Raw genomic sequence first — 72,089 nt, 5'->3', positions numbered from 1 at the left:
GTGCCACAGTTTGTATGTCGCGTGCTAGATTTGTTAATATATAGAGTCTGGGTTCGAAACCTGATGTTTACATTTATTCTTGTGTGCCATTATGTATTAAGTTGTGTGCCCGGTATTAATTTGTTGTGTGCCCATTATTTGTCCTCACAGTCCTCTATATATTGTTGTCCTCATTTGAACTCAACCCTATATATATATATATATATATATATATATATATATATATATATATATATATATATATATATAGTTGAGTTCACATGAAGACTGTGCGGACTAATATTGGGGCACACAACTTAATACACAATGGCATACAAGAATACATGTAAACACCAGGTTTCAAACCTAGGCTCTATTAATTAACAAATCTATGCACGCGACATGCAAACTGTGGCACACAACTACATCAGGCCATGCACACGACATATAGAATAATGTCACATGTCATATTAGTCCTCATTTGAACAAATCTATAATATACGTCGGGACGGTGTATGGTCGGGAGAATAGCGCGAAGAAGGTATGCCGTGAGCCGATGACCTCACTGATAAGGATTTACCATCTGGCTAGATGCCGCATCGGGACGCGCTCGTCATCGCAATGGACATAAATGGGGTAGTCGTCTGGCGAATCCTGGTAGACACCGGAAGTAGCGTCAACATCTTATACTTCGAGACTTTCAATAAGCTGGGCTTGACTTGGGAACAGTTGACCTCGGTAAAAACACCACTGGCAGGCTTCACGGGGGACTCCATAGAAGCAGAGGGTTCCATCACTCTACCCGTGGAGGTCGGCAGCTATCCCAACGTCCGGAAGCTGGACATGAAGTTCATAGTGGTCGATCTAACATGCCCGCACAACATGATCCTCGGACCACCGGGTTTGGAAGACTTGGGAGCATTAATCTCAGTCGAGCACCTGTGCTTGAAGTTCCGGACGCCGACTGGGATAGGTGCAGCCCGATGTGACCAAAGGGACACCCGCGGGTGTTACATATAGGCATGTCGGCAGATAAGAAAACGAGAGATGCGGGTGCACGAAATTACGGAGAAAACCACAAAGAAAGCAATACACCCTCGACGCGAGCCAGCAGTCGAACTAGGGGAAGTTGAGATTGGCCCAACGCAACCCGAGAGACGAGTGCGGATAAGGTCGGCCTCGAGAAAGAAGTACGAGCGGAGGTCATTCGGGTGCTTCGCGAGAACTGGTTGTTCTTCGCATGGGGCCAGAAGATATGTCTGCTGTAGATCATACCATCATCCCGCACAAACTCGCGGTAGACCCAAGCCATCGGCCCGTGATCCAAAAGAAGAGATACCTGGCTAATGATCGGCGCGAGTTCGTTAAGAAGGAAGTAGATACGCTAATGGCCGCAGGCCACATTCGAGAAGTGAAATACGCGGATTGGCTAGCCAACGTGGTGTTGGTGCCAAAACCGCCCTCTTGGAGGATGTGTGTCGATTACGCCGACCACAACAAAGCTTGCCCAAAGGATCCTTTTCCCCTGCCACGAATCGACCAGTTGGTGGATGAGACAGCAGGGTCGGCCCTACTAAGCTTTATGGATGCCTTCCGAGGGTATCACCAGATCTATATGATAAGGTAGACGAGGAAAAAACGGCAATCATCTCCCCAGACAGTGTGTATTGCTATCAGGTAATGCCTTTTGGCCTCAAGAACACAGGGGCCACATACATGCATATGGTCGCCCGCCTATTCCAAAATCTGCTAGGAAAATCCATGGCAGCATACATAGATGACATGTTGGTGAAAAGTTAGGAGGAATCAAGTCACACCCAGGACTTGGCCGAGTGTTTCCAGGTGATGTTAAAGTACAACTTGCGGCTCAATCCCAAGAAGTGCGCCTTCGCCGTACAGGGAAGGAAATTCCTAGGGTATATGGTGACCAAGAGAGGCATCGAACCAAATCCGGAGAAAGTCAAAGCAATCATGGACTTGCAACCTCCTATCTCCATCAAAGACCTTCAAAGGCTGACTGGCGGACTGGCCGCCCTTAGTCGCTTTCTCAGCAAGTCGGATGACAAGAAAATACCTTTCTTCGAGGCCATTGATGTTATCACATCTGTGCTTGTTTTTATAGTTTTTTTAAATCATCTCAGTAACAAAGTTCTTTAATTTTGCTTATTTAATACATGTTTTCCTTGCTATTATCATTTAATTATGGTTCGCACTTGTTTTGAATGTTTTACGATGTTTGTTAGTGTTTTTGAACCATTTTAGGTCAAAGTTAAAAGCAAGGGAAGTCCTAGGACAAAATTGGAGTCAAAAGTGGATCAAAAGACCGAAGAGTTGTAATTCCTGTTGAATTTAGTGACAGCTTAGTATTTTGATTATATCTCATACTAGGAATGTCCGATTCAAGTGATTCTTGCACCATTGGAAAAAAGACTCGAAGGGCTACAACCTATGGCTCAGCATAAAACTCGACGCGTAGAGCATTTCCAGTAACATTTCATCTCGCACAGATTGGAGACAGTTTAGTATTTTGATCATATCTCATTATAGGAATGTCTGATTGAGGTGATTCTTGCGCCATTGGAAAGAAGATTCAAAGGGCTACAACTCGTATGAAGACACAAAAGTCTAGATAATAAGCGAAAAGGCTCAAAATAAGCTTGAAAACCGTACCTGTTGCACTAGACACGATTTTTAGAAACTTCCTAATTTAAAATGGCAATATTCCAAAGCAAGATGGCTACAATAATTTCCTAATCATTCCAAATCTAAACTTCCAAAAGAAATTAGGAAATATTCCAATTCCGCCTCATCTTTGTACCTACTATAAATTCCCACTTTCCTCAACCCTAAGGAAAAAAGATGGTAGTTTAGTGTAAATAATTAGAATAGATAATTTACAATTCATAGTTTAGAATTCAAAGATTCTTGGAGACAAGAAGGAGAGAAATCAAGAGCCACAAGTTGTTCCCTCTCTCCCAATCATTTCTCTTCCTCATGTCGGCATTTGCCTTTTAAAAAATAAAATTCTGTCATTCTCTTCAAGAGTCAAGAAGTCTTCAAAGCTATTTTCTGGTGTTCTTGGATGGTAGAAGAGGAGCCTTTGAGTGCATAATTGGGCTAAAGAAAGATTTAGTAAAGAAGTTAACAAGTAAGTGGTTGTTTCCATTTTACTTTGCTCTTATCGTTTTCAGAAAAAAAAAATTATGAATTTTGTTGGTTGATGGTCATAAAAAAAATTGATTTGGATTATGAAATAACCATGTGTCTACTTGAAAATATGTATGTTAGGTTCTGATTAATACTCTCATAAATTTCGAAAGAAGTAGAATATTATTAAAATGATTATTAGATGCAATTTTTCTATAGTCTTTCTCTAGCCTTTTGAGCTCTAGTCTTAATAGTGACCTCAACATTCTTTTTTCTTGGAGGAGAATTATGCCCCTGGGTTAAACCCTTATCAATGTCCACCTCTACTTCAGACTGTCTTGCCATCTCTTCCATCTCCTCTTCAGTCATCTCCTCCCCATCATCATCCTTGTTCCCGGGGTCAGGTTCTTTGGGGATGTTTGTATCTGGGTCAGCCTCCCCCTCATAACCTTTGTCCAGGGGACCATAGGAAGCGGCAACAAAATCCTCACTCTCATAAGCACTGTCAAAATTATCATACTGCACACCTTTCCCTCTTCCTCCTCTATATCCCCCCCTCATACTCCCTCTTATCAGCCCTCTCCCTCCCATTCCTCTTCCTCTGCCAGTCCCTATTAAGGTATCAACACTCATAGGAGTCTTCTCATAAGGAGAAGCTCTAGCTGCCTTGTCTAAAATTCCACCACAGCCTGGCTGCAGCTGCATCTATCATTGTGTAAAGGATTTCAAATCCTACCCCACCTTCCATAGTTGGTCTGGCCAAAGTTCCCCAAGAACTCCAATGATATTTCTTTTTTCCCTCAGACTTTCCCCAAAAGAAGTTAGCCATAGTCCTTTCAATTTGCTTAACAACAGCCTTTGGTGGGTTAATGGCATAGAATATGTGGGTTGGCATTGCCTGGAGTACAGATTTAATCAAAACTGCCTTCCCTCCTTGAGATAATAGCATTGTTTGCCACCCATTGCATTTTTTGGCTATTCTTTCCATCAGATCTGTAAACAGAACAACTTTTTTCCTCCCATGATACACTGGACAGCCCAAATATGTTAATGGGAAGTCCTTATGTTGGTACTTAGTGATCTCCTTGACTCTGCTGATTGTATCCAATCTTACTCTCTTGTGCATATAAAATGCACTTTTGTTTCTATTTATGAGTCGTCCTGACTGCCCTAAATGCACTTTTGTTTCTATTTATGAGTCGTCCTGACTGCCCCTCATACCTCTCCAAGACCTCTATCACCCCCTCTATTCCCCCATCCTTATCTGCGGTAAAAACCACCATGTCATCAGAAAAAGCTAAGTGGGTAATCTGAGGTCCCCCCACTGGCTGTGAGAAGAGGGCTCTTTTTTGGTTCATCATCCTTGACAAAAGATCTGCAGCTAGAATAAACAAGCTGGGAGACAAGGGATCTCCTTATCTTAATCCCTAGCCAGTCATCTGTCTCCATACATGCCACAGTGATCCTTTTCCTTCTTGCCCACAATAGACAATCTGCCAACATCTGCTGAATGAAAGTCTTCATATTTGCTCCAGGCTCCTTAGTATACACCCCTACCACACAGAAGGAACCTCTAAAGTTTCTCACAAAATAAGAACATGTGTCCCCTCTTGTTGCCCAATTAATTTTTACTGTGCCTGCAACAGGCCTACACCAGTTAGCTCTCTGTGTTACTCTACCACAGCGAAAGCTTTCCACCTTCTTCAAAATGAGGCTCCAGTTGGGAGGAAGAGGATCCCATACTGGCCATCTTCTTTGGATACAATCAACATCATCTTTAACCACCTTGTAGATCACCCTTGTTGGTGAGGGTTTCCCCCCTCCATACTTGCAATGGGTGTAATTTACCCACAATTCCCATAAGATTAAAACAGGCAGCCTTTGTCCCACAAATTGCATCAATCTGTTTGTGAACTTGACACCCCACCAATCATAGCAAACATGTCTCTCTGTCCTCACATAGTAACTGACCCCCATTGATCTTGAGAAGTAGTTCCAAACAACCTGTGCAGTCTCCCCATTACAGAAAACATGTCTTATAGTATCCACTCCAAGTTTAAAGCAACATGGACATTTTGGAACTGTCTGAAAACCCATTCTCCTCAATATTTCATCCATTGGTAACTTCTTCTTAAACACCCTCCAAGCTAAGAAGGACATCTTCCAAGTTATGCCCTTTTGCCATATCTTCATCCACCATAGATTTGCTACATTTCCTTGCTCCTGCTGTCTGAAAAGCTTCTTAGCAGATTTATAAGTAAAATTAGCTCTTGTTGGCTTCATAATTGCACTATCTTTCTCATCCCTTCTTAGCAGAACTCCATCCCCTAGCTCTTGATTCTCAATACCATATCTTTGAAGATTCAACCTGTTTCCCTCAAAAGCTTCCTTCAGACTGTCCCTGGCTCTCCTCTTTCCCCTCAGATTAAGCAAGGTTGCCACAGTTCCCTGCCCTGACCAATTGTCCCACCACAAATTGAGATTTCCCTCACCTATTTTCCATCTGATTTCAGGCTCAACCACATCTCTAACTTTCACCATCCTCCTCCATGTATGTGAGTCTGAATAATTCCACCCTCTTACCACAGCATGGGAGCCCATACAGTATTTAGCTTGCATAAATTTGCTCCACATAGAATTGCCTTGTCTAAAATTCCACCACAGCCTGGCTGCAGCTGCATCTATCATTGTGTAAAGGTTTTCAAATCCTACCCCCCCTTCCATAGTTGGCCTGGCCAAAGTTCCCCAAGAACTCCAATGATATTTCTTTTTTCCCTCAGAGTTTCCCCAAAAGAAGTCAGCCATAGTCCTTTCAATTTGCTTAACAACAGCCTTTGGTGGGTTAATGGCATAGAATATGTGGGTTGGCATTGCCTGGAGTACAGATTTAATCAAAACTGCCTTCCCTCCTTGAGATAATAGCCTTGTTTGCCACCCATTGCATTTTTTAACTATTCTTTCCATCAGATCTGTAAACAGAACAACTTTTTTCCTCCCATGATACACTGGACAACCCGAATATGTTAATGGGAAGTCCTTATGTTGGTACTTAGTGATCTCCTTGACTCTGCTGATTGTATCCAATCTTACTCTCTTGTGCATATAAAATGCACTTTTGTTTCTATTTATGAGTCGTCCTGACTGCCCCTCATACCTCTCCAAGACCTCCATCACCCTCTCTATTCCCCCATCCTTAGCTGCGGTAAAAACCACCATGTCATCAGTAAAAGCTAAGTGGGTAATCTGAGGTCCCCCCACTGGCTGTGAGAAGAGGGCTCTTTTTTGGTTCATCATCCTTGACAAAAGATCTGCAGCTAGAATAAACAAGCTGGGAGACAAGGGATCTCCTTGTCTTAATCCTCTTGTGGAGTGAAAGAAACCCCTTGCCTCCCCATTGACCAGAACAGAATACCATATATTGTTTACAGTGTTACTCACAAGGTCAATCCATTTTTTGCAAAAACCAATTTTTTCCAAGACCATTTGAATACATCCCCAATCCATTCTATCATATGCTTTGGCCATGTCAAGTTTCAAAATAACATCTTCATTTGAAGATGTCATTCCATGACAGATTTCCTGGGCCAATAAGATGTTGTCCGTTATATTTCTTTCTTTCACAAATCCAGATTGGAATGGGGATACTATTCTGGTTAAGACACCTGCCAATCTTTGAACCATGATCTTGGTTATGACCTTGCTACATAAATTACTTAAGCTTATTGGCCTATATTCAGCTAAAGTGGTAGGATTTGGCACCTTTGGAATCAAAGCAATTGAAGTACTAGTGATTGATCTAAGAAGGCTCTTACCTGCAAAGAAAGCTTGCACCATTTTCTGTAGGTCGTCTTTGATTATATCCCAGTAGATCTGGTAAAATCCCCCACCAAATCCATCTGGGCCAGGGGCACTATTTGGGTTCATGCTGAACACACTAGCTTTGATTTCCTCTAAGGAGGATTCCTTTACCAGTTCCTCATTTTCCTCCTCAGATACTGATACCTGCACACAGTCATAAACAGAAGCGTCAAGGTTAACTGGTTCAGCAGAGAAAAGCTTCTGAAAGAATTCCACAGCCATCTCTGCTATCTGGTTCTGACTCTCCACCCAAACTCCCTCTTGGTTTTTTATTTTGTGAATCACCTGCCTCACCCTTCTCTCCTTGACAATTCCATGAAAGTATTTGGAATTCCTCTCACCCTCCACCACCCACTGAGAATGGGCTTTTTGTTGCCAGAATTTCTCTTCAATTCTTATTTGTTTTTGCAACATTGCTTGTGTCTTTTTATATTCCAAAAGCCTCTCCTCAGTGGGTTCTTCTTGCAACTTGCCTTCCACCTCTCTCATGTTCTCTTCCAGTTCTTTTACTCTCTTAAAAATATCACCAAAAACCTCCCAATTCCAGTTTTTCAAAACCCTTTTCACTTTTTTGAGTTTTTTCATGAAAGAAAACATCTCATTCCCCTCCACTCTTTCCTCCCAAACACTCTGGACCAGCCCTCTCAGGTTTTCATGCTCTCCCCAGGCATTAATAAAACTAAAAGGTCTCTTCCCAAGTCTGACTTGTGTTTGGATGTCCAGAACTAATGGTGAATGGTCTGAGGTGGCTTTAGAAAAGTGATGGATATGACATTTGAGATTATCCTCCCAGCTCTCATTCACCAAGCATCTATCTAGCCTTTCCCAAACTGCTTGACTCCCTCTTCTACCATTCCACCAAGTGAACTCATTCCCATAAAAACTCACTTCCCTCAAACCAGCATTGTCCAGGCAAAGCTGAAGCTCTCTACTCTTTGTGATATTATAAGGCTGCCCTCCCTTTTTTTCCTCACTCTTTAGGATGCAGTTGAAGTCCCTAATCAAGGCCCACTTCCCCTCACCCACTTCTCCCTCTGCTATTGCCTCTATGAAATCCCAAAGGTTCTTTCTTTCCCTCCTGCCACAACTGGCATACACAAATGAAATGTTCAGCCTTCCTAGATCAGGAGCATTTACACCCACACTTACCATTTGTTGCCCCAAATCCCAAGGATCAACTGTGACATCTCTGTCCCAGAAGATCCATATCTTCTCACTGCCACAGAACCTATTCTCAAAGCCCATTGACACAGAAAACTGCCCCAATTGTGCTATATCCTTGAAAGGTTCTAAGGGGCAAAGCATTTTTGGTTTAAACTGTCTCACCAAGTTTTTTATTCTGTGAGAGGAGCCTTGGGAGGAAACTCCTCTCACATTCCAACATATAACTTTCATTAAAACTTAGAGCAGGAGGCCCCACCCCCCAGTTCTTGCAGCTCTAGCCTTTTGAGCTCTAGTCTTAACAGTGACCTCAACATTCTTTTTTCTTGGAGGAGAATTATGCCCCTGGGTTAAACCCTTATCAATGTCCACCTCTACTTCAGACTGTCTTGCCATCTCTTCCATCTCCTCTTCAGTCATCTCCTCCCCATCATCATCCTTGTTCCCGGGGTCAGGTTCTTTGGGGATGTCTGTATCTGGGTCAGCCTCCCCCTCATAACCTTTGTCGAGGGGACCATAGGAAGCGGCAACAAAATCCTCACTCTCATAAGCACTGTCAAAATTATCATACTGCACACCTTTCCCTCTTCCTCCTCTATATCCCCCCCCCCCCCCCCCCCCCCCCCCTCATACTCCCTCTTATCAGCTCTCTCCCTCCCATTCCTCTTCCTCTGCCAGTCCCTATTAAGGTATCAACACTCATAGGAGTCTTCTCATAAAGAGAAGCTCTAGCTGGTTCCATATTCAATGGATCCTCCCCAAGGGGCCTGTTCTGCCCCACTGTTTGATTTTCTTCTATCAATATACCCTTTCCTTTTTCTTGCCCGCTTTCTTGCTTATCCCCTTGTCTGTTTGCCTGCCCTATATTTCCCTTGTTTCCCTCACCAATCCCCTTATTTCCTTGCTTTACATTATTAAAATTTCCACCAGGAATCCTGCCATTTTTCCCTCCAACTCCCTCATTTCTTTTATCTTTCCCAGAAACTCTTTTATCTTTCCCAGAAACTCCCATCCCAAGTAGGGGTGTAAATGAGCCAAGCGGCTCGCGAGTCGCTCGTGAGCGGTTCGGTCAACGCTCGGCTCGAACTCGGTCAAAATCGAGCTCGGCTCGAGCTCGAGTAGCTCGTGGATTAAACGAGCACGAGCCGAGCTTAGGTATTGTACGCTCGCGGCTCGACGAGCCGCTCGCGAGCCTTATAATATATTATATAATATATAATATATAATATAATTATATTATATTTAGTATATAAAAATAATAATTAGGGGAGGGAAATTAAAATACTTTAATAATTATGTATGGATAAAAATCATAAAATAAAGTAGTTTAAATTTTAAATCAAACAGATCAAATTCGAGATCAAAATTGAGCTCAAATTCGAGCCTAAACTCGAGCTCGAATTCGAGTATGAACTCGAGCTCGAGTTCAGGCTCGAATTCGAGCTCGAGCTCGAACAATCGAGCTGTTCGAGCTCGAGCAGCTCAACAATTGCCGAGCTTGAGCTCGAGCTCGAGCTCGAGCAGTGCTATCATTAACGAGCACGAGCATGAGCCTACCCAGGCTCGGGCTCGGCACGACTCGTTTACACCCCTAATCCCAAGTCCCCTTTTTTCTGCTTGAGCTCTCTCTATCACCCCTTCCAGAACTACTGCCTCCTTGTCTCCCACCCCCACACACCATTCCCATTCTGCAAACTTCTCCTGACTGTCTTTGTTTGAAGCACTTGGAGCAGTATTGTGGGATTCTCTCATATATAACCTTTTGGATATATCCATTGTCCTCATCTCCCTCATTCTCAGAAAATCCTATAAAGATCTCTCTCACAAAAGGCTTTAGTAAGTCCATTTATACTCTAACCCTGGCATAGCTGGGCCTTAAAAAGTTAACAGTAGCATAATCAGCTGCAAAAAAGGTTCCAATTGGCTTGCAGATTTGCCTCAAAGCCACAGAATTAAACAGATTTAAGCTAAGCATAGGAAGCCTTATCCACACAGGTGCAAGACTGGTCTCTTTCTCAGTACTAAATCCTTGAGCCCACCTGAAGATTCTCATGGGAAATCCTCCCTCAACAACAATCTGTTCTCTCATTAACATTTCTAGACAATCCAACTCATTAGAGAATGACAGTGTCACATGTCTAGTATCCATCCATCCCACTCTCATAGTTCCTTTTAAAATAAATTTTGAAGTAAAAAACTTTCTCAACTCTTACAATGTGGGCTTCCCCCATGAAAACTTTCCAATCAGCACATGCTTTCCTATTTCATTGAATTTTTCCATCTCTTTATCTCCAAATCTAATAGCTGGAAGCCCCCTATGCAAACCAGTGCATTTTTCAGTTATATCTGGTAATGTAAGTCCCCCCAAAATATTCTCTGATCCTTTACTCATATCTCCAGCCAGCTTAGAAGCATAGCTTTGGCTATTTGTTCCTGGAACTCTACCAGACTGCCCAGTGGCAGTGTTCCCTCTTAATTTCCCAGCATTCCACACATTTTTCCCTTGAGTTCCAGTTCTATTGCCAATACCAGAGCCATGGGCATTATTCCCAGGCTTCACTATTCCAGTATTAGACCCCAATCCCCCCTGAGAATTAGTTTTGTTCTTTGAAACATTTTGTCGAACAGGTTGCGGGTTACCTGAAATTGAAGTCCCTGTCTTTGTCGATTCCAAATTCTTTGCTCTCATGGATGATGTCTCTCCTTTGGCATGTATTACTACTGGCTTCGCAAATGTAACACCTCTACTAGGCATCTCTCTATCCGATTATGTCTCTAGAGGTATCTCGGCTAGCTCTGACTTCGCTATCTCCCCAGAAATTTTTCAAGATTCGATTTTTCCTTGAGCTCTTCCAGTTACAGCTTGATGTTGCATCCTAATGGACCTGAGCGACTCCTGGAAGCCCTTCTCCATTGCCTCCTGTAAACTCCTCCAAGACACACGGTTATCGCAATTTCTTCAGATCGACCTTCGGGTTCTCCTGTGCGTTCTCTGGCCCCAATGGCCTAGTAGCTCCCGGACCATCATCAGTTGATGGCATGAGGGGGGAGGCCCCTCAGGGCCTTTGCCGTTATCCAGGCTCACGATCGCCGGTGGAACAAGGGTGATCGGACGGTCAAATCTCAGTCGCCGGCGGGTTTTGTGAAAAACGGGTCAGGTCGGGTTTAGAGAGAAGTGAGAGAGCTAATATCTAGATCAACATTCAATTATTCCCAATTGCTACCATCTAGCGATGCGCAATAATCTAGAATAAGATTCCCCCAATAAATTCCCCTTTCCCAAGGTGCAATCGTGTGTGCCCTAATTTATGCCCCAAATCCCATTGGTGACACAAACATGATGAAACTTGTAACTATGGCCATTAATTAAAAGCATCAAACAATATTATCACGATTGCAACACAAGTATTAAAGCCAAATAATAATATATTAAAGAAACTGAGTGTAACACCCCAAAATTTGACTTCCAAAACTTTAGTTAAATGACATTACAATTCAAAACTTAGTATAAATAGAAGTACTAAAAATAAATTTTCGTATAAATTGTACTTCAATTCAATTCTCAAATACTTTGTAATTCAAATTCTAACACTTAGAGGGTGCTACCGCCACATCTAACCTATCAAGACTAGATGCAAGGCTAATCACAAACATTCTAATATTTCAATCACTAACTATTACATTTATTCCTTTCTTGTTCTAACGCGCTCTTTCACTTCAAGCTTTCACCAATTCCTGTTAAATATTTTTGAAACACATAACAAACAGTGGGGATTAGCAAAATATGCTAAGTAAGGGTTACTTTGCCCGAAAACAAAATTTAAAATAAAATAAGGTACATTACTTTCAAAAAAAAAAAAAAAACTTTTCTTTCAAAATCACTTACAAAACCTTCTTCATTTCATCAACAACCAATAACCACATCAAAATGTACCTTTAAATATTTAATTCATTTTTCCACATACAAATAATCATTTTAGAAGAACATCACCACAATAATAATTAGCCACAAGGCTTACTTAAAAACCGATATGTGCTTTTAAAATATTTGATTTCTCTTTTCGAGTAAATACATGTTTTTATGGAAAATCACCAATCACAAAGATGGCACGAAATCACATATCCGGTAACATAAATGGGCATGAGATCCCATAGCCAATATAAATGGGCATCAAATCCCATAGCCAAAATAAATGGGTATAAAATCACATAGCCAATATAAATGGGCATAAAGTCCCATAGTCAATATAAATGGGCATCAAATCCCATAGCCAAAATAATTGGGTATAAAATCTCATAGCCAATATAAATGGGTATACAATCCCATAGCCAATATAAATGGGCGTCAAATCCCATTGCCAATATAAATGGGTATAAAATCCCATAGCCAATATAAATGGGCATAAAATCCCATAGCCGAAATAAATAGCCAATATAAATGGACATCAAATCCCATAGCCAAAATAAATGGGTATAAAATCCCATAGCAAATATAAATGGTGTAAAATCCCATAGCCAATATAAATGAGTAAAATAACAAACTTTATATATATACGGTAATGCATATTTATACTAAAGAAAGAGAAATTGTTTATTTATTTGTTTATTTATTCCATACGGCAAATACATATATATCCAACAAAACGCATATTTATTTGTTTCATGTAAAGCCACTTTCACGTACTGCTACAAAACAATTAAATATATATTTATATACATAAATATTATTTAACATTGTTAAATATAATACTAATCTTATAAAACAGAAAGACTATAGAAAAAATGCATCTAATAATAATTTTAATAATATTCTACTTCTTTCGAAATTTATGAGAGTATTAATCAGAACCTAACATACATATTTTCAAGTAGACACATGGTTATTTCATAATCCAAATCAATTTTTTTTATGACCATCAACCAACAAAATTCATAATTTTTTTTTTTTTTTTTTGAAAACGATAAGGGCAAAGTAAAATGGAAACAACCACTTACTTGTTAACTTCTTTACTAAATCTTTCTCTAGACCAATTATGCACTCAAAGGCTCCTCTTCTACCATCCAAGAACACCAGAAAATAGCTTCGAAGACTTCTTGACTCTTGAAGAGAATGAAAGAATTTTTTTTTTTAAAAGGCAAATGCCGACATGAGGAAGAGAAATGATTGGGAGAGAGGGAAGAATTTTTTTTTTCTTGTTGTCTGCTGTTCGGCCAAGTCAAAGGAAAAGAAGGGGAGAGGATCTTTTTATCTCAATCTCTAGTGATGATAGACTAAAATTGAGATTGTAACTCCCAATCACAAATTTATAACCCCCAATCCATATTATTACTCCCAATCAATATAATATATTATACATATATATACATCACGCCACACACCCCTACTATAAATATATTTACATAACATACTCATTAAATATATATATATATATATATATATATATATATATATATATATATATATACTATACTATACTATACTATACGTACCAAAGTTATATTTATATAATATGTTATAAAATACATTTTTATATCCAAACATATATAAAATCGTATGGTTTAAAAATAATTGTTTTATAGTTCAAAATACATACATCCTCATAACCAAATTATTATATATTATATTCTTATTTATAAGAACACAAAATAGTAGATATGAGATTTTCTAATGGCTCAATCAGAAAAGAAGTGATAATTAATAAAGGTAAGAATTTCTAATTTTAGAAAGTCTAGAAAAGTCGGGTATCACAATCTACCCCCCTTAAAGAATGATTCGTCCCCGAAGCACTCCCAAACTTAAACTAAAGGTCAAGTAGGAAATTATAATCTTACAACTCTAGGCTACAGCGCCTAAAGGTGAAGTGTTAAAACCTACCCCCCTTAAAGAAAAGTTACGTCCTCGTAACTTAAAATCAACAAGTAACCAACACATCTTAAGGGTATTCCTACCCTACAACTTACAAACATTAAAAAGCACAAATAGGAAACAAGGTGAATATAGTCCTTCACATTTTATAACTTTAACAAATATTTGAATGAAATATGCAATCACATACTTGAAAGATGCACACCCTCAATGTGCAATAGCCCCAGTTCATATAAAATACTCATGAAATCTTCAAAACAACACACTTGCTTAAAACTTGCACTTGCACTTTCACGCACTATTCCATCGAGGAAACATATTCTAGAAGAATGACTTGCTTTCACTCGCAAGTATTACTCAAAATACAAATAATTACAACAAAACAGGTATAATGAAACTCATATCTCACCACCATTTCATAAGTCTCATCATTTGGATTTACCCGGTCACTTGGGAAATCTTAAAATCTTAATGTTTTGACCTTAGGCTCGAATACCATTTTGTAAATAACTTAGTCAAACTTATTTCCTTAATTTACAATTATAGATACGCATATCAATCATAGGAATCCAATTAGGATCCACACAATTCAAATCTTTATATTCAAAAGTTTCAAAAGGGATTGGGTTTACCCAATGATTGATCCCAATAGGCTCGAACCATAGTCAAACTTCCATAATTCAAATTTAAAGACTTAATTGATCCAACAAAATTTGCCAAAAACCATTTAGCAAATTAAATACTATAATACTAATAATTTATCCTTCTCAAAGTTATCATCCCTCACATTCAATCTCTGAAATTTAAACACGATTATCCTTTTGACTATTACTTGAGTCAAACTTCCAACCCAATAGTTAACACATATCAAGTCCAAAATCTACTATAAGCACATCTCTTAACTATCTTCATGCAAGTTCCTGCATAGGCTATTTAGGAAGCAATTTCTAAAATCATCTTTCTTTCATCATCAATACTTGAGTAATTCAACCATAAAATCATCAAGGAAATTAATTTTCAATTAATCCAATTTTGTTTTACCAGGGATATCAATATCCCAATAAAATACCAAGTTCAAGTATTCCCCTCAAAACATTGATTACCACTAGAAACTTATACCAAATATTCAACAACACATATCCTTACCTTGACTTTAAAAGTTTTAATTCCTTAGTAAACTCCATGAGCTATATTCTCAAATTTCATAACTTAGGCTCTTATATCCAAAATTCCATAACCAATTCCAAATACTTTATCAAAATATAGTTCCTCAATTGAAACGACATCAAACCATAAATTCCAATTATTTTCTCGAAACCTAAATTCTCAAAACAAATAAATAATAAGCAATCTATTTTTAATAACACCACCATGTTCAAATCTTCTCCTTTTTCAATGAAAAAATGGTCAAATCCGAAATAAGCCGCTAACCGAAATATTTCCTTCAAATATACAATCTCATCTCATAATCATAATCATAATAATAATAACCAAATAATATATTAATACTATCAACTCTAAATATCTTCCCCATAATTAAGAAGAAATCAAATCCTTAAGTACAATAATCATTAAACTCAATATATCCCTCTAGTCACAAAACTCCAGAATAAACAATTAAGCTCTAATAAGGTCACCAAGTCCAAATATTTTTATCATAATGAATAAGAAATTAAGTTCTTAATAAAATTACTAAGCCAAGCAATTTCCTCATATATAGGACACCAAGATTACATAGTCCCACCACCTCCATATAAATATACTCCCACCAAAATATAGAATACTTCCAAATAATTATATTCTACCAAAATATAAAGCACCACTTCTAAATATCTCAATAAATATAAAAACTTTACCTCCAAATATTCTTCTTTTAATAAAAAATATATAACACCACCTGCAAGTATTAGCGATCAAAGAAAATAAAAATGTATAACAATTATGACATGCCACATATCCTCACCACGAATTTTCCGAAATCCCAAATTCCTTGCAATTCCTCTTTTTTTTTTTTTTTTACCCTAAAAAAAAATTTCATAACCTAGGCTCTTTTACTTTCTATGTCCAAGATTACACAACCTAGGCCCCCAAAGGTTCGAACTGCTCTGATACCAATTTGTAATACCCCAAAATTTGACTTCCAAAATTTTAGTTAAATGACATTACAATTCAAAACATAGTATAAATAGAAGTACTAAAAATAAATTTTCGTATAAATTGTACTTCAATTCAAGTCTCAAATACTTCGTAATTCAAATTCTAACACTTAGAGGGTGCTACCGCCACATCTAACCTATCAAGACTAGATGCAAGGCTAATCACAAACAGTCTAATATTTCAATCACTAACTATTACATTTATTCCTTTCTTGTTCTAACGCGCTCTTTCACTTCAAGCTTTCACCAATTCCTGTTAAATATTTTTGAAACACATAACAAACAGTGGGGATTAGCAAAATATGCGAAGTAAGGGTTACTTTGCCCAAAAACAAAATTTAAAATAAAATAAGGTACATTACTTTAAAAAAAAAAAAAAACTTTTCTTTCAAAATCACTTACAAAACCTTCTTCATTTCATCAACAACCAATAACCACATCAAAATGTACCTTTAAATATTTAATTCATTTTTCCACATACAAATAATCATTTTAGAAGAACATCACCACAATAATAATTAGCCACAAGGCTTACTTAAAAACCGATATGTGCTTTTAAAATATTTGATTTCTCTTTTCGAGTAAATACATGTTTTTATGGAAAATCACCAATCACAAAGATGGCACGAAATCACATATCCGGTAACATAAATGGGCATGAGATCCCATACCCAATATAAATGGGCATCAAATCCCATAGCAAAAATAAATGGGTATAAAATCCCATAGCCAATATAAATGGGCATAAAGTCCCATAGCCAATATAAATGGGCATCAAATCCCATAGCCAAAATAAATGGGTATAAAATCTCATAGCCAATATAAATGGGTATACAATCCCATAGTCAATATAAATGGGCGTCAAATCGCATAGCCAAAATAAATGGGTATAAAATCCCATAGTCAATATAAATGGGTATACAATCCCATAGCCAATATAAATGGGCGTCAAATCCCATAGCCAAAATAAATGGGTATAAAATCCCATAGCAAATATAAATGGGTGTAAAATCCCATTGCCAAAATAAATGGGTATAAAATCTCATAGCCAGTATAAATGGGCATCAAATCCCATAGCCAAAATAAATGGGTATAAAATCCCATAGCCAATATAAATGGGTATAAAATCCCATAGCCAATATAAATGGGCATAAAATCCCATAGCCGAAATAAATAGCCAATATAAATGGGCATCAAATCCCATAGCCAAAATAAATGGGTATAAAATCCCATAGCAAATATAAATGGGTGTAAAATCCCATAGCCAATATAAATGAGTAAAACAACAAACTTTATATATATACGGTAATGCATATTTATACTAAAGAAAGAGAAATTATTTATTTATTTGTTTATTTATTCCATACGGCAAATACATATATATATCCAACAAAACTCATATTTATTTGTTTCTTGTAAAGCCACTTTCACGTACTGCCACAAAACAATTAAATATATATTTATATACATAAATATTATTTAACATTGTTAAATATAATACTAATCTTATAAACTGCAAGAACTGGGGGGTGGGGCCTCCTGCTATGAGTTTTAATGAAAGTTATATGTTGGAATGTGTGAGGAGTTGCCTCCCAAGGCTCCTCTCACAGAATAAAAAACTTGGTGAGACAGTTTAAACCAAAAATGCTTTGCCTATTAGAACCTTTCAAGGATATAGCACAATTGGGGCAGTTTTCTGTGTCAATGGGCTTTGAGAATAGGTTCGGTGGCACTGAGAAGATATGGATCTTCTGGGACAGAGATGTCACAGTTGATCCTTTGGATTTGGGGCAACAAATGGTAAGTGTGGGTGTAAATGCTCCTGATCTAGGAAGGCTGAACATTTCATTTGTGTATGCCAGTTGTGACAGGAGGGAAAGAAAGAACCTTTGGGATTTCATAGAGGCAATAGCAGAGGGAGAAGTGGGTGAGGGGAAGTGGGCCTTGATTGGGGACTTCAACTGCATCTTAAAGAGTGAGGAAAAAAAAGGGAGGGCAGCCTTATAATATCACAAAGAGTAGAGAGTTTCAGCTTTTCCTGGACAATGCTGGTTTGAGGGAAGTGAGCTTTTATGGGAATGAGTTCACTTGGTGGAATGGTAGAAAAGGGAGTCAAGCAGTTTGGGAAAGGCTAGATAGATGCTTGGTGAACGAGAGCTGGGAGGATAATCTCAAATGTCATATCCATCACTTGTCTAAAGCCACCTCAGACCATTCACCATTAGTTCTGGACATCCAAACACAAGTCAGACTTGGGAGAGACCTTTTAGCTTTATTAATGCCTGGAGAGAGCATGAAAACCTGAGAGGGCTGGTCCAGAGTGTTTCGGAGGAAAGAGTGGAGGGGAATGAGATGTTTTCTTTCATGAAAAAACTCAAAAAAAGTGAAAAGGGTTTTGAAAAACTGGAATTGGGAGGTTTTTGGTGATATTTTTAAGAGAGTAAAAGAACTGGAAGAGAACATGAGAGAGGTGGAAGGCAAGTTGCAAGAAGAACCCACTGAGGAGAGGCTTTTGGAATATAAAAAGACACAAGCAATGTTGCAAAAACAAATAAGAATTGAAGAGAAATTCTGGCAACAAAAAGCCCATTCTCAGTGGGTGGTGGAGGGTGAGAGGAATTCCAAATACTTTCATGGAATTGTCAAGGAGAGAAGGGTGAGGCAGGTGATTCACAAAATAAAAAACCAAGAGGGAGTTTGGGTGGAGAGTCAGAACCAGATAGCAGAGATGGCTGTGGAATTCTTTCAGAAGCTTTTCTCTGCTGAACCAGTTAACCTTGACGCTTCTGTTTATGACTGTGTGCAGGTATCAGTATCTGAGGAGGAAAATGAGGAACTGGTAAAAGAATCCTCCTTAGAGGAAATCAAAGCTAGTGTGTTCAGCATGAACCCAAATAGTGCCCCTGGCCCAGATGGATTTGGTGGGGGATTTTACCAGATGTACTGGGATATAATCAAAGAAGACCTACAGAAAATGGTGCAAGCTTTCTTTGCAGGTAAGAGCCTTCTTAGATCAATCACTAGTACTTCAATTGCTTTGATTCCAAAGGTGCCAAATCCTGCCACTTTAGCTTAATATAGGCCAATAAGCTTAAGTAATTTATGTAGCAAGGTCATAACCAAGATCATGGTTCAAAGATTGGCAGGTGTCTTAACCAGAATAGTATCCCCATTCCAATCTGGATTTGTGAAAGAAAGAAATATAACGGACAACATCTTATTGGCCCAGGAAATCTGTCATGGAATGACATCTTCAAATGAAGATGTTATTTTGAAACTTGACATGGCCAAAGCATATGATAGAATGGATTGGGGATGTATTCAAATGGTCTTGGAAAAAATTGGTTTTTGCAAAAAATGGATTGACCTTGTGAGTAACACTGTAAACAATATATGGTATTCTGTTCTGGTCAATGGGGAGGCAAGGGGTTTCTTTCACTCCACAAGAGGATTAAGACAAGGAGATCCCTTGTCTCCCAGCTTGTTTATTCTAGCTGCAGATCTTTTGTCAAGGATGATGAACCAAAAAAGAGCCCTCTTCTCACAGCCAGTGGGGGGACCTCAGATTACCCACTTAGCTTTTACTGATGACATGGTGGTTTTTACCGCAGCTAAGGATGGGGGAATAGAGGGAGTGATGGAGGTCTTGGAGAGGTATGAGAGGCAGTCAGGACGACTCATAAATAGAAACAAAAGTGCATTTTATATGCACAAGAGAGTAAGATTGGATACAATCAGTAGAGTCAAGGAGATCACTAAGTACCAACATAAGGACTTCCCATTAACATATTCGGGTTGTCCAGTGTATCATGGGAGGAAAAAAGTTGTTTTGTTTACAGATCTGATGGAAAGAATAGTTAAAAAATGCAATGGGTGGCAAACAAGGCTATTATCTCAAGGAGGGAAGGCAGTTTTGATTAAATCTGTACTCCAGGCAATGCCAACCCACATATTCTATGCCATTAACCCACCAAAGGCTGTTGTTAAGCAAATTGAAAGGACTATGGCTGACTTCTTTTGGGGAAACTCTGAGGGAAAAAAGAAATATCATTGGAGTTCTTGGGGAACTTTGGCCAGGCCAACTATGGAAGGGGGGGTAGGATTTGAAAACCTTTACACAATGATAGATGCAGCTGCAGCCAGGCTGTGGTGGAATTTTAGACAAGGCAATTCTATGTGGAGCAAATTTATGCAAGCTAAATACTGTATGGGCTCCCATGCTGTGGTAAGAGGGTGGAATTATTCAGACTCACATACATGGAGGAGGATGGTGAAAGTTAGAGATGTGGTTGAGCCTGAAATCAGATGGAAAATAGGTGAGGGAAATCTCAATTTGTGGTGGGACAATTGGCCAGGGCAGGGAACTATGGCAACCTTGCTTAATCTGAGGGGAAAGAGGAGAGCCAGGGATAGTCTGAAGGAAGCTTTTGAGGGAAACAGGTTGAATCTTCAAAGATATGGTATTGAGAATCAAGAGCTAGGGGATGGAGTTCTGCTAAGAAGGGATGAGAAAGATAGTGCAATTATGAAGCCAACAAGAGCTAATTTTACTTATAAATCTGCTAAGAAGCTTTTTAGACAGCAGGAGCAAGGAAATGTAGCAAATCTATGGTGGATGAAGATATGGCAAAAGGGCATAACTTGGAAGATGTCCTTCTTAGCTTGGAGGGTGTTTAAGAAGAAGTTACCAATGGATGAAATATTGAGGAGAATGGGTTTTCAGACAGTTCCAAAATGTCCATGTTACTTTAAACTTGGAGTGGATACTATAAGACATGTTTTCTGTAATGGGGAGACTGCACAGGTTGTTTGGAACTACTTCTCAAGATCAATGGGGGTCAGTTACTATGTGAGGACAGAGAGACATGTTTGCTATGATTGGTGGGGTGTCAAGTTCACAAACAGATTAATGCAATTTGTGGGACAAAGGCTGCCTGTTTTAATCTTATGGGAATTGTGGGTAAATTACACCCATTGCAAGTATGGAGGGGGGAAACCCTCACCAACAAGGGTGATCTACAAGGTGGTTAAAGATGATGTTGATTGTATCCAAAGAAGATGGCCAGTATGGGATCCTCTTCCTCCCAACTGGAGCCTCATTTTGAAGAAGGTAGAAAGCTTTCGCTGTGGTAGAGTAACACAGAGAGCTAACTGGTGTAGGCCTGTTGCAGGCACAGTAAAAATTAATTGGGCAACAAGAGGGGACACATGTTCTTATTTTGTGAGAAACTCTAGAGGTTCCTTCTGTGTGGTAGGGGTGTATACTAAGGAGCCTGGAGCAAATATGAAGACTTTCATTTAGCAGATGTTCGCAGATTGTCTATTGTGGGCAAGAAGGAAAAGGATCACTGTGGCATGTATGGAGACAGATGATTGGCTAGGGATTGATCAGGATGCAATTGGGGGCCCTTATGTAGGCATGAGTTCTTGTCATCAAAGGGTGAATTGTATAGCGCATTGCCTGGTGAATAGTTGTGCAGGGTGGAATCAGGTCATCAGGAAATTTGAAGGACTGCCAAGGGGGTTGGGAAGGATTCTGTCTCTTGAGGGTATCCCTCACTTTGTTTTCTCACCTGGAATTGATAGATTGATGAGGTAACACCTGATAAGGTGACTAGGAGGGGGTTCAGGGTCTGTTTTGGGACCCTGGGATCTGCTGGTCCGGTTTGGGAGGGGTAATCAACCCAATGAAGGAAAGCTGAGGGTGGCCCTTGATGAAGCCCATGCTCTGCTGGCATGGCCTTTGGAAAATAAGGAAGGAAAAAAGTCATTTGGAGTGGGGGGGGGGGGGGGGGGGGTAGTTATAAGGAAGGTGTTAAAGAGTTTGAAAGCCGCTGGACAAACATGGGGGAATTTATTAATGATCCTGATTAAGGTGAGATCTCTTCTGCCCAGTTGGTCCAGGCCTGGCTTTAGGAGGCTCTTTGGTTTTATTGCTAGGTGAAAATGAGACCAAAGGTGGATTCACTTATGCAATAAATCCTTGGAGACTAGGCTGATCTGATCTACAAGGTTCTATGTTGGCAATAAGTCCTCACACATAAACCCAATGATTGGTGGCTTGGCTGGGCAATATATGAGGGTGAACAGCTGGGGGACTAGCCTATGAAGTCAGAGGGCTGAGGCTTGTTCTTAAGGGGAAGGATTTATAAACTTCTGGGGGGTGGGAATGGACTCATGAGGCCACATGGTAGAGGTCTATTCTGCACAACTAAGAAGAAACCAGTTTTATGAGAACACTCTATGGAGGGGTGTTTTGGATATGATATGTTAACTTTCTAAGTCTGAGGAAAATGGCCCATGAGGCGGGGTAGCTGAGGCCATTTCTGCTCACACTTAGACAGAGGAAAAGGGTGGGAGCATGATGGAGGCCTAAGAAGCTTTTGCTGAGCTCTTCCAGTCTGCTTCCATCTATATAAACCCAAGGATGGTCTTGCTGACCTGGGCAGACCTAAGGGTGCACAGGTCTGGGGAACAGGTTAATGAGGCATTATGCTGAGATCTGTTCCCCAGTGCTATTTTGGCCCAATGATGGTTGCTTGCTGGGCAGTACTGAGGGCAAAACAGCATGTTGAGGGTACTGATAGCAATAATGCTGGGCAGATTTTTGTCTGGTGGATCTACATCTAGTAGAAATGAAGCCATTTTTTGATTTTGCAGGTAGTGGGAAGCTGAAGACTTGTTTGCTGCTTAGTAGTGCTCCTGGTTCTAAATAGGGGCATCTAAGAAAAAGACTTACACAAGAAGGGATTCTTGGGTAGTCCTTTTGCTTAATGTCTCATTCGGGTTTGAGGTATGAATGGTGGAGTCTTGGTAGGCTCCAAGTATAGCGCACACCTGGAGTTAGGAGTGTTTCAGGCTTGATTTGATCCATAGGACAAGGAAATAAAAGGAAAGTGGAAAAGAGAATGATTGAGAGGGATGAAGAGGGGGAGATAAGGAAAAAGAGAGAATATGGAAAAAAAGAAAAAGGAGATGTTGAGAAGTGGATTAGAAGGGAAGGAAAGAGGGAAGAATTAAAAAGGGAGAATTTCAATGGGGGTTGAGAGTGTTGAAGCAAAACCATTGCTTAGGTCGGGGTCACAAAGGCTCCCCGGGCCTAAAACGCGGTATGCCGTGCCGAGGGAGTTGACCTTGGGCCTAAGGGTAGTGGGGGAGGGAGCCATTGCTCCTGTCGGGACCTCAAAAGCCCCCCCCGGGCAGAACATAGTACGCTATGCCGAGGGGGGTTGGTCTTGGGCATGAGGGTGGATGTGGTGAGTGCTATCGCTCAAGTCGGGACCTTTAAAAGTTCCCTCGGGGAAAACACGGTACGCCGTGCCGGAGGCGATAGGACTTTGTCTTGAGGATAGTTTGGGGTAGTTTGGATCATTGAGCTTAGGAATTGTTCCCATCACTTGTGTGGGATGGGGAGCCTACCATTGACTACGGTTTGTGAAGGTTTGGAGGGGAATGGGTCTTTAAGGATAGGGACCACCCAGTGAATCCCTTTGATGGTGAGCCTTTGGCCTTTGAATGCTTGATATGAGGAGCTGGGAGCTCTCGGTTGGTTTATGGGGGGGTGACCACTTTTGGGTCACCCTTTGTATGTATATATTTGTTTGTTTGCTTCGGCCGAATGGCCCTGACTATATGTGAGCCATAGCCCACTTTTGGGGCTATGGCGTTTGGTTGTAGACACTGGTTTTGGTTTGATGAAATAAATGCACAGCTTTTTAAAAATTAAAAAAAAATTGAATGCTGATCTTCGATCTTATCGGGTGTTTAAGCCACGGGAGTGGAAATTCACTAGGGGTAGAAGAGTAATTCTGTTCCACTTTGCATTCCCATACAAGTCTTAATTCCAAACTAAATATTACAAATGTTAATTCGCACTAGGTGATTAAATACTTGAAACCCATGAATCTCATCTTCTCTCTTATTGTTTTCAAAATCCTGAACATCTGTTTTATTTTATGCCAATCAATCATCTAAGTAATTGTTAGGATTAGCTCTAATGAATAAGTTAGTAACTATTGCTTGATACAACCACTTCCCTGTGGATCGATAACTCGTATTCCAAGAATTATTTGTTTGCAAATATACTACGCATCAAATTGGCGCCGTTCCCGGGGAAGTGGCGTTTCTAGTATTAACATTAGTGAAATCTTTATTCTAGGAGACTAGTCCATTTTTATTTTTTTATTTTATTTTATTTTGCTAACCCATAACAAGTTCCTTGTTTTGAGTGTGATTTAGTGTATGGATAGATATGAATTCCAAGGAACCATGCCACTGTTTTACCCTCCTCCTCAAGGTTATGAGATGAGTTGGAATATGAATCGAGAATATGTAGGAATGGAAGAACAATTCCTTTCTCAAATTTCACCAACTCAAGTCAAGAATATTTTCAAAAAAGTTCATATCAAACATCACAACCCCAATGGTGCTCATTTTGTGGTGGGAATCACTTTGTGGAAAATTGTTACATGCTCAACCCCACCAACCATATCCCTCAACACCTACTCAAGGATTTTGTGCCAACATGAGTCAAGCTACTTATCAAAGATGCACACCACCTACTCCACAACCCTCATGGTTCATGATATGTGGTGGACCTCATGAGGCGGAAAATTGGTTTATCATGGATCCCAATTACAAGTATCACGGGCGAGCTCAAGAGTCTCTATACCAAGAGTTTCAACAAGATTGCCAACCACTTGACCAAACAATTGGGATGAGGTCCATAGAGACCAAGTTAATGCAATTGTGCTCGAAATATATGGAGCAACAAGCTGGAATGGATCGCATGATAGCTCAACTTGATCACACGCTGGCTCTATGGCAAGGTTTGACAATTCAAGAGCCACTTCAAGATTCATTTAATGGAGAGGTTCTAGAAGAGTTGCCCTTGCCAAATGAAGGTCATGAGGTAGAGAGAAATAAAAAGGATGATGAGGATCTTATAGAGGAAGAGAAATATTCGATGAATGCATTACGATGGAGACACCAAGTTGGGAGGAAAATGTAGAGTTGTAAGGTAATGGTAGCAAGGAACATATAGAGAGTTGCCCATTAGATGATGATGTTTTTAATGGAACACATGATTTGAATGAGGATGTCTCACCAATGGAGAACACTTCCCTTGGAGAGAACTTTAGAGAAATTTTGAATTTGGGAGGCATTGGAGTTCTTAAGGATGATGGCCACATTTGCCTATCTATATATCCAATGATTCCCAATACTTGCTGGTTCATGTGGATGATCCGAGACTCTCATTACTTGTTGAACAAGAGAGTGTTGAAAAAGAAGGAAAAGAGAATGGAGGCATAATTCTAGATTCGGGCGAATGTGGTTCCTTATATGAGTATTTATGAATGTTACGAAATTTATTGTAAAACTTGATAGGGATAGGGGAAAAATTTGTACGTTTAGACAAAAGGAAAAAAATTGTAGAGAACGTTTAAAATTTTGAGATTTGATTGTGGATTTTAACTATTTATATTTGTAAGAAAAAAAATGTATAGAAATTCTAATTTGATAGTATTAAAAATAGAAATAAATAAATGAGTTTTTCTCAAAATGATCCCTCGACTATTCCCAAAATGGTCCCTCGACTATTTTTCAGAGTATATTAGGCATATAATAGGTGAATGGACGAAAATGCCCTTCATTTTAACACTTAATAGATGGAATTTCTAACGGAGGACCAATTTGGGAGAGTTTTTAAAAGTCAAGGGACCATATTGGGTGCAATTAAAAGTCGAAATGCAAAATTGAGAATAAGTGATAGTCGAGGGACCATTTTGGGAAAAACTCAGAGAATTTATAAATGGACATCACTTGAAGAAATACTTGGAAGAGAAAGTTGATGGAAAGAATGTGATTTTTCTTCTCCAATCACTTCATGGCTAGAGAGGTAACGTCGAGCTAACGACGTTAAATTTAGCGCTTCATGGGAAGCACCCCATGTTATCTTTTATTACTTTCCATATTTATTTATTGCTTTCTAGTTTTGTCTTATTTAGTTTTATTGCTTTCTAGTTCGTGATTATTTTATTGCTTTTTGGTTTTCTCTTTTCTCTTGTTCTCCTTTTCTTTTATTTCGCATCAAGGACGATGCAAATTTTTAAGTGTGGGGGAGGAGTCATTAATTTGGGGCATATTTTTAAAAAAAATTTAAATTTTGTTTTGCTTTTTCTTGTATGACTCATATGCTATATTTGGTGAATAAGTTACTTGTCTTAGCATGCAATTGCAATTACTCTCTCTTGTCGGTTAGTGAGTTGTTTTAGTGGTGCTTGCTGCATCTCAATTTGTGATTGATGATTTGAGGTGTAACACATAATTGATCTATTCCCTTGCCAATAGCTTTGTTAACCACTTAATAATTGGATTAATTCTTGATCTTGTGTGTTATGCATTGCTAGTGAAGGCTTATGTGAGATTCCGGTCATGGGTGTTTTGCTAGAACTTGCCTCATTACTCCCTAAGTGATGTCTAAGTTTAGCATGTTTTGAAGTGATTTAGGCCATTTTTGTTTAGCCATAGCCTTTAAACCTGTTCCCTATATATATTTTTATCCTTTGTGTCCCCATTGTGTCTTTTGTTTGTTTAAATAAGTGCTAAGCACTTATCCCCTCATTGTGATTGTTTTTCTTTGATTTACCTCCATTATTATAACCCTTAGCCCTTGGCCAAATATTTCCCCTTCCACCCTTTGAGAGAATGGAACTTTTATCTTTATTATTTCTGTAAGAAGAGCTTTATAGAGTTGTGCCAAAAAGCAGCTGATATTACAAATGTTCAAGTGAGAAGGAATTGAAAGATTGGATTAAAATTGTCTTGCAGTATTCAAAAGAAATCCAAAGAAGAATCGAAAAAAAAAAAGAGAAAAGAAAAGAAACGAAGAAAGAATGATTGAATGTTTTTTGAGTTTGGATCCTCACTTTTCCAAAGAGTTGCTAAGTTCTTAAAAGAAATTTGCTCCTTAAAATTATGATTATCTCATCTCTTCCAAATTTTGAAAAGTTTAGATAAATTGTGACATTCTCGCTTTTTGATTAATTTTTCCATACCACTTCTTTGTTAGCCATCACCCGTAGCCCAATTACAAGCTTAATAAAGTCCTATTTGATCTTAGCATCCGTTCTTAGATTTGATCCAGGGGAGTATGATAGGCAAGCTTATGGGATCTCATTCGTGAACCGTGTCTTGCATAATCTCAACGGAGTACATGTGCGCACTTGATCCTCACATACTTTAAATTCTTGGTGCTTGTTTATTGGCTTGGAAATGGGTTTCTTATGTGCCAAACTAATTTGATTCTTGAAGCTTGTTGTTTTGTAGCAAGTTGGTTGGTGGCTTGAAAGGTTGTGCAAGAGAGAGCATGAGCAATTTGTATGTTTTGACTTGTGATTTTATTCCTTGGTTTTGCTTGAGGAAAAGCAAATGTTTAAGTGTGAGGGGGTGATGTTATCACAAATGTGCTTGTTTTTATAGTTATTTTGAATCATCTCAGTAACTAAGTTCTTTAATTTTGCTTATTTAATACATGTTTTCCTTGCAATTATCATTTAATTATGGTTAACACTTGTATTGAATGCTTTACTGTGTTTGTTAGTGTTTTTGAACCATTTTAGGTCAAAGTTAAAAGCAAGGGAAGTCCTAGGACAAAATTGGAGTCAAAAGTGGATCAAAAGACCGAAGAGTTGTAATTCCCGTTGAATTCGGCGACAGCTTAGTATTTTGATCATATCTCATGCTAGGAATGTCCGATTCAGGTAATTCTTGCACCATTGGAAAGAAGACTCGAAGGGCTACAACCTATGACTCAGCAAAAAACTCGACGGGCTCGACGCGTCGAAAATTTCAAGTAACATTTCATCTCGCATAGATTGGCGATAGTTTAGTATTTTGATCATATCGCATGCTAGGAATGTCCGATTGTGGTGATTCTTGCGCCATTGAAAAGAAGACTGGACGCGCTACAACTCTTATGAATACATAACAGTCTAGATAATAAGCGAAAAGGGTCAAAATAAGCTTGCAAACCGTACCTATTGCACTGGGCGCAATTTTTAGAAACTTCCTAATTTAAAATAGCAATATTCCAAAGCAAGATGGCTACAATAATTGCCCAATCATTCCAAAGATAAACTTCCAAAAGAAATTAGGAAATATTCCAATTCCACCTCAGCTTTATACCTACTATAAAATCCCACTTTCATCAACCCTAAGGAAAAAAAATGGTAGTTTAGAGTAAATAATTAGAATAGATAATTTACAATTCATAGTTTAGAATTCAGAGATTCTTGGAGACAAGAAGGAGAGAAATCAAGAGCCACAAGTTGTCTTGGAAAGCAAGAAGAAGACTAGGGAGATTTGGTAAAATCGTCTGGTTAATTATTGTACTCTTTTGATTATTTGTAATTCTTTATTTATATTTGCTATGTATAGTTTAGCCATGCTTGGCTAAATTCTTTGGAGATTCTTGGGTAAAAGTGTTTATGAACCTATGTGTCTGAGCTCTCAGTTTCTTTAATATATTATTATTTGGGTTTAATACTTGTGTTGCAATCGTGATAATATTGTTTGATGCTTGTAATTAATGGCCATAGTTACTAGCTTCATAGCCATGTTTGTGTCACCAATGGGGGTTGGGGCATAAATTAGGGCACACACGATTACACCTAATGGTTGGACCTTGGAAAAGGGGAATTTATTGGGGGAATCTTATTCTAGATTGTTCCTTGTTATTGAGCTATTGAGCTAACGCTTCAAGACTATCTCTCTTCTATATCATCCTTTGGAATTCACTAGTGTTGATCTATTGCTTGAGATTAAATCCTTATCGCATCTTTACTTGGAATCCATTAGTATTGAGTTATTTCATTGAGATTATTCTTTGTTGTGTCCTTCTTTTGGAATTCGATCCACAACTTTTGTTTCACGAGGTTTGTCGAATCTTTTAAAATCTTGACTTTGATAAACAGAACTTGGGTTGTAACCAATAGTTCTCTCGAGTTTCAAATTTAGAAATCTCTTACTTTCCTCTTTTGTGAAGTCGAAATTCCTTCAAATCAAGTGTGCACCTAATTGTTGAGTCCAAGTTTGTCAATTAAGTGGCTGCCTTGTTTTGCCTTGTTAATACCCTTGAGAAGTTGAAAAGTTTAAAGTTGAAAGTATGTAAAAGTTGTTAATGTGATAAGTATAAGAGTTATGCTTATATCCTGTTTGTGTGCTCTGCTTGTGTGATCCTTGTTTTTGGGAAAAGAAAGTTAGGAGTAGTGAGATCTTTTGTTGCGAAGAAGTAAAGTAGTAGCGCGCATATCTAGTCAACCGAAGAACGTGATGAAGAAGGTTACTCCACGTGCGGCTTAGAGCCAGTTGTAGCTGTTCTTGCTCGAATTGATCGGCATCATCGTCTACAAGACCCAAGCTAACCCCAAAAGTTGAACAGAATCTTCGTGCAGCTAGAGACAAATATGAAGAAAATGAAGAGATTAGAGCTTAGAGACCACGGTTAAAGATCCACAATTGTAGAAGGAAGACAAGTGTGAATGTTGATACAACAAGAAGAAGACAAACCCACCCAAGTAGATGCTTTTGAGATCAATGGCGAGGAGAATTTCAAAACTAAACTCGAAGGTTAGAAGTAAAACCTGAAACACCGAGAATTTGGACTTAAGGATGGATTGAACGAACGAGAAGATGATTCTCTCTACCTTTAAAGAGATAAGAAATGGATAAGATAGGAGTTGTGAACTCCGAAAGAATGAAGTCTAAGACGTTTGATAATGACTTTGGACTTGTGAAATATGTGAAGGTGGGAAGAAAAGTTGTAAGTAAGACGTATATTTTTATGAAGGGTGAAGAACTAAGAATTGAATTAATAAGAAAATAGCAAGGGATGTGAACTTGGAAATGATAAGTTGTGTGAGGGCTTAAAGAATGAAACTTAGGTGAGAATGAAGTAAGAAGTAATTGAGTTTATGATAAGAGGATTGAAAGGTTGAAAGACTAAGATTGTATTGCTAGGAGTTTCATCTGAAAGGAAATGATAAAGATTAGTAAGAACGAGAACTATCGAATCGTCAAGCGTTGTGATCGAATCGTTAAACCGAAGAAACCTTTTCAAGTCAAGTTTCCTATTCCCTTTTTAGGTATAATTCCTCTTCCTTTCTGGTAGAATCGAGTATCCCTTTTGTTGAGAAATTCCTTCTATCTTGTCAGACCTCGTTCTTGTTTTCCTTTCGGAATGTGTCTGTACAAGGTGGCAACGTTATCTCCTAAGTTGTAATCTTGACCCTACTCTTGATCAATACCATCCCTAAGAGCAATCTTTCTTAACATATTCTTTGGCCCTAAAGCCTTTTTATAACAAGTCTCAAGTTGTATTTCCAAAGAAACTCTATCCAATCTATTTCAAATCTTTCCAGTCTAAGCTTCGGGGACGAAGCTTGTTTTTAAGGTGGGTAGAATGTGACAACCCAAAATATTAATTCCAAATTTATATTTTATAAAATTTCAAAATTAAATTATTTTATTTCGACGATGATTAATTTCCTAAAATTTTGAGCCAACAGTCTATTAGAGACGGACTCGTAATTATTCTTATCAGTTTTCTATCCTAAATGATTTAATTCTTAAGCCCAAGTGTGTTTAATTTAATCCAAATGTATTTTTAGCCCAAATGATTTGATTGAGCCCAAATTCATCTCAAGCCCAACCCATTTATAATAGTAACCCTATCTACATTTATATCTATTTAATATATATACATATATATATATATATATATATATATATATATATATATATATATATATATATATTTTTTTTTTTTTTTTGTTTGTTTTTCCCTTCATACTTCAGCAACCAAACAACCACCTATCCATTTCTCTCATTTCGTCTCTCTCTCCCTGCCTCTCTTTCAGTTGAAGACAACAACAATGAATCAATAGGCAACCACCTTCAACCCATCCATCTCTCCCTCTCTTTCGCGTCACATAGCAGGTAGCAGAAGCAACGACCAGCGTCTCCCAGCGATGGTAAAGTAGCGACAGCGACGAAACGGCAGAGTTCCTACAACGGCTGTGGTTGGCGTGGCTGGTTCCTCTCTTCCGGCGACCTTCACCTCCCCTTCTCTAGCGAGGGAACAGCTAAGGTGAAGCTTCAGGCAGCATGGCCTGGTCTCCGACGAGAAAGACCCGTAGGTGAGCTTCTTGTCGACGGCGGCGGTGCAGTAAAGACCCTATCTTCTGGCGTCGAGTTTCAGCGGCAAAGCAGGGCAGTGGTTGGTCATCTTCTTCCCGGCAAAGCTTTGGTGAGGTTGGAGATGGTGTCAGTTCTGGCTGTACAAAGAAGGAGATGAAGGTGCGGTAATGTTAAGGATTTAACATTAGTAATGTGTTAAGATGTTAATGATGATTAAGGTGTTGTAGTGGTTAGAGTATTGGTTTAGTATGTAGAAGGCTTTAGTTTGAATCTTGATGATAACGGATAATATACTATAGTTTAATAATATTATTAATAATAATAGTATTTGTAAGTGAATGAAGAGTTGGATTGAACCACAGGTTTCCTTTTCAAGTAGTCAGCTTTGGAGTTGAGTCAAGGACCAAGTGTTTGGCATTTGGAGCAAGTTTAAGGTATAACCCCATGGACTCCCTCTGGAATTGCTTGAAATTGATTTGCAGATGAAATGGAGTATCTGGTGCATAGACAATGTGCACTAAATAAATGTAACGGCCCTAGCCAATGGCCCATCAAGGGGACTGTTGGCTAGAGCCGTGGCCAACCTGGCCTAGGGCACGGCCCTAGGAGAGGGCCGTTGCCTAGGCCCGGCTTTGTGGCGGCTTGAGAGGGGTGGGCCATGAGGAGCCCCGCCCCCTGGTCCCTGTGAGTTTTCTGTGGAGTGGTCGGGCCCTTCTGGCTCAGCTACGTGTCGTTTCGGGCCAGGTGTCACGGGCCCTTGTGGCTCGGTACCTCGGGGCCGTCTCGACGCACGTTTCTGCTTTGATTTCGTTGAATTTGGATTAGAAATGAGCATGTTATGATGGATTTATTGATGATTTTGCTTCACAGTGTGTATGATGAAGTTCACTGTTATTTACTTGATGAATAGAAAAGCATGTTCACTTTGAGAATAAGATTTATTAGAAAAGCATGACTAGAATATGTTATTTGATCAATGGGATTTGGAGTCTAATTTGATGGTAGAAATATGAAGAGTTTACTTTGCTTTGCTTTGTTGCCCTAATGTTATTTACTTGATGAATAGAAAAGCATGTTCACTTAGAGAATAAAATTTATTAGAAAAGCATGACTAGAATATGTTATTTGATCAATGGGATTTGGAGTCTAATATGATGGTAGAAATATGAAGAGTTTGATATATTGCAATACAAGCATGTTGGCGTATTCTTGAAAGTTCACTGTGATATTTAATTTGAAGCATGTTGTATAGCATTTTTGCATTTCAAGTATAACATGTTTTAAAAGTGCATAAATGGCCAACGTGAGCCTAAGTATTACTTTCAAAATTCATGAACATGTGCTATATCATTATTTTGATGCATTGAGAAGTTGTTGAGATATGACATGCATGAGATTGGTGCATGAGTGATATATTTATATATTATCTATATTGGTGAGGTTTTGGAGAATGAGTGTTTGTATTTCTGTAGAATAATTGTGTTACAAGATTACAAGAGTATAATATAATAATACTCTAGTCTACTAGAAAGGAAAGGACTAATTACAATCAATATACAATCAATACTCGATCACCCTAATCACTCACAATCAAATCATAATCACTATAATCATGCACATTCCTAATATGTCTAACACACCCCCTCAAGCTCAAGGTGGGATGAAGACAACATTGAGCTTGCCACGCAGCAGTCCAAAACGAGATGACGGGAGAGGTTTCGTAAAGATATCTACCAGTTAGAAACGAAGTTGACCTGAAACTCTCCCAAGGCAACTTTATCACGAACAAAGTGGAAATCAATTTCCACGTGCTTAGTCCGGGCATGAAAAACGGGATTAGCACAGAGGTATGTGGCCCCAAGATTGTCGCACCAAAGCGTTGCGGGCCGACCTGAGTGTAAACCAAGTTCACGCAGCAGTGAAATAACCCAAGTGACTTCAGCCGAAACATCTGCCAACCCCTTGTATTCTGCCTCAGTGGAAGATCAGGCCATGGTTCGTTGTTTTCGGGAGACCCACGAGACCAAGTTAGTGCCTAGAAACACAGCATAGCCACTTGTGGACTTCCGGTCTACTGGACACCCGGCCCAGTCCGAGTCGGAGAATGCATGAATGTCAGTGGATGTAGAGGACTGTAAACGAAGACCATAAGATAGCGTCCCTTTAACATACCGCAGAACCCGCTGTAGAAGCCCCCAGTGTTCAATGGTTGGGGCGTGCATAAACTGACACAGGCGGTTGACAGAGTATGAGAGATCCGGGCGTGTGATTGTTAAATATTGAAGGGCGCCGACAAGGCGGCGGCACTGTGTGGGATTGTCGTAGAGTTCATTATTAGGTGCAACAGCTTGAGTAACAGCAGCCGAGGTGGTGAGGGGCTTACAGTCAGTCATAGCGGCCCGATTTAAGATGTCTCCCATGTAGCGACGCTGAGATAGGACAAGGGCACCATCGATGGATAGAGTTTCAATCCCGAGGAAGAAGCTTGGCATGCCAAGGTCCTGAATCTTGAATGCCGTAGATAACCGTTGTAGCAAGGTGTCAAGCAAGGTCTGATCATCTCCCATCATAATGATGTCGTCTACATACACCAACAAGAACACACGGGCAGAGCCAGCTGAGTAGTGGAATAAAGAGGCATCGGTCTTAGAGGCAGTGAAACCTGCAGACAGAAGAAAATCATGAAGGCGTTTAAACCAGGCCCGAGGAGCCTGTTTTAAACCATACAAGGAGCGTTGAAGATGGCACACATAATCTGGACGGCCTGGATCTTCATATCCTGGTGGCTGACACATAAAGACTGTCTCAGATAGACGCCCATTGAGAAAGGCATTGTGGACATCAAGTTGACGGAGAATCCATCAGCGAGATACTGCAAAAGAAAACAACAAGCGTACCATTGTAGGTTTTACAACGGGGCTAAAAGTATCAAAAAAAGTCTTCGCCGGCCACCTGGTGAAACCCTTTTGCTACTAGACGCGCTTTGTAGCGCTCAATAGTCCCATCAGCTTTTCGTTTAGTGCGATAGACCCACTTGCACCCGATAATATTCATGTTAGGTTTCGGCGGGACTAATGTCCAGGTGTCATTATGAAGCAGGGCATTGAACTCTTGGTCCATGGCATCCCGCCACTGCGGGTGACTGACGGCTTGAGTGTAACAGGTTGGATCAGCCGTGTCACTAGCTGCAGCAAGGGCTAAAAACTGTTCATCGGTACCCCGAGTCATGTGACGCAAGCGCATGACGTGACTCTGTTGTACTGGCTGCTTAGACCGACGGGTACAGGGACATTCTATAGCCAATGGAGCAACCGTATCCCTTACTGGTGGGACAGACGGAGAAGTAGACGAGCCTTCAGTAAGAGGTACTACTGGACTTGAACCCCAAGGTTCAGTAATGTCCACTCTCTGTCCTGGACCCTGCACAGAAGCTGCTGTAGCAAAAGGGAAAACAGATTCGTCAAATCTAACATGGCGACAAATGAAGGTTTTCCCCGTGTTAAGGTTTAAGCAACGATATCCCCGATAAGACATGGGGTACCCTAAGAAAACTCATGGGGCGGACCGAAACTCTATTTTATGACGGTTGTATGGACGTAGACAAGGAAAGCATAGGCACCCAAATACCCGAAGAAAAGTGTAAGTTGGTGGGGTTTTATATAGACGGAAGTGAGGAGAGTCAAAATTTAAGACTGAGGACGGTAGGCGATTGATTAAGTAGGTTGCGGTTTCAAAGGCAGAATCCCAGTATTTTAGAGGTACCGAGCCTTCAGCAAGTAGAGCTAGACCAGTCTCAACAATGTGCCGATTCCGACGCTCTACTCGCCCGTTCTGCTCATGTGTATAAGCACAAGATTGCCTGTGCACAATGCCAAGAGATAGAAAAAGAGAATGCAGACGGCGATATTCACCCCCTAAATCAGACTGGATGGCCTTGATAGAATGAGAAAACAATCATTCTACCATGGCCCTAAAACAATCAAAGACCTTATATATATCAGTTTTTACACGAAGTGGATAAAACCAACAATAGCGAGTGCTGTCATCAACAAATAAGACAAAATAACAAAAACCATCGGCTGAAACAATGGGAGCCGGACCCCAAATGTCCGTGTACACAAGATCAAGGAAATTACAACTAGAAGTGTTTATTCTATCCAAAGGAAAACGCGAAGACTTGCCAAGTTGGCAAGCCGAACATAAAAGTGGGGAACTCGATTTATGAGGGATGACTGGACATGCCCGTAGCACACGAGTAAGAACACGATCATGCGGGTGGCCCAACCGACGATGCCAAACCACGGGGGAAGCTCGGGCGGATAGGAAAGCCATATGTGACCTCGGGACTGACAGCTGATACAAACCACCCGAACTGGGTCCCTTAAGAAGAACCGTCTTGGTGATGCAATCCTTAACAAGAAAGAAGTTAGGATGAAATTCAAGATAGACATTATTATCAAGTGTGAAACGAGAAACAGACAATAATGAAGCCGACAGTTTAGGAACGTATAACACATTTGACAATTGTAAGGATTTGGAAACAGTGGGAATCGAAGCAAAACCAACACGAGAAATACCTAAACCCGTCCCATTACTAACGCGAAGAACATCCCCGCCGGAGTACTCCTCAGAATTAGATAGCATGGCAGCATCCGGTGTGGCGTGTGCGGTGGCTCCGGTGTCTGGGAACCAGGTGGTCGAGACTGCAGCACTGCCGGCGGTGTCTCCGTTCACATCGACGTTGGCTTGAGGAGGTGGCTGGTTACTGCACCGGCGGAAGCAATAAACCGCAGTATGCCCGTGAGACCGGCAAATCTGGCAACGCGGTGAGCCTCCTCTGCCCCGACTAGTGTTCCACCGGCCACCACCGCGATTATTCCCGCGTCCTCCTCCACGCGACTGCCGGCGACCGCGATTCGCAACCATTGCCGTCGGCGAACCAGTCGGCAATCCACCCGTCGGAAATTCATCAGAATAAATGAATTCCTGGGCCTGCAAATAATTGGAGAGTTGAGGAAGAGACACCGGGGTACCTGTAACGGCCAAGGAAGCTGCCATTGATCGAAACTCCGGGCGGAGACCGCGGAAGACATATATGTTCTGCTCGTCGAGGGAGATCGGACGTCCGGCCAGTGCAAGATCCTCCACAAGCAGTTGTGCCTTGCCGAGGTATTCTGCTAGTGTCATGTCACCCTGTCGGAGGGCTTGGAAGCGGCTGAGAAGATTGAGACACCGTGCCCTGGTGGAGGACCCAAGTGCGGACTCGATTGAATCCCACACCTCCTTGGCGGTGGAGCGGCCGACTACTAAATACATAACCTCCTCGGAAAGAGAGGAGATTAAGAGGGAAAGTATAGATTGGTCATGTTGGACCCAACTGGAGAACGCCGGATTCGGAGCAGTCGATGTCGCCTCGTCAATTGCAGCGCCGGCGGAGGTGGTGATCGCAGCAGTCACCGGCGGTGGGCATGGATTCTCTCCGGTGACATACCCCAAAAGACCTTGACCACGCAAGAATGGAATGAGTTGTGTACGCCAAAAAAGATAGTTCCGTGTCGTCAGTTTAATCGACACAAAATGATGGGCGGAAGAGAGGTGATTTTGGGTAGAGGTCGGAGTGGGAGATACGGTGGTGGTCGTGACTGTTCGTTCAGAAGAGGTGTTGGCCATCGATGGGAAGGAGAGAAAGAAGGGAAGAGATACCTATCACAATCTGATACCAAATGAGTGTTTGTATTTCTGTAGAATAATTGTGTTACAAGATTACAAGAGTATAATATAATAATACTCTAGTCTACTAGAAAGGAAAGGACTAATTACAATCAATATACAATCAATACTTAATCACCCTAATCACTCACAATCAAATCATAATCACTATAATCATGCACATTCCTAATATGTCTAACATGGAGGACCCCGTATGGACTATGTCCTCTCGGATGATTTTTATGGACATTGCGGTCCCAGTATATGTAACACGGCGTATTCCCATGTTACGAGGTTGGAAACTGTCCGCCAGGCTTGGAATCCTGGTCAGGGGGTGTGCACGCTAATAGTTCGATACCTGATTCCACAGAGTTTGAGCATAGAACCAAGAGAGTGGTTCGGTGGACGAGTAGAGTATTAGGTCGGCTAGACACCGTGCCCGGATTGGTTCATTCACACTATGGTGAAGTTCCTACCTCGTCCATTTATAAAGAAAGTGAGTCATTACGACCCTAAGAAAAGAAAGAAGTGAGTCATTGCGACCCTAAGAAAAGAAAGAAGTGAGTCATTGCGACTCAAAGAAAAGAAAGAAAGAAAGCAAGTCTTCATGACTCAAAGAGACCTCCATAGAAAGTATTCTATTTTTACAAACGAGCGTATGAGTATATTTATAGTATTGCACGAGATTGCATTTGAGTATAGTATTGCACGAGATCGCATTTGAGTATAGTATTGCACGAGATTGCATTTCAGTATAGTGTTGCACGAGATTGCATTTGAGTATAGTATTGCACGAGATTGAATTTGAGTATAGTATTGCATGAGATTGCATAATGAGAATGATTAATTGAGATTGTATATCGAGCATGATTGCTTTAGTTACATTTTTATGTCTTACATATCCAGTTTGCATGATGAGAACCTGAAAGCATGAAGATAGTTTCGTATCGATTGATAGTATGCAATTGCTTGTTAGCATGTGTTCGTTATGATGAGCTTTGTTATGACATATATGTGTTGGAGTATTTATGTTGTTGAGTCATTTGTATTGAAGCATGCATGTTGATATTATAGGATGCAAGCATATAAAAAGTATGTATCTACAGTTGTCTTTGTGATGAGATTGTTTGATTTAGTATGTGAACAAATGTTTTTCCAAAGTATAGTCTATAGTACTTTACAGGGTTGAGTGTGGTTATACTTAGCTTCATGCTAACGGGGGTTTTCCTATTTGTCTATGTGTTGTTTGTAAAACCCCTTTCAGGTGGGTCCAGCGTTGAGAGATGATCGAGTTAGATTAGTCTAGTAGACCTAGTAGTCTGGACTCTCTTTATTATCATGATGTTTAGTTTTATGGATTTGTAGACTTTGATATTTTGTTCGATGTTAGACTTCAGGATGTTTTTCCCTTATGACTTTTGATTAGGAAATATGAATGTTAGTTACTTTTATTATTCTAGTTCCATCCTTAGCCTGTGCAATCATCATGGAATGGTTGTTGTGACGGTGACATTCCCACTAGTTTACTTATTTAGTTTTTTATCCGCTGCTTAGTTTATAATAATTGTGGTTTAGAATTGTAATTAGGATTTAGAAAGGTGGGGTGTTACACAACCCGTTCAAAGTCTGACACCAAGGGTCTAACCGAGGAGGTCAGCCCACTCATTCGTTGGGCCGACCACTTAGTGTTGGACATCGGGTAGTCAGCCCATCCAGTTTCGAGGCCAACACCAAGGGTCTAACCGAGGAGGTCAGCCCACTCATTCGTTGGGCCGACCACTCAGCTTTGGACATTGGGCAATTAGCACATCCAGTTTTGAGACCGACACCACGGGTCTAACGGAGGAGGTCGGCTCACTTATTCGTTGGGCCGACCATTCAGCGTTGGACATTGGCCAATCAGCCCACCTAGCATTGAGGCCGATACCAAGAGTCTAACCAAGGAGGTCAGCCCACTCAGCATTGGACATTGGGCGATCAGCCCATCTGGGGATGGAGACAATTGAAGTCATTATAATAAAGCAAGACGGCAAGCGTTATAAAATTCATTTATTGAAGGAGGACGACGGGCGTACAGAAAAGAAAATTAAATAAAACGAACAAATGAGATGCAGGAATCAGGGATACGCCTTCTTCTCAGTTGGATAGTTGGGACGCTCGACCTCCAGTGGCAGGGGAGCCTCAAGAAGAAGCACCAGAGGAGATGGAGTCAAAACTAGGGACATAAACCGGTGGCACCCCATCGTTGATCATCTGAAGGGGAGCCTCAAGGGCACTCGGAGACATTGCCACACCAAATAAAGGAGGAGCCACCCATTCCGCCTCCTCGCCTATTGGCAATTCATCCACGAGCGGTTCAACTTGACGATCGACGGAAGTGGCAGGCACCACGTCCAGCATATTCGGCGAAAGTATGATGGGGTCTAAGTAAGAGTCCCCCACCTCATGACCCCCGTGGGCTAGCCTCTGCTGCCTTAGCATCTCACGACGGGCTTGCTCCTCCAAGCGACGGGAAGAACGCCAGTCACCGTTTCTGTTACTCATGGAAAAGAGAAGGAAAGAAAAGAAAGGATAATGAAGGTCAAATAGGAAGATAAGGCGAAGATCCCATTTATAAGGAAAGCAGACCGGTTTTCAAGGTGGAACCGTTGAGGCAAATCGCGAGATTACCATTTTTGAGCAGGCATGCAGAGAAAAGGGTTAATCGAGGCAAGAATCTTTGTCAATAAAAGTCCCTATCAGGCCAATCTCGGTAAGAAAGATTCTTGCCTTGGACAAAAATCAGATCTCCCATAGATATGGAAAGATACCCGGATAAGAGAAGCTGTCGGATCCTGAGAGCCGTCATGAGATAAGCGAAAAGGACGCTCTGTCGGCCAGAACTCGGAGGAGGAGGTCGCATACGGTCGACCACGCTCAAAAAAAGAAAAGAACGACTCCCCGGTCGTATCCTAAGGAGGGGAGTCGGCGCGTTATGCCCATACCGGGCGTAGACAACACGTTTGAGAATGCATTCGAGAGGCAATATTAAAAAGGATAGTGAATCAAGAAAAAGAAGAATCATATTTTATGGGGGGGGGGGGGGGGGGGGGCGCTTATAAACATAACGAACATTTGGGAAAAGCTTTATTTAAAGCCCTAGTGTTTTTCCTAAGGTAAAACCAACATTAGCATCAGCAGCCAACATCAGCAACTCGCATCGACAGCTCACTCCGACAACCTGCACGATTCACTTCTCACGGAAGGACTGGTCGTCCAGAAAGGATAGGTCATTGAGAGACTCCGAACCGGTCGATGAAGGACAAATCGACTCCCAGAAGGCCGGCATCATTGGAGGAGCAACCTGTGAAGCATCCCCGTTGTAGGTCTCCAGGAGTCAAGCATAGTCGGCATCGGATAGGTGCTCAGTCGTCGGCTCCGTGGGATCGTACAAGGGGATGGTAAAAGTCATCTCAAACATCATCTGTTCCGGCATGGCCACCTCCACCGACGTGCCGTCTTCAGCGGTGACCCAGGCAGTAGTTGGACGAGGCGAGTTGGTGCTCGGAGGAGGAACATCTTTAGCCATGCGAGACCCCGACGTGGAAGGATCCGCGGAGCGCTTGCGAGAGGTGACCTTCTTGGCATTCATCTCCTTCTTTTTACCAAGCTTCGTTCGCTTGGCCGGAGGGGTTGGAGAACCCGCCGGAGAGTCAAAATCAATCTTCTTAGCAACTAGGTTCGAGCAACCCATGGATGGCAAAAAGAAGACAAGAAGGAATGAGGAAAAGAAGTGAAGAATTTGCTCTATTTATAAGTTGGAAGGAGGGGGAGAATTAAAAACGGGCAATCAAAGAGATATCGTTACAAATCAAGCAGTGATTCGGCCATCAAGTCTGGGCGGAAAAAAGGGGAAACGGTAGAGATGATAGAGATGTTTTGCATAGAAAAAATTCTCAGAGCCTGGTACTTTTCCGCACTCAAGCAAGCGGGCTCAGTGCTAGAAAGTGAGGGACTAGTTGATGGGGTATGAACCCAATGGGCTCAAGGCCCAAGAGGAAAGGAAGAAATGGACCAGAGATTGGGCTTGCGGTAATGGGCCCTAAAGGGGAATGTAAGGGAATCTACATCGTGGGCCAGGGGAAGACCCGAGGACGCGGCCAAGTGAGGAGCCGAGTCCAAAGAGTCGGCACAGACAGACGGTCGGCACGGACAAGGGTCGGCCCGGCAGGTGACCGTTACCACTTAAAGGCCGCCTGTAATGCGTAGTCAACCTGGCCGTTGGGGAGGCCTAGTAACGGCAACCCAACGACCCTTAATCTTAATAGCCCCATTATTTCGCATTGATATTTGTATTTAAATTAAGAGTTAATGCCACATGAAGTCCTCCGAGTACAGTGGTCTTGCCACGTTTAGTCCTAAACTTTCAAATTGACCATCTGTGGTCATTTGACTTTTAAATTTAACCATTCGTGGTCCAAATAACCACACATGGTCCTTCAACTTTCGAAATTTAACCAGCCGCGATCCTCTTGAAAGGACCATGGTTGGTTAAAATTTAATAGTTGAAGGACCATGGGTGGTTAACTTGGACCACGGATGGTTAAATTTGAAAGTCGAAGGACCACATATGGTCAATTTGAAAGTTTAGGATTAAACGTGGCAAAACCACTATACTCGGAGGACCTCAGATGGTATTAACTCTTAAATTAACAAGGGGTGGCTACCTATAAAAGGGCTCCCTTAGAGAATGTAGAGGCAAGCTTTTTCCGGCCAAAAAGTGTCGGACAGTACAAACAACACAAGCAAGATTAATAGTCATTTTTTCCTTTTAGTAGTTTTAATTTATCGGTGAATCCACCAACTACGGTTGCGTACGTAAGACCTCCTTGGGCCCAAAAGTCCTAAAACCAACATCAAAGGACTAAACGATTTTAACTCAATGACTCAGAAACTAAATGTCATTTTTCCTAATAAAAATATATAAATGTGAATAGTCAAACCGTTATTCTTGAAATTAACTTCATCTTACACCTACCTTAATTCCAATTTTATTACATAGAATATATTTTTTTTTTAAATACTAATAATTCTGTTAGTTAATATTGTTTCCCATGAGAAGAGCAATTTGTCACTAGACCAGGAGGTTTTTGGCAATACATAGCATAATTAAAAATGGACAAACACATACATGCTTTTGAAAACTGAAAACAAGTAAAGGCATTGAAAGTTGAAATCCAATCATCAAATGGCGAGCAGGCCTCCTCCCTGAACATTCATAAATGCTTCGATCTCATCCCCATCTTTCATGCCCATCTATGCACAAATTCAAAGTTGCAGAAAATGAGAGTTCTGAATTCGTATAAATGAACCCCCACCCCACACGCATATATATATATATATATATATATATATATATATATATATATATATATATATATATATACCTCATTCGGGGTCTTCTTCACGGGGAGGCGCTTCCCCTCATACAGGAACCGAATGTCTCCATACTCCAACTGTTTTTTGTCACAATAAGCTACCAATAAAATTTTCGTCATTTTGTCACGCCTACATCTCACTTTGCTGCGAATACCATCCTACAATATAATTTATACCAAATTACTATACTATAATTATTCACTCCCAAATTTAAAGAAACGAACATCAAATATTAAGATGTACAGACCTGATGGAATAAGATGAACAGCTCAATCATTCTATCGTCTCCGCTCATTTCCTAATATTGCAGTAAAACAAATCAAACAGAGAGAGAGAGAGAGAGAAAGGGCCGACCGGGGGTGTTTCAGTTTCATGTTTGCTTCACAAGTTTTGGAGGTCCACATTAATGCTAATAATGAAAGTCAAATCTTGTTTGTTTCGTATGTTTTAAAGCTACGAAATTGAAAACATTTGTTCATTCGTGTAAAAAAAGAAAATAAATAAATAAATAAATAAATAAATAAATAAATAAATATATATATATATATATATATATATATATATATATATATATATATATATATTCCTTACCTTTTGTTCGTCGAGACTGAACACGAGCTCTTCAACGTCTCCGGTGGCTCTTGTCGAAGATGGAAGAAGTTAGCAGCAAACCGATCTACTGCCCTTCAATGTCTCCGGTGGAGGTTGTGGAAAATGGAAAGAGTAATACCAAATTGATGTCTCCAGTGAAACTTGTTGAGGATGGAAGGAGTAACAGCAAGCCACCAAATATGCTCTTTCTCTCACTCTCTTTTACAGCAAATTGCAGTTTGAATTCAACTTTCAAAACCAAAATGGAGGAGAGAGAGAGAGAAAAAAGTTACGTTGAGAGTACGTAGAGCAGTGTAAGGGCAGACATTTAGCCGTTAAAATCATTTCAACTTTCAAGTTCATGAGCCGTTCAAGCTCATATTTTAGCATTGAAAAGGTAATTCTTATCTCATGGATTCAGGGCTACACGTCTCATGCTTCTATAACGACAGTGAATTTTTTATATGTTTATAATAAAGTTAAATAAACATTATTATTCGTTCTACTTCTTTCTTTTTTTTTTTTTTTCTTTTTTTTTTGGAGGGTTTTTTCTTTTAGGGAGTGTTTGGTTCAGGTCATCTTAGATTACCTAGGTCATCTGAGTCTGATAGTGTTATATTACCTTGTTTGGTTCAAGTTATGAGATTACCAAGTAATGTTATTGTAATACCCACAACCTTATAAATAATATATATATATGTTTAGTAAATGAGGTCAACAAGTCAAAGCTTATTAAAATTTGATATTAGATAAAATTACTAAATTACCCTTCTCTACCCTTAAAGATTAAGGAATCCCTTGGTCTTGGAGAAAGATATCTTTTAAAAGAAGATAAGGGGAGTTGACTAGAGAGAGATAGGGGAAGGGAAGACCTTGAAGCTTGGATCTCCATCTTCTTCAAGCTTAGATCTCTAAGATATTGGGTATTCTAGGTGAGTTTAACCTCTATCTTTTACTCATTATGAGTTGGGTTTATCTTTGGAGCCCTAAGATTGATATTTGAAAATATTAGGGATTTTGACAAGGAGTATTTGGGCAAGCTAAATGGCTAAGATTTGGATGTTTTAGGTAAGTGTTTATTTCTCTCAAACTATTTTTACCCTATACTATAAATTAAACTTGTGTTTTAAGTTGTATATTGATGTTTTGAGCTGCGTTTTTGGACTGGAAATGTCTACCGGAACTGTGTTTCAAAACTCTGTTTTTTTGCCCTGGAAATGTTGAGTATTTTGGACTGAAACTGTTTCGGGTCTTGATTTATATATTCTGGACTGAAAGCTGGCACTATGTGTAGAGGTGTTGGAGTGGTTTGTTGGTGCTGTGTTGGTGCCTTGGTGAGATGTTGCATGTCGCGTGTTCAACTCCCCCTGGTAACATTACCATTTTTGGTGTGCTGTTTTACTTGTATGCTATATGTTTATAAAATGGGTTGTTTGCTTAAAGTGAGATTTGAACTCTTAACCTCACGCTTATATTAACTTAAGTTCTTCTAACTAAGCCATTTCAATCCCTTTGAAATTACTTTGGTTTAATAAACCATTCTATGATGTCTAAAGAGTTATGTACTAAGAAAATTATTATTTTGAGAATGGTTTATACCTTGCATATTTCTTAGTTTGATAAACTTATTACCTATTTCGGAAATATGAACTTTGTTATGTGATTTTAAGCAAATGATTTTTGCTACATTAGGCTAATTGATTATAAGAACTATTTTGATTATTTGATCAAACTCATGAGGCAACCTACATTTTGTTGTTTGTTTTGTTTGGCTTGGAACGTTCCTAATTGCTCATTCCGAATCGTCGAGCTTGACTCATTCCGAATCGTCGAGTCTTTCGAATTATTTGTTGGAACGTTCCATCCGGCTCATTCCGAATCGTCGAGCTTGACTCATTCCGAATCGTCGAGTCTTTCGAATTATTTGTTGGAACGTTCCATCCGGCTCATTCTGAATCGTCGAGCCTGACTCATTCCGAATCGTCGAGTCTTTTTGGACCATTATACCGATAATGGCATGTGCCACATAATATAATGGTGGTTGTAGGTTGCCAATGAGTTATATGTAAAGGAATGATTGGTGCTTTTGAAAGTATTGTTTTATGAAATAATATTGATGCCCATGTAGCTAAAGTTTTTCGTTTTGGGAATTTGTGTATAGTATGATGGAAGTATGTTATGATTTTGATATAATTTAAGGATTGAGTTTTGCATCTAGTTGTTACTCTAAAGCTTTTTGTATTATATTGGGGCTACTTGATCCGGGGTTGAGAGGAGTATCACTTACTGGGCATTAGCTCATTATTTGTATTTTTCTCATGTTTCAGAGTAGTTAAGGACATGTGAATAGCACGAGCACAAGTGGTGGGGTCTCGAATGTGACTTTTGAAACTTGGAGACTTAGTCCTACTTTTGGAGCTTATCATGGATTTTTGTTTATTTAGACATTCCCTTTGACCCTTTGTGTTTTTTTGTAGACCATTGTGCTTGGCTTTGGTGCTTGTGATGCATTTTGGACATACTACTCTTGATTGTAAATATCTAATAGTGGATTTGATGAGTTTTTGGGAAGAATAAGTCGATTATATTTTGTCATTTTGGGTTGTGGAATTATTGTATATTCAAGTGTTATTATGAAGATTCTGAGAGGTATGTATGGTTAGGCTTCGTATTGTTACAGGTCTTCACGTAACGATACGGCCGGGTCATGTCCTAAAAGTGGGGCGTGACAGTTATATTACCTGAAAGCTGATGTGGCGATAATATTTCAAGGTAATGTGATTACCCCATTTTTTTTAGATAATCTTAAATTACCTTGAATTATTTCAACTTTGCCCTTATTAACTAATCCTTATATAATAATAATAATAATAATAACAATAATAATAATAATAATAATAATAATGAAATTAATATAATATATGTTTATATAATTAAATATACATGTGTATATTTATATATTTAGTTTTTTTTTTAATATTTAAGTTTTGATATACATTCATAGATATAAATAAACACACACACACACACACACACACACACACACACACACACACACACACATATATATATATATATATATATATATATATATATATATATATATATATATATATATATATTATTGAGGGCATTATTGTAAATTGATCTATATAACCTTGAACCAAACAAGGTAATATTATATTACACCATCCAAACCAAACACACAAGGTAATCTTACATTCCCAAAATCTCACATTACAATCCAGGAGGTAATCCTATTACCTGGGGTAATCCAAGATTTCGTGAACCAAACCCCCCCTTAGAGCATTCTGAGGCTTTGTACACATTACCTTTGTAATTTCCTCCCCTTTTAAAAGTAAGTTTTATTATCTTATCATTATAGGAAAAAAAATATAAATAGACTACCGAATTTTTACTCAAAAAGTGAATTAGGTCTCCAAACTTGTGTGGCGTGATATTTGGAACTTGAAGATCCCACCGAACATTAAAAATTTTGTATGGGATTGTGTGCATTGTGTCATCCCTACTTTGACGGCAAATTATTGTGTGGACCATGGTCTACATAGTGTTATGTGCACCATAACAAAAAGTTCATTTTTAATATACTAAATGTACATTATTTTTGTGCTAAATGTACATTATACAATATAATGTACACTCAGTACAAAAATAATATACATCTCCTGAGTACAATGTACATTATTTTTGTACTAAATCTACATAATTTTTATACTGAATGTACATTATTTTACAGTATACAAAATATGGTCCACACAACTTGTATGGACCATGGTCCACACAATAATGATTGTAATTTGACAGCATTGCATTCACAGAGGATGTGGATATATTGTGTCCTCTGATCTACGTTACCTCTGTCAACAGCACCCAGAATCTTTACTCCATTTGATGTGTGAGTGCATGCAGGTGGTTCCTCTCTGGCAAGATCTTATGATATGTTCTCTTCCTGCTGCTAATGAGGACTTTGTTGCGTGGCTTTCAGGGCAACTTGCTCTTGATGATGTGATCAGTAAGCTGAAGTGTATCGCCATTTGCTGGTGCATTTGGCGTGAAAGAAATGAGGTGGTTTGGAATCAGAAAACGTGGCATCCTGTGCAAATTAAATTGGAAGTTCACCGTATTGTGGAGGAATGGCAGCAAGGGATGATGGAGGTTCATAGTGCAACAACCCACGTAAATCTCTTGGCTAACAGTGTATCTATTCCGGCGGATATGGTGGCTGTTTATGTGGATGCAGCCGTATTCCTTGAAACTGGGCAAGCTAGCTATGGCATTCTTATTTAGGATAACAATGGTGGTTTTGTGGCAGCTAGGAATGGCTCTCTTCGAAGCTTAAACGATGCTCACTTAGTGGAGGCAATGACGGTAAAGAAAGCTCTATCTTGGGTTAAGGAAAGAAGATTTACGAAGGTCCCGATTTTATTTATTGCAAGACAATCTGTAATTCTCTTAACGGCTCTACACTGGATTTCTCCTTTGCAGGTTGTGTTATTTCCGAATGCCGAGCTTATCAACGACACTTTAAGATCGTGGTTATTAAGTTTATTTCTATATCAATGAACAAAGTCGCTCATGCTTTTGCACGGGCTGTTCACTCTCAAAATGGTCCTTTAATTTGGTTATCTTTTATTCCGTTGTATTGAGCATTTGAATTAATAATATATTGGTTTTGGTTTTTTTTTTTTTTTTTTTTTTTTTTTTTAAAACTAACTTTTTGAAGTAATAATTAAACTTATCAACATTGTATTTCGATACAACAAAACCCAAAAATTAGTTAGTGACCAGCGATAACCCCTAGCGACACCGCTGCTATATATATATATATATATATATATATATATATATATATATATATATATATATATATATATATATATATATATATATATATATATATATATATATATATATATATATATATATATAGAACAAATTCCACTTTTGGTCCTGTGACTATTAGGGTACTGATAATTTGAGTACGAGACTTTCAAAACTTTCAATCTAAACCTTTAACTATGTAATTATTAGCAGATTTGGTCCTGCCGGCCAAATTGCCGGCCAATTTTGGCCGGAAAAATTAAAACTATTTTTAATTATTTAATTATGAGGGAAAATTGGTCATTTTAGAGTCTTCTTCACTTCCTTCAGATGTTGGGAGTACTTCGTCTTCCTTCTTGCAACGACGATCGGAAAAGAAAAAAAATGGGAGTTCTTCGTCTTCCTTCTTGCTCAATCCCCTGCACCGAGTTCCGCCGCCGCTCCATCGCCGTATTCCGCAGCAGAGCCACCGACCCCAGTTCCCTCTCCTCTCGTTGCGACTCCATCGCCATCGCCAACCTCCGCCGTAGAAGCTGAGTCGTCCCCTATTTTCGCCGCTTCTCCGGTGTCCAGTGCCGCCGCCACGGCCGTTCCCTCACCTTCAATTGCCATGCCTCCGCCGTCTCCGTCGTCCACTACCACCACTGCTATCCTTAACTTCGTATGGTCTATAACGGTCGACATTATCGTGTTAGTTGCTTTGTTTTGATCGAGTAACCTCTGTTCCCTGGACGACTGGTCGCAAACGGAGCCGGTGACTTTGAAGCCTTTTGCCTGCCATTCCCGGTGACTTTGAAGCCTTTTCCAGAAGCGCCACATTCAAACCTCCTATGCTAACTTATTAACATACTACCGTAATCCATATCACATCAATAATCAATAATCAATAATAATAATAATCTGTTTCCCATTTTCATAAATAGACAGTCATCCCCCTGTAAACCTTTCCAAAACTCCTTGGATAAAAATATATAAATGAGGGTAACAGATTGCAAAATCAAGACATTATGATACACCTCAGTCCATCACATCATCAAGTTAGGGCGTGACTTCAAGCCTTGATTCAAAGCAGAAGCCAGTAAAGAGCTGAAGAGGAAACCTCTTCGACACGGGGCATTTCACTGACCACCTCCATTGTTTCTGGTTCACATCGAAAACAAGAAGAGCTGGGGCTCCGTAACTCTGGATATATACCAGGTCATCACTGCCACCGCTACCAGGAAGACGAAGAACTCCCATTTTTTTTCTTTTCCGATGGTCGTTGCAAGAAGGAAGACGAAGAACTCCCAACATCTGAAAGGAGTGAAGAAGAATACTCTAAAATGACCAATTTGCCCTCATAATTAAATAATTAAAAATAGTTTTAAATTTTCCGGCCAAAATTGGCGGGCAATTTGGCCGGCAGGACCAAATCTGCTAATAATTACATAGTTAAAGGTTTAAATTGAGAGTTTTGAAAGTCACGCACTCAAATTATCAGTACCCTAATAGTCACAGGACCAAAAGTGCAATTTGTTTTTGCAAAAATATTTGGTGACCTTTTCTGAAATGGCTCAAAACTTGTGCAAGTCTTCAGCAAGGGATGAAATGTCCATAGATCAATTTTGTTGTCAATCTGAGTTCCTTTGATATCTTATTTTGGACCAGAAGACCAAGAAAACTTATAGACTTGTTTTGTAAAAATATTTGGTGACCTTTTCTTAAATGGCTCAAAACTTATGGAAGTCTTCAACCGAATGTCCATAGCTCAAATTTGGTGCCAATCGGAGTTGGTTTGATATCATATTTGGTTCTAGAAGACGCAAAAAACTAAAACATGTGTTTTGTAAAAATATTTGGTGACCATTTCAGAAATGGCTCAAAACTTGTGGTAGTCTTCTACAAGGGTTGAAATGCCCAAAGCTCGAATTTGGTGCCAATTGGAGTTCATTTGATACCATATTTTAGACCAGAATACCCATAAAACTTAAAGACTTGTTTTGCAAAAATATTTGATGAGCTTTCCTGAAATGACTCAAAACTTGTGGAAGTCTTCTACATGGGTTGAAATGTCCATAGCTCAAATTTGGTGCCAATCGGAGTTCGTTTGATATCATATGTTAGACCAGAAGACCCAGAAAACTTAAATATATTTTTAAAAAATATTTGGTGACCTTTTCAGTAATGATTCAAAACTTGTGGAAGTCTTCTACATGGGTTGAAATGTCCATAACTCAAATTTGGTGCCAATCGTAGTTCGTTTGATACCTTATTTTAGATCAGAAGCCCTAGAAAACTTAAAGACTTGTTTTGTAAAATTATTTGGTGACCTTTTTCTTTAATGGCTCAAAACTTGTGGAAGTCTTCTACCGAATGTCCATAGCTCAAATTTGGTGCCAATCGTAGTTCGTTTGATATCATATTTTAAACAAGAAGACCCAGAAAACTTAAACAAGTGTTTTTTTAAAATATTTGGTGACCATTTCAGAAATGGCTCAAAACTTGTGGTAGTCTTCTACAAGGGTTGAAATGCCCAAAGCTCGAATTTGGTGCCAATTGGAGTTCGTTTGATACCATATTTTAGACCAAAATACCCATAAAACTTAAAGACTTGTTTTGCAAAAATATTTGATGACCTTTCCTGAAATGACTCAAAACTTGTGGAAGTCTTCTACGTGGGTTGAAATGTCCATAGCTCAAATTTGGTGCCAATCGGAGTTCGTTTGATATCATATGTTAGATCAGAAGACCCAGAAAACTTACATATATTTTTTAAAAATATTTGGTGACCTTTTCAGTAATGATTCAAAACTTGTGGAAGTCTTCTACATGGGTTGAAATGTCCATAACTCAAATTTGGTGCCAATCGTAGTTCGTTTGATACCTTATTTTAGATCAGAAGACCTAGAAAACTTAAAGACTTGTTTTGTAAAATTATTTGGTGACCTTTTTCTTTAATGGCTCAAAACTTGTGGAAGTCTTCTACCGAATGTCCATAGCTCAAATTTGGTGCCAATCGAAGTTCGTTTGATATCATATTTTAAACAAGAAGACCCAGAAAACTTAAACAAGTGTTTTTTTAAAATATTTGGTGACCATTTCAGAAATGGCTCTAAACTTGTAGAATTCTTCTACAAGTTTTGAAATGACCAAGCTCAAATTTGGTGCCAATCGGAGTTTGTTTGATACCATATTTTAGACCAGAAGAGCTAGAAAACTTAAATAAGTATTTTTAAAAAAAAAATATTTAGTGACCTTTTCTGAAATGGCTCAAAACTTGTAGAAGTCTTCTAAAGGTGTTGAAATGTCCAAGCTCAAATTTGTTGCCAATCGGAGTTCGTTTGATACCATATTTTAGACCAAAAGACCTAGAAAACTTAAAGACTTTTTTGTAAAAATATTTGGTGACCATTTCTTAAATGGCTCAAAACTTTAGGAAGTTTTCTACCATAGTTGGAATGTCCATATCTCAAATTTGGTGCCAATCAGAGTTCGTTTGATATCATATTTTAGACCTGTAGACCCAGAAAACTTAGACATGTATTTTGTAAAAATATTAGGTAACCTTTTCAGAAATTCGTCAAAACTTGTGCAAGTCTTCTAACAGGGTTGAAGTCCATAGCTCAAATTTTGTGCCAATAAGAGTTCATTTGATATCATATTTTACAGCGCAAGACCTGAAAACTTAAAGACGTGTTTTGTAAAAATATTGGTTGACCTTTTCAGAAATGGTTCAAAACTTGTGGAAGTCTTCTACCAGGACTGGAATTCCAATAGCTCAACTTTGATGCCAATCAGAGTTCGTTTGATATCATATTTTACACCGCAAGACCTAAAAACTTAAAGACGTTTTCTGTAAACATAATGGGTGACCTTTTCTGAAATGGCTCAATACTTGTGGAAGTCTTCTTCAAGGGTTAAAACGTCCATAGCTCAAATTTGGTGCCAATCGGAGTTCGTTGGATATCATGATTTAGACTGGAAGACCTACAAAACTTAAAGACGTGCTTTGTAAAATTTTTGGGTGACCTTTTCATAAATGACTCAAAACTTGTAGAAGTCTTATACCAGGGTTGGAATGTACATATCTCAAATTTGGTGCCGATCGGAGTTCATTTGATATCATATTTTAGACCAGAAGACCTAGAAAACTTAAAGACGTGTTTGGTAAAAATATTGGGTGACCATTTCAGAAATGGCTCAAAACATGTGGAAGTCTTCTACTAGGGTTGGAATGTCATTAGCTCAAATTTGGTGTCAATCGGAGTTCATCTGATATCATATTTTACACCGCAAAGCCTGAAAACTTAAAGACGTATTTTGTAAAAATATTGTGTGACCTTTTCGGAAATGGCTCAATCCTTGTGGAAGTCTTCTTCCAAGGTTGGAACGTCCATATATCAAATTTGGAGCCAATCGGAGTTCGTTTGATATCATATTTTATACCAGAAGAACCATAAAACTTAAACAAGTGTTTTTTAAAAATATTTGGTGACCTTTTCAAAAATGGCTCAAAACTTGTGGAATTCTTCTACAAGGGTTGAAATGTCCATAGCTCAAATTTTGTGCTAATCGGAGTTCGTTTGATACCATATTTAAGACCCGAAGACCAAGAACACTTAATGACTTGTATTGTAAAAATATATGGTTAACTTTTCTTAAATGGCTCAAAACTTGTGCAAGTCTTCTAACAGGGGTTAAATGTCCATAGCTCAAAATCTGTGCCAATCGGAGTTCATTTGATATCATATTTAACACCGCAAGACCTGAAAACTTAAGGACGTGTTTTGTAAAAATGTTGGGTGACTTTTTTCAGAAATGGCTCAAAACTTGTGGAAGTCTTCTACTAGGGTTGGAATGTCCATAGCTCAAGTCTGGTGCCAATCAGAGTTCGATTGATACCATATTTTAGATCGGAAAATCCAGAAAACATAAAAACGTGTTTTGAAAAAATATTGGGTGACCTTTTCAGAAATTGCTAAAAACATGTGGAAGTCTTCTACCAGGGTTGGAATGTGTATAGCTAAAATTTGGTGCTAATTCGAGTTTGTTTGACCATACTTTAGATTGGAATCCCTAGAAAACTTAAAGGCGTGTTTTGTAAAATTATTGGGTGACCTTTTAATAAATGGCTCAAAACTTGTGGAAGTCTTCTACAAGGGTTGAAATGTCCATAGCCTAAATTTGGTGCCAATCGGAGTTCATTTGACATCATATTTTACACCGCAAGACCTAAAAACTTAAAGACGTGTTTTGCAAAAATATTGGGTGACCTTTTCATAAATGGCTCAAAACTTGTGGAAGTCTTCTACCAGGGTTGGAATGTACATATCTCAAATTTGGTGCCGATCAGAGTTCATTTGATATCATATTTAGATCTGAAGACCTAGAAAACTTAAAGACGTGTTTTTTTAAAATATAGGGTTACCTTTTTAGAAATGGCTCAAAACATGTGGAAGTTTTCTACCAGGGTTGGAATGTCAATATCTCAAATTTGGTGCCAATTGGAGTTCGTTTGATATCATATTTTACACCGCAAAGCCTGAAAACTTAAAGACGTGTTTTGCAAAAATATTGGGTGACCTTTTTTAAATGGCTTAATACTTGTGGAAGTGTTGTTCCAGGGTTGGAACTTCCATAGCTGAAATTTGGTGCCAATCGGATTTCGTTTGATATCATATTTTATACCAGAAGACCCTGAAAACAAAAACACGTGTTTAGTAAAAATATTTGGTGACCTTTTCAGAAATGGCTCAAAACTTGTGGAAGTCATATTTAAATAAACAAATTCGACATTAAATTACTTTTGTATGAACTTCTCATATATAATCTTGCATTGAAATACTTTCAAATATTTCTTTAATTATAAACATTGGGCATTAACTCAATCGCGTAATACGCGTGTATAACTATTATATATATATATACATACATATATATATATATATATATATATATATATATATATATATATATATATATATATATATATATATTCTAGTAAAAAATATGGTATCAAACAAACTTTGATTGGCACCAAATTTGAGCTTTGGAAATTTCAAACCCTTGTAGAAGACTTCCGCAAGTTTTGAACCTTTTCTTAAAAGGTCACCAAATATTTTTACAAAACACATATTTAAGTTTTCTGGGCCTTCTAGTATAAAAAATGATATCAAACGAACTCCGATTGGCAGCAAATTTGAGCTATGGACGTTCCAACCCTGGAAGAAGACTTCCACAAGTATTGAGCCATTTCAGAAAAGGTCACCCAATATTTTTACAAAATACGTTATTAAGTTTTCGGGCTTTGCGGTGTAAAATATGGTATCAAACGAACTCCGATTGGAACCAAATTTGAGTTATTGACATTCTAACCCTGGTAGAAGACTTCCACGTGTTTTGAGACATTTATGAAAAGGTCACCCAATATTTTTACAAATCACTTCTTTAAGTTTTTTGGGTTTTCTGATCTAAATATGATATCAAATGAACTCCGATCGACACCAAATTTGAGATATGTACATTCCCACCCTGGTAGAAGACATCCACAAGTTTTGAGCCATTTATGAAATGGTCACCCAATAATTTTACAAAACACGTGTTTAAGTTATGTAGGTCTTCCAGTCTAAAATATGATATCAAACGAACTCCGATTGGCACCAAATTTGAGCTATGGACATTCTAACCATGGTAGAAGACTTCCACAAGTTTTGAACCATTTCTGAAAATGTCACCCTATATTTTTATAAAACACGTCTTTATGTTTTCAGGGTGTTCTGGAAAATCTAAAATATAGTATTAAACGAACTACTTTTTGGCACCAAATTTGAGCTTTGGACATTTCAACCCTTGTGGAAGACTTCCACAATTTTTGAGCAATTTCGGAAAAGGTCACCAAATATTTTTACAAAACACATGTTTTAGTTTTCTGGGTATTCCCGTATAAAATATGATAACAAACGAACTCCGATTGGCACCAAATTTGAGCTATGGAGGTTCCAACGCTGGAAGTAGACTTCCAGAAAAGGTCACCAAATATTTTTACAAAACACATCTTTAAGTTTTCAGGCTTTGCGATGTAAAATATGATATCAAACGTGTAACACCCCGTGTTACGGCCCCTAAAACCAATTAATCATTTAATCAATTACCCAAAAGAAAGGACTAAATTCCAATAATTAATTAAGAAAAGGCCCACCATAGCCCATGGGCCCTTATTCCTAAACCCAATCCCCTAGTTCTAGAAGGAATAAAACTAACCCTAATTAGGGACTCTTAGGTATATAAATAGGGGGCATAGGAGGCACCTAGAACCCACACCACAATAATCCCTCACCACACAAGAAGTTCCAAGAATCCCCCTAGGAGAAATCAAGAAAGAAGGAATCTTGAAGAAAGACCCTTCATAGCCAAGGAAATTAATTAAGGCTAAAGAGGTAACCCATGTCTCAACAAAACCTATTTTCCTTGCTATAATTATCTTCTTTGGCCTCCTCTCTATACTTGTGTCTTAATGAATCGTTTTTGATATTGATGATATGTTCTTGATGATTGTGAGATGATTTTATGTGTGATCTTGATGATCTTGATGATGATAAGAGGTTCTTGATGATTATGTGATGTTCTTGATGAATCTTGAAGTTTTGGCAATTAAAAGATGAACTATGATTTTATTGATTTGAATATGATTAGAGCCCTAGGTTAAAATTGGGAATTTCGTATTGTGTTATTTTGATATAATTGGGTGGGATTTCGCATGTTCGGGTGTTGATTATGTTTAGAAGTCATGATAGGATATGTGCTATATGATTCTTGCTTTTGATCCGTTAATTGTATACGTGGTGTCATCAATTGCGTTTAAAAGTGTCTAAGCATGGTTTCGGGTTCCACAACGGATCTCGGGACGTTTATTTTGATGAAGAGTCAGTGGGGGGTAGGTGGGGGTAGGGGGACGCACCACCTACCCGCTGCCGGAGAAAGACGTCGTCGACAGCGGGCAGCCGGCGGGCAGGCAACTGCCCGCCGGGCACCCGCTACCCGGAGACCTAACGCCGGCGGGTGGTCCACCACCCACCGGCTACCCGCTGGAAATTGCCCCCTTCTGGACTCCGGCTTCCCCGTTTGATGTTTCCTCGACCCTCGTGGTGTCCCAACAGACTTCGTTTATCGTGCCTAAAGTCTAGTTTGATGTTTCGGGTAACATTCGTAGGATAAATGAGTCTTATATATATCGCATGCTAGTTGAATTGAACCCCTTAGGATTATTCCTAGTATGTGGATGACCACGCATAGGTTTCATTATACGTTTTCTCCCCTTTCCCAATATGTTAATATGGGTTGCATGTGCTTGCTATGTACCCCAATTTGGTCGTGATCAAATTGGTTATTCCTGGGCTGCGGTTCAGAAGCTGGCTGCGGTCAGAATTACACTCTTGGGCTGCGGTCCACCGTTTGGTTGCGATCAAACATTTTACATGAGCTGCGGTTCATATTCCTGGCTGCGGTCAGATGATCACTCTTGGGCTGCGGTCCACTGTTTAGTTGCGATCAAACATTATGATGAGCTGCGGTTCATCGGTCGGTTGCGATCGACCCCTTCGTATTGCGATATGAGGCAGGGTGCTGCGGGGCCGTGTTAGAGCTATATGCGCTGACCCTCATGTATGGGCATGCGATTGGTCCTGTGGCGCCACCAAAGTGTGCTTGTGTGTGATGAGATACGAATTGGGATGATGATATGAATGAGATGAAGTGAATCTGTGACCATAGGATATATGCTAGTATCTCTATATGCATAATTTTAACTGTTGAATGTGCTTATCCCTATCTGTCGAGTCTATCCTTGGTTTTAAAACTAGTGTCTCCTAAGTATATATCTTCCTGCTTCAAAATGGTTTTCGTATATCTATATATAACTATCTATAATGTATTTCAACGCGTTGGAATAGGTTACCAGCATCTCTCGCTGAACAGATATATTTGGCTTTCAGGCACAGAGAAGTAGACACTGGAGCGCGCTAGAGATTTGGAGCGTAGAGTAGATAGTTTTCCCCTTCGGCCTGCGTGCCATGCTTATGTATTTACATTATCGAGGATATTAGTTAGTTGGCCTGTGCACCTGGGTTCTCTAGCCCAGGTGTGGCATAGCACCCCGTGCTCTATTATATTATGTTTTGGGATTTTATAAGAATTTACCTTCATTATATAAGTATCTAAAGTTTTAAAATTTCGGGGTGTTACAAAACGAACTACGATTGACACCAAATTTGAGCTATTGACATTCCAACCCTGGAAGAAGACTTCCACATGTTTTGAGCCATTTATGAAAAGATCACCCATATTTTTACAAAACACGTCTTTCAGTTTTCTGGGTCTTCTGGTGTAAAATATGATATCAAATGAACTCTGATCGGCACCAAATTTGAGATATGTACTTTCCAACCCTGGTAGAAGACTTCCACAAGTTTTTATCCTTTTATGAAAAGGTCACCCAATATTTTTACAAAACACGTCATTAAGTTTTCAGGTCTTGCGGTATAAATTGTGATATCAAACGAACTCCTATTGGCACCAAATTTGAGCTATGGACATTTCAACCCTAGTATAAGACTTCCACAAGTTTTGAGACATTTATGAAAATTAAAGGTCTCCTAATAGTTTTACAAAATCACGTCTTTAAGTTTTCTAGGTCTTCTAATCTAAAGTTTGGTCAAACGAACTCTGATTGGCACCAAATTTGAGCTGTGGACATTTCTACCCTATTAGAAGACTTGCACAAGTTTTGAGCCATTTGTGAAAATGTTATCCAATATTTTTTCAAAATACATGTTTAAGTTTTCAGGGTCTTCAGGTCTAAAATATGATATCAAACGAACTCCGATTGGCAACAAATTTGAGCTATGGAGATTCCAACCATGGTAGAAGGCTTCCACAAGTTTTGAGCCAATTAGGAAAAGGTCACCAAATATATTTACAAAACAAGTCTTTCAGTTTTCTATGTCTTATCGTCTAAAATAAGGTATCAAACGAACTCCGATTTGAATCAAATTTGAGCTATGAACATTTCAACTATTGAAGAAGACTTCCACAAGTTTTGAGTCATTTTTGAAAAGGTCACCAAATATTTTTATAAAACACATGTTTAAGTTGTTTGGGTCTTCTGGTCTAAAATATGATATCAATCAAACTCCGATTGGCACCAAATTTGAGCTATGGGCATTCGGTAGAAGACTTCCACAAGTTTTGAGCCATTTAAGAAAAGGTCACCAAATATTTTTACAAAACAAGTCTATAAGTTTTCTGGGTCTTCTGGTCTAAAATAAGGTATCAAACGTACTCCGATTGACATCAAATTTGAGCTATAGACATTTCAACCGTTGTAGATGACTTCCACAAGTTTTGAGTCATTTTTGAAAGGTCACCAATTATTATTAAAAAACATATGTTTAATTTATCTAGGTCTTCTGGTCTAAAATATGAGATCAAACGAACTCCGATTGGCACCAAATTTAATCTATGGAAATTCCAACCCAGGTAGAAGACTTACACTAATTTTGAGCCATTTCAGACAAGGTCACCAAATATTTTTGCAAAACAAGTCTATGTTTTCTCAGTATTCTGGTCAAAAATATGGTATCAAACGAACTTCAATTGACACCAAATTTGAGCTTTGGACATTTCAAACCTTGTAGAAGACCTCCACATGTTCTGAGCCATTTCTGAAAAGGTCACCAAATGTTTTTACAAAACAGATGTTTATGTTTTTTGGGTATTCTAGTATAAAATATTATATCAAACGAACTCCGATTGGCACCTAATGTGAGCTATGGGCGTTCCAACCCTGGAAGAAGACTTTCACAAGTATTGAGCCATTCCAGAAAAGGTCACCCAATATTTTTACAAAATACGGCTTTAAGTTTTCAGGCTTTGCGGTGTAAAATATGTTATCAAACGAACTCTGATTGGTATCAAATTTGAGCTGTTGACATTCCAACCTTGGTAGAAGACTTCCACATGTTTTGAGCCATTTATGAAAAGGTCACTCAATATTTTTACAAAACACTTCTTTAAGTTTTCTAGGTGTTCTGATCTAAAATATGATATCAAATGAACTCTGATCGGCACCAAATTTGAGATATTTACATTCCAACCCTGGTAGAACACATCCACAAGTTTTAAGCCATTTATGAAAATATCACCCAATAATTTTACAAAACACGTCTTTAATTTTGTAGGTCTTCCAATCGAAAATATAATATCAAACGAACTCCGATTTGCACCAATTTTGAGTTATGGACATTTCAACCCTTGTAGATGACTTCCACAAGTTTTGAATCATTACTGATAACGTCACCAAATATTTTTTAAAAATACATGTTTAAGTTTTCTTATTCTTCTGGTCTAACATATGATATGAAACGAACTCCGATTGGCACCAAATTTGAGCTATGGACATTCCAACCTATGTAGAAGTCTTCCACAAGTTTTGAGCCATTTCAGGAAAAGGTCATCAAATATTTTTGCAAAACAAGTCTTTAAGTTTTCTGGGTATTCTAATCTAAAATATGGTATCAAACGAACTCCAATTGGCACTAAATTCGAGCTTTGGACATTTCAACCCTTGTAGAAGACTTCCACAAGTTTTGAGCCATTTCTGAAATGGTCACAAAATATTTTTACAAAACACATGTTTTAGTTTTTTGGGTCTTCTGGTACAAAATGTGATATCAAACGAACTCCGATTGGCACCAAATTTAACCAATGGACATTCGGTAGAAAACTTCCACAAGTTTTGAGACATTTAAGAAAAGGTCACCAAATATTTTTACAAAACAAATCTATGTTTTATCAGTATTCTGGTAATAAATATGGTATCAAACAAACTTTAATTGCACAAAATTTGAGATTTTGACATTTCAACTCTTGTAGAAGACTTCCACAAGTTTTGAACAATTTCTGAAAAGGTCGCCAAATATTTTTACAAAACACATGTTTAAGTTTTTTGGGCCTTCTGGTATAAAAAAATGATATCAAACGAACTCCGATTGGCACCAAATTTGAGCTACAGACGTTCCAACCCTAGAAGAAGACTTCGACAAGTATTGAGCCATTTAAGAAAAGGTCACCCAATATTGTTACAAAAAACGTCATTAAGTTTTCGGGCTTTGTGGTGTAAAATATGATATCAAATAAACTCCAATTGGCACCAAATTTGAGTTATTGACATTCTAACCCTGGTAGAGGACTTCCACAAGTTTTGAGCCATTTATGAAAAGGTCACCCAATATTTTTACAAAACACGTCATTAAGTTTTCAGGTCTTGCGGTATAAATTATGATATCAAACGAACTCTGATTGGCACCAAATTTTAGCTATGGACATTTCAACCCTAGTTGAAGACTTCCACAAGTTTTGAGATATTTATGAAAAGGTCTCCAAATAATTTTGCAAAACACGTCTTTAAGTTTTCTGGGTCTTCCAATCTAAAGTATGGTCAAATGAACTCTGATTGGCACCAAATTTGAGCTATGGACATTTCGACCCTATTAGAAGACTTGCATAAGTTTTGAGCCATTTCTGAAAATGTTTCCCAAAATTTTTTCAAAAAACGTGTTTAAATTTTCAGGGTCTTCTGGTCTAAAATATGATATCAAACGAACTCCGATTGACACCAAATTTGAGCTATGGAGATTCCAACCATGGTAGAATACTTCCACAAGTTTTGAGCCATTTACGAAATGGTCACGAAATATATTTACAAAACAAGTCTTTCAGTTTTCTTTGTCTTCTCGTCTAAAATAAGGTATTAAACGAACTCCGATTGGAACCAAATTTGAGCTACGAACATTTCAACCCTTGAAGAAGTCTTCCACAAGTTTTTAGTAATTTTTGAAAAGGTCACAAAAAATTTTTATAAAACACATTTTTAAGTTTTCTGGGTCTTGTGGTCTAAAATATGATATCAATCAAACTTCGATTGGCACCAAATTTGAGCTATGAACATTCGGTAGAAGACTCCACAAGTTTTGAGCTATTTAAGATAAGGTCACCAAATATTTTTACCAAACAAGTCTATAACTTTTCTTGGTCTTCTGGTCTAAAATAAGGTATCAACCGTACACTGATTGACATCAAATTTGAGCTATGGACATTTCAACCCTTGTAGAAGACTTCCACAAGTTTTGAGTCATTATTGAAAGGTCACCAAATATTATTAAAAAAACATATGTTTACGTTTTCTAGGTTTTCTGGTCTAAAATATGAGATCAAACGAACTCCGATTGACACTAAATTTGAACTATGGAAATTCCAACCCTAGTAGAAGACTTACACAAATTTTGAGCCATTTCAGAAAAGGTCCTCAAATATTTTTGCAAAACAAGTCTATGTTTTCTCGGTATTCTTGTAAAAAATATGGTATCAAACGAACTTCGATTGGCACCAAATTTGAGATTTGGACATTTCAACCCTTGTAGAAGAAATCCACAAGTTCTGAGCCATTTATGAAAAAGGTCACCAAATATTTTTACAAAACACATGTTTAAGTTTTCTGGGCTTACTGGTATAAAATATTATATCAAGCGAATTCCGATTGGCACTAATTTTGAGCTTTGGACGTTCCAACCCTGGAAGAAGACTTCCAAAAGTATTGAGCCATTTCAGAAAAGGTCAGCCAATATTTTTACTAAATACGACTTTAATTTTTCAGGCTTTGCGGTGTAAAATATGATATCAAACGAACTCCGATTGGCACCAAATTTGAGCTATTGACATTCCAACCTTGGTAGAAGACTTCAACATGTTTTGAGCCATTTATGAAAAGGTCACCTAGTATTTTTACAAAACACTTGTTTAAGTTTTCTGGGTTTTCTGATCTAAAATATGATATCAAATGAACTCCGATCGGCACCAAATTTGAGATATGTACATTCCAACCCTGGTAGAAGACTTCCACAAGTTTTGAGCAATTTATGAAAAGGCCACCCAATATTTTTACATAACACGTCTGTAACACCCCGAAATTTTTAAACTTTTGAAGCTTATATAATAAAGGTAAGTTCTCATTAAATCCCAAAACATAATATAAATAGTACAGGGTGCTATGCCACACCTGAGCTAGAGAACTCAGGTGCACAGGCTAACTAACTAATATCCTCAATAATGTAAATGCATAAGCATGGCACGCAGGCCGAAATGGAAACTATCTACTTCTACGCTCCAAGATTCTAGTGCGCTCCAGTGTCTACTCCTTTGTGCCTGAATGCCAAATATATATGTTTAGCGAGAGATGCTGGTAACCCACTCCAACGCGTTGAAATACAATACATATAGATATATACATAGATATACGAAAAACCATTTCGAAGCATGAAGATATATCCTAAGAGACTCTAGCTTTCAAAACAGGGAATAGACTCGACAGATAGGGATAAGCACAATCAACAGTCATAATCAAGCATCTACAATTCACAAGCGTACGGAATAGATTCGACAGATAGAGATAAGCACAGCCAATAGTCACAACCAAGCATATACAGTTTACTAGCATGTATCCTATGGTCACGCTTTCATAACAATCATAACACCAAATCATCCATATCTCATCACATAACACACTTTTGATGGTGCCACAGGACCAATCGCATGCCCATACATGAGGGTCAGCGCATATAGCTCTGACACGGCCCCGAAGCACCCTGCCCCGTATTGCAACACGGAGGGGTCGATCGCAACCGACCGATGAACCGCAGCTCATCATAGTTTGATCGCAACCAAACAGTGGACCACAGCCCAAGAGTATGTCATCTGACCGCAGCCAGGAAATATGAACTGCAGCTCATGTAGAAACGTTTGACCGCAACCAAACGGTGGACCGCAGCCCAAGAGTGTAAATCTGACCGCAGCCAGCTTCTGAACCGCAGCTCAGGAATGACCAATCCGATTGCAACCGAATTGGGGTATCATGCACACATAACACATAGCAAGCACATGCAACCCACATTAACACATTGGAAAGGGGGAGAAAACGTATAACATAACCTTTGCGTGATCCTTCACATACTAAGAATAATCCTAAGGGGTTCATACTTCTTTCACCTAGGTCAACGGGATACCAATTCAACTAGCATGCAATATATAAGACTCATACAACCTACGAACGGTACCCGAAATATCAAACTAGACATAGGCACGATAGACGGAGTCCGTTGAGACACCACGGGGATCGGGGGAACATCAAACGGGGAAGCCAAAATCCCAAATTGGGTACAAACCAGCGGGTAGCCGGTGGGTGAGGGGTCACCCGCCGGCGGCACTGTTCCGGGCTGCGGGTGCCCGGCGGGCAGCTGCCCGCCCGCCGGCTGCCCGCTGCCGGCGTTGCCCAAATAGGCAGCGGGTAGGTGGCGGGTCCCCTACCCCCACCTACCCCCCACTGACTCTTTTTCACCAAAAACACCCCGGGAACCTTTGTGGAACCCGAAACCATGCTTAGACACTTTCAAACGCAATTGATAACACACGTAGACAATTAACGGATCAAAAATCAAGAAACATATGACACATAACCTATCATGCTTTTCTAAACATAATCAACACCCAATCATGCGAATTCCCACCCAATATAGCAAGAATAATACCATACGAATTCCACGATATACCTAGGGTTCTAATTATTTTTAAATCAACAAGAACACAATTCATCTTCCAAAATCAAGATTCGGTAGGAATATCATATAACTATCAAGAACCTCATATAATCAATAAGAACATCAAGAACACCATATAATTATCAAGAACGTTATATAATCGTCCAGAACACCATAATTATCAAGAACCTCTCATCATCAAGATCACCCATGGAATCATCCCACCAATCATCAATAATAATATCACAAATCATCAATACACAATAATATGGGGAAATCCTAAGAGGGGAATCATAGCTATGAAAATAGGTTTTGTTGAGACATGGGTTACCTTTTAGCCTTAATTAATTCCTTGGCTATGAAGGGTCTTTCTTTAAGCTTTCTTCTTTCTTGATTTCTCCTAGGGGAATTCTTGGAACTTCTTGTGTGGTGAGGGATTATGGTGGGGGTTCTAGGTGCCTCCTTATGTTCCCTATTTATATATCTAAGAGTCTTACTTAGGGCCTAATTACTATAGGTTTGCTAACTCTATTCCTTTTAGGACTAAGGATTGGATTTAGGGATAAGGGCCCATTGACTATGGTGGGCCTTTCCTAATTAATTATTGTGATTTAATTCTTTCTTTTGGGTAATTGGTTAAATGATTAATTGGTTTTAGGGATCATAACACGGGGTGTTACACTCTCCCCCCCTTACGAGGGGCTTCGTCCCCGAAGCCCGGTGTGTTAATCCATTCTTTCACCCCTAGGCATCCCGCATCTTGGCCTCCCGGTTAGGAATGTGGCCCCCCGTTTTGCCTTAGCTGGGGTAGACTGGATTTCTGGTGGTGTTGTGATAGAAGGGTTTTGGGTCTACCTCGGTCTCCTGCTCCTGAGCTGGACGCCCCGCGAGTGCCCAAGGTGGCCTCGATTGCTGCCACCCTCTGATCTAGTGCGCGTGTCGTACGGATCAAGGATGAGAACCCTTCCTCCATGATTTGGTTTTGCCAGTTGAGCTGTGCGAGTATGCGTTCATTGATTGAGCCCTCGTTTTGCTCACTTGGGTTCCCTCTTGATCGTGGTTGCACCGACGGGTTGGGTTCATCATCCTCCTCCTGGAGATGTCTAATTGGTTGACCAATTCTCTTCGTTTATCCTCGGGTTTTTGGCAAATTTCTTCGAGGGTGAGGTAATGTCCTCCCTCGGTGTAGTAGATATCATTGCGGCGTAGGTTCTAGGCATTAAAGACCATGCCATTTGCGGTCTTGACCTCGGTGTGGCTTAGGTCCACCCCCTTTTTCTCCATGATCCAACTTAGGATCATCCCGTAGGGCAGGCTAAGTCGGTTGCTTGATTTGCAAAACTCCATGTGTTTTAGCATGAGGGCCGGCAGGTTGAACTTGATTTTGTGTTTCAAGAAGTAGGCAAAGGTGCACTCTAAACTCCCCACGTCCTTGCTTTTATTGTTCGTGGGAAAGAGGCTATTGGTTACAATCATAACCAATATCTTTTGTTCCCCTGATAGCCACTTTCTATTCGGTCGTGTGGCTGAGGTGAATCCTTCCTCTTTCCCGAGGAGGTACCCGAGGTAGTCTTTGTACCCCGTGTTTTGGGTATCAATCCACCCTTTTCGGTCATAGCTTGACACACCCGTGGTGGTCAATTTCAAAAGCTTGGCCAACCGGCCTTCGGAGAGTATAATTTCCTTGCCGCGGACCTTGGTGGTGATTTCTAGCTTATCACCCCGTTTGGTGGCTATAAGATGTTGATAGAATTCTTTCTCCAATTCAGGGTACGTATCCCCCTTGATGGTGAGTTACGTATCCAAAAGCCCTTGGTGTTTAAGCATATCAACCAATCCCGGAGAAAATTGGTCGGGTTCAAGGGCTTTACCTCCGATTACGGTGTAATCGGTGTTGCTCCATTCCGGGGTACGGGTCCCGAGGGGTTTCTTTGGCATTGTGATGCTTCGCTCGATGGTGACGTTTTCCGGCGACTTTTCGGCGGGGCTGCGGCGGGGCTCCGGCGTGTTTTTCCGGTGGTCCTTGGCGGTGCGGCTCTGTTGCGAGGGAGGCGGCGGCGACTGGGCTCCGGTGTTGTCTTGGCAAGGTGGGGCGGTGGTTTTCGGTGGCGTCGGGCAGTGGTGGCAGCGGGTGGAGCTCGGGCAGGTGGCGGGCGGCGCTGGCGTCGCGGGCGTCCTCCGACGGTGAGGTCGACGTGCAGCGGGTACGACCTGGGCGGCCGGTCGTGGCTTGGTCGCTGGTGGCGGCGGTCTCGGGTTTCCGACGTCAAGGGAGGGCGGCGGTGTGTTTGTGGAAAGGGTGCTGGAGAGAAAGTGTGGGGGGGGGGGGGGGGGGAAGGAAGAAGAAGAGGGTTTTTGATTTGGGGATTTTTGTGGGTTTAGGGACTTGTGGGGGTTTAAGAGGGGAGTGTTCCCTTGAAGTTTTAAGAAACACTCATAGCTTAGTGGTTAAGGCCTTAGTCTTGTAAATGAGAGGTCAAAGGTTCTATTCTTATTAGCAACACTAGGCTTTTCTTGGTGGTATGGCCCTTGTTTTTTTCCCTCTTTCATCTTCTAGTGATGTGAGGCTTGGTTTGTTGTATAATTTTTGGTTTCATGTAAGTAGGATCGAATTTCGATCTAATCTTTTATTTATAATAATTCCGAAGTAATTGCTAAGTAAGTAGCTTTACTATGAAAGCGATTACAAGGAATTGCTGGTTTATCCTAGACAAAATTCGTCTTCTTGATTTTCTCCCGCGGGGTCTGTGTGGTCCTCGTCTTCTGGGGTTAGGTCCCCCTCCTCGGGGTTGCTCTTGTTCCCGAGGTCGGCTTGAGTGCGATTCATGACGAATATTTTCCAGGGAGCGCCGTAGTTCCCTTGGTGGGTGGTGCCTCTGTGTTGACCTGTGGTGGTGGGGCGTGGCCTTTGGGGTTGAGTGCACTGGAAGGCTTTGTGCCCTTCTTCTCCGCAGTTGAAGCATCGCCAGGGATTGCCCATGCAATCTTTCCCTCTATGGCTTTTGTTGCATTTTGGGCAAGGGAAGCTTCTTGGGTTTGCTTTATTGTTCCCTAGGGACGGTCTTTGGTTGGTCAGGTTGCTTGGTCTTGTGTTGGTGTGGTTCCTTGTTCTTTTTACCAGTGGTGCTCCCCCTCCGGTGTTCCTCTTTCGTATCTGTTCCTGAACCCCGCGCTGGAGTAGTTGGATTCGATAGAGATTGGCGGCACTGGAGTAAGCCTCGTTGAGTGTCCGAGGTCTGCATACCACTAGTGCTTTTCGGGCTTTGAAGTTGAGGCCCGAGACGAATCTTTCTATTTTGGTTACTTCGGTGGGTACTAGCTCTGGTGTGAAGCGCGCTAGTTCGAGGAATCGCTTGTGGTATTCCATGACGGTGGCTGTCACTTGCTTTAGATGGAGGAACTCTTCGTACATGGATGCCTTTACGTGTGTTGGGTAGAATCGTTCTCGTAGTCGTGTTTTGAGATTTTCCCAATTGAACCCTGGTTCTTGTTGGTAAGCGGGACCCTAGTGGATCCACCAAAGATCGGCCTCGTGTCCGAAGTAGAACGAGGCTATCTCCACGCGACGTTTTTCTGAGCATTCCACTAACCCCGAGAATTTTGTCGAGGGTCCGGATCCATTCTTCCAGGATCACGGGGTCCTCTTCTCCTGAGAACGTGGGTGGTCGATGGTTTGAAACTTGTCGGGCGACGTCTGAGTTCGTGTTTGATGAAGGAGGCGGGGGCCTGCTGTTGCGTAGAGCTGTGTCGCTTAGTGCCTGGGCGAATTGCGTTAGTTGTTGTAGTGTTTGGGTCAGGGGGTCGTGTGTGGCGGGTTCTGGAGTCCTTGATTGTCTTCTGTTTGGCGCCATGCTGTCGTCTCTCTGGGCCAATGTTTATAAGAACGTTAGGTTAGAGCTCGGTGCTCTTCTTTCGATGTGATAAGCGGGGGAAAAAGTTCTCTTTAGATAGGGGGGGGGGGGATAAAGTGAGGGGAGGTTATGTGTAGGTCACACAATCTCACTGCGCGTCCTAGGATTTCCGAATCCTATGTCCCTAAGTACCTAAAGTCCAAGTCTATGTCCTAAGGTCTGTCTTAATAGTCTTATCCTAGGGTCAAACTTAGGCTCTGATACCAACTGTAACACCCCAGATTTTCAAGACTTTTAAAACTTATATAATAAAGATAGAATCTCATTAAATCCCAAATTACGATACAAAGAGTACGGGGTGCTATGCCACACCCGAGCTAGAGAACTCAGGTGCACAGGCTAAATTCTAAAACCTCAATCAGTATCAATACTAAATCATGGCACGCAGGCCGAAAGGGAAAACTATCTAAGCTACGCCTTAAGCTTCTAACGCGCTCCAGTGATCTACTCGTCTGTCCCTGAAAGTCAAATATATCTGTTCAGCGAGAGATGCTGGTAACCCACTCCAACGCGTTGAAATACAATACATATAGACATATATATAGATATACGAAAACCAATTTGAAGCATGAAGATATATCCTACGAGACTCTAGCTTTTAAAACAGGGATCGATTCAACAGATAGGGCTAAGCACATACAGCAGTTATACCAAGCATATACAGTTTACAACAGGCAAGACAGGTAAGATAAGCACCACTAACAATCATAATCCAACATATACGATTCCCAGTATAAAACCCATAATCACATCCCCAAGGTACTCATAACAACAACTCATCCGTATCTCATCACATAGCACACTTTGTTGGCGCCACAGGACCAATCGCATGCCTATACATGAGGGTCAGCGCATATAGCTCTGACACGGCCCCGCAGCACCCTGCCCCGTATCGCAACACGGAAGGGTCGATCGCAACCGACCGATGAACCGCAGCTCATCATAGTTTGATCGCAACCAAACAGTGGACCGCAGCCCAAGAGTATGTCATCTGACCGCAGCCAGGAAATATGAACCGCAGCTCATGTAGAAACGTTTGATCGCAACCAAACGGTAGACCGCAGCCCAAGAGTGTAAATCTGACCGCAGCTCAGGAATGACCAATCCGATCGCAACCGAATTGGGGTATCATGCACACATAACACATAGCAAGCACATGCAACCCACATTAACACATTGGGAAGGGGGAGAAAACGTATAACAAAACCTATGCGTGATCCTTCACATACTAAGAATTATCCTAAGGGGTTCATACTTCTTTCACCTAGGTCAACGGGATACCAATTCAACTAGCATTCTATATATAAGACTCGTACAACCTACGAACGGTACTCGAAATATCAAACTAGACATAGGCACGATAGACGGAGTCCGTTGGGACACCACGGGGATCGGGGGAACATCAAACGGGGAAGCCAAAATCCCAAATTGGGTACAAACCAGCGGGAAGCCGGTGGGTGAGGGGTCACCCGCCGGCTGCCCGCTGCCGGCGTTGCCCAAATAGGCCGCGGGTAGGTGGCGGGTCCCCTACCCCCACCTACCCCCCCACTGACTCTTTTTCACCAAAAATGCCCCGGGAACATTTGTGGAACCCGAAACCATGCTTAGACACTTTCAAACGCAATTGATAACACACGTAGACAATTAACAGATCAAAAATCAAGAAACATATGGCATATAACCTATCATGCTTTTCTAAACATAATCAACACCCAATCATGCGAATTCCCACCCAATATAGCAAGAATAATACCATACGAATTCCACGATATACCTAGGGTTCTAATTATTTTTAAATCAACAAGAACAAAATTTATCTTCCAAAATCAATATTCGGTAGGAATATCATATAACTATCAAGAACCTCATATAATCAATAAGAACATCAAGAACACCATATAATTATCAAGAACGTTATATAATCGTCAAGAACACCATAATTATCAAGAACCTCTCATCATCAAGATCACCCATGGAATCATCCCACCAATCATCAATAATAATATCACAAATCATCAATACACAATAATATGGGGAAATCCTAAGAGGGGAATCATAGCTATGAAAATAGGTTTTGTTGAGACATGGGTTACCTTTTAGCCTTAATTAATTCCTTGGCTATGAAGGGTCTTTCTTTAAGCTTTCTTCTTTCTTGATTTCTCCTAGGGGAATTCTTGGAACTTCTTGTGTGGTGAGGGATTATGGTGGGGGTTCTAGGTGCCTCCTTATGTTCCCTATTTATATATCTAAGAGTCTTACTTAGGGCCTAATTACTATAGGTTTGCTAACTCTATTCCTTTTAGGACTAAGGATTGGATTTAGGGATAAGGGCCCATGGACTATGGTGGGCCTTTCCTAATTAATTATTGTGATTTAATTCTTTCTTTTGGGTAATTGTTTAAATTATTAATTGGTTTTAGGGATCGTAACACGGGGTGTTACAGGTAGGTGGCGGGTCCCCTACCCCCACCCACCCCTCCCTCTTTTTCACCAATAACGCCCCGGGAACCTTTGTGGAACCCGAAACCATGCTTAGACATTTTAAAACGCAATTGATGGCAACACATAGACAATTAACGGATCAAAAGCGAGAAACATACGGCACATATCCTATCATGCTTTCTAAACATAATTAACACCCTAACATGCGAATTCCCACCCAATACATTAAGAATAACATCATACGAGTTTCACGTTACATCCTAGGGCTCTAATCACAATTTAAATCATCAAGAACGTAATTCATCTTTCAACACTAAGAAACAATACGATTTATCAAGAATATAACACAATCATTAGGAATCTAGGTTTATCAGAATATTACACATTCATCAAGAATCTCTTTCCATCATCAAGATTATCAAGATTACCCAAGAAGGCATAACATCAATTATCAAGATCACACCATCAATATCATAAACGAATCATCAATACACAAGAATGTAGAGGGATGCCTAGAGGGAGATTATAGCTAAGAAAATAGGTTTTGTTGAGACATGGGTTACCTCTTAGCCTTAATTAATTCCTTTGCTATGAAGGGTCTTTCTTTAAGCTTTCTTCTTTCTTGATTTCTCCTAAGGGGATTCTTGGAACTTCTTGTGTGGTGAGAGATTATTGTGGTGGGGGTTCTAGGTGCCTCTTATGTCCCCTATTTATATACCTAGGAGTCCTAATTAGGATCTAAATACTATAGGCTTGCTAATTCTATTCCTTTTAGGGCTAGGGGTTGGGTTTTAGGGGTGAGGGCCCACAGACTATGGTGGACCTTTTCCTAATTAATTATTGTAATTTAATTCTTTCTTTGGATAATTGGTTAAGTGGTTAATTGGTTTTAGGGGTCGTAACACGGGGTGTTACAACGTCATTATGTTTTCAGGTCTTGCGATATAAATTATGATATCAAAAGAACTCCAATTGGCACCAAATTTGAGCTATGTACATTTCAACCCTAGTAGAAGACTTCCACATGTTTTGAGATGTTTACGAAAAGGACTCCCAATAATTTTATAAAACATTTCTTTAAGTTTTCTAGGTCTTCCAATCTAAAGTATGGTCAAACGAACTCTGATTGGCACCAAATTTGAGCTATGGACATTTCAACTTGCACAAGTTTTGAGCCATTTCTGAAAATGTTACCCAATATTTTTTCAAAATACATGTTTAAGTTTTCAGGGTCTCCAGGTCTAAAATACAATATCAAACGAACTCCGATTAACACCAAATTTGAGTTATGGAGATTCCAACCATGGTAGAAGACTTCCACAAGTTTTGAGCCATTTAAGAAATGGTCACCAAATATATTTAAAAAGCAAGTCCTTCAGTTTTCTATGTTTTCTCGTCTAAAATAAGGTATCAAACGTACTCCGATTGACATCAAATTTGAGCTATGGACATTTCAACCCTTGTAGAAGACTTACACAAGTTTTGAGTCATTTCTGAAAGGTCACCAAATATTATTAAAAAACAAATGTTTAAGTTTTCTAGGTCTTCTTGTCTAAAATATGAGATCAAACGAACTCCGATTGGCACCAAATTTGATCTGTGGAAATTCCAACCCTGGTAGAAGACTTACACAAATTTTGAGCCATTTCAGAAAAGTTCACCAAATATTTTTGCAAAACAAGTCTATGTTTTCTCGGTATTCTGGTCAAAAATATGGTCTGAAACGAACTTTGATTGGCACCAAATTTGGTACCAAACGGACATTTCAACCCTTGTAGAAGACTTCCACAAGTTCTGAGCCATTTCTGAAAAGGTCCCCAAATATTTTTACAAAACACATGTTTAAGTTTTATGGGCCTTCTGGTATAAAATATGATATCAAACAAACTCCGATTGACACAAAATTTGAGCTATTGACATTACCACCTTGGTAGAAGACTTGCACATGTTTTGAGCCATTTATGAAAAGGTCACCCAATATTTTTACAAAACACTTGTTTAAGTTTTCTGGGTGTTCTTATCTAAAATATGATATCAAATGAACTCCGATCGGCACCAAATTTGAGATATGTACATTCCAACCCCGGTAGAAGACATCCACAAGTTTTGAGCCATTTAATGAAAAGGTCACCCAATAATTTTACAAAACACGTCTTTAAGTTCTGTAGGTCTTCCCGTCTAAAATATG

At 39.6% G+C, this 72,089-nt stretch overlaps 1 protein-coding gene and 1 long non-coding RNA gene across 2 annotated transcripts; one reads left to right on the top strand and one right to left on the bottom strand.

Moving 5' to 3' along the window:
* The first annotated feature begins 31,070 nt into the window (after positions 1–31,070).
* Positions 31,071–38,465, top strand: LOC109168257. Its single transcript, XR_002052041.1, has 3 exons — positions 31,071–31,524; positions 31,728–31,799; positions 38,339–38,465. It is a non-coding gene; the product is annotated as an uncharacterized LOC109168257 (long non-coding RNA).
* Positions 38,466–42,081: 3,616 nt separating this feature from the next.
* Positions 42,082–43,308, bottom strand: LOC109168256 (small ubiquitin-related modifier 2-like). Its single transcript, XM_019317289.1, has 4 exons — positions 43,084–43,308; positions 42,740–42,790; positions 42,501–42,650; positions 42,082–42,369 (listed from the first exon to the last, which is right to left on the bottom strand). The coding sequence occupies exons 2-4, from the start codon at positions 42,785–42,787 to the stop codon at positions 42,298–42,300; spliced, it is 270 nt and encodes an 89-aa protein (XP_019172834.1). The 5' UTR covers positions 42,788–42,790; positions 43,084–43,308; the 3' UTR covers positions 42,082–42,297.
* Positions 43,309–72,089: the final 28,781 nt, after the last annotated feature.

Source organism: Ipomoea nil, unplaced genomic scaffold (assembly GCF_001879475.1).
Source record: "Ipomoea nil cultivar Tokyo-kokei standard unplaced genomic scaffold, Asagao_1.1 scaffold3195, whole genome shotgun sequence".
Lineage (NCBI taxonomy): Eukaryota > Viridiplantae > Streptophyta > Magnoliopsida > Solanales > Convolvulaceae > Ipomoea > Ipomoea nil.
The sequence above is the reverse complement of the archived record's forward strand: the minus strand, read 5'-3'. Positions and strand labels throughout refer to the sequence as shown.

What these genes read in the sequence shown, in the direction of transcription:
- LOC109168256 (XM_019317289.1), bottom strand. Translation starts at nt 42,787, where the DNA reads ATGAGCGGAGACGATAGAATGATTGAGCTGTTCATCTTATTCCATCAG. An exon ending in TGTTCATCTTATTCCATCAG is followed by an intron (nt 42,651 to 42,739) that starts GTCTGTACATCT and finishes ATTATATTGTAG; the next exon opens with GATGGTATTCGCAGCAAAGT. An exon ending in TGAAGAAGACCCCGAATGAG is followed by an intron (nt 42,370 to 42,500) that starts GTATATATATAT and finishes ATTTGTGCATAG; the next exon opens with ATGGGCATGAAAGATGGGGA.